The 72,089-nt window shown below is 35.0% G+C and overlaps 1 protein-coding gene across 1 annotated transcript; it reads right to left on the bottom strand.

Annotated features, from left to right (window-relative positions):
- Nucleotides 1–6,012: 6,012 nt before the first annotated feature.
- Nucleotides 6,013–59,194, bottom strand: SYT10 (synaptotagmin 10). Its single transcript, XM_081309373.1, has 7 exons — nt 58,945–59,194; nt 42,399–42,756; nt 28,122–28,689; nt 14,263–14,383; nt 11,145–11,316; nt 8,276–8,405; nt 6,013–6,167 (listed from the first exon to the last, which is right to left on the bottom strand). The coding sequence occupies exons 1-7, from the start codon at nt 59,093–59,095 to the stop codon at nt 6,096–6,098; spliced, it is 1,572 nt and encodes a 523-aa protein (XP_081165499.1). The 5' UTR covers nt 59,096–59,194; the 3' UTR covers nt 6,013–6,095.
- Nucleotides 59,195–72,089: the final 12,895 nt, after the last annotated feature.

Consider the following 72,089-nt stretch of genomic DNA (forward strand, 5'->3'; position numbering starts at 1 on the left):
GGAGTATCAGCCATGGCCCTTATGATGTCACACCTTTATGCTCCTCAATAGTGTGTATTATAGCGGGGCTGTGAACTATCATCAGTCCTTGAGTTATTGATTGATTGAAAAATGAATGACTGCACTATTAATGTGTACCAAAAATAATTTTCATTAAAGGAAGACTTAACAGAGGTCCCAAAATTAAATCTGGAAAAATTGTTTTCTTCAAAGACAGACAAAAATAATTTGTAATCACTTTATTTCTTTTTCAAAATACATATGAAACAATAAAATTATATTTCAAGTGCTTTTCCATTTTCTGTTACAAAAAATCACAAACTATACTTCATAACAGCTTTGAGGTTTCATTGTTATGTAATTCATCTGAACCTGACAAATATATTCACACATTCCAAAGAAGACATTGTAAAAATACTGCAGTGTGTAACATCTTTTAAAGGTGGTTGCAAAAACATTTGTTCTAAGTTATACAATTTTATGCTGTCAAGTTTCACAAACGGCTGGTTACCAGGTACAAAAGCCAGAAACATGAATTTCAAAAGATTTTAAAATTTTTGTTCTATACTACGGAAGTCAAAGATACTGATTTGAACAATGGCTAAGTATTAAACCACAAACTTCAGTTAAAAAGTCACTTATGAACAATGACTGAAGAATATAAAGAAAGATCAGATATGTTGGATCTAAATTATTTGATGTGTGAAATGAATTGTAGTAATTCCTGCCAGTATAGAATAATTGATAAATATCCATTTTGGGGGAAGAGGGATGAGTGGAGTCATCCCAAGTACAACATGAGGCAGTTCCTTTCTATTTTGACTTCTTTATTCTTCATTCTGAAATTATGGTTTCACTTAATTGCAGTCTGTAATTTCTCTGTATTTGCAGATAAAGTCAATCACTGCTCTTAGTTGGAGACATTGATAATAAGCTTATGCCAATGATACCAACTTGGGTGTTGGACTTTTTGTTTATCAAACAAGGTATAAATGAAAATATTTTATATATTAGAGTTGTTCTACCTGCTTTTTATTTATTCAGTAATAGAGTTTGTGAAGCTCTTCACACTGGAGACTACTGTGTTCTTTAAATGGAAAGCTTAAAGAATATTTTAAAAGAAAACAATAGAAATTATAATAAACCCATTAAGATGATCTACATGAATATAACTAAGATAAAATATGCAGTCTGCAATAGAGAATGATTATTTGAACAGTTTGTACATGATGTTAGAGATCATAGTTATTTTGGAGTCCACAACTTTATGTTAAAGCAAAATCATAGCCAAATAACAGTCTCTATAATGTTATTCAGATGGGGTGAATACAAAACAATTTAGAAAGGTGACAAAGTTACCTAATGTTTTAACCTTCCAATCTTGAGGCTTACAGGACAATTTTGGATTCAAAATGATATACACTAATATTCAATAGTTTGTTTTTGAGGGAACAAAAACACAAGAAATTGAGTAAAACTCACCATCTTGTACAGTAAATAAACTCTGTGCACAGTGGGTGCAACTCAGCAAAATTTCAGAAGAAATGACCTATTTTTACACTCTGATAATAAGGTCAGGCATAGTTCAAATTTTTGAGGAGGGTTCTTATGGTCTAGGTGAGTTTATAGAAGAAATTATTTTGGGTTTGAGATTAAAATATTTCCAAATAAAATGTATCTATAAATAACAAACCCTTTCTGGTGTTAGTATAGGTAAGAACAGAATTGATTTAATCAATTATTCCTGGCAGGAGTATATTCAAATCATCTCAGGCATGAGAAACCTCTTTTTTCTTTCTTAAACATCTATTTATTTTTCAATCACTGTTTCTACTATTCAAAGTGATTGAATTAAATAAATCATTAAGTCCCACCTCAGCCCTTAATTTAGTGCAGTCTTACTCTGAGTCTCTGTAGCCTGATGTTGTCAGGCTACCAAATCAAATTTTGGTTTCTTGTTTCATAATGAACATGGTAAAAATGAGCATTTACTTTGAAGAGAATATACTTTAGCCAAATGTTAAATGCCACTGTTCAAATACACATCTTTTTGGTTTACTATTAATGACAGATGATAAGTAATTAATGATCAATACATCTTTTATTCAATTACAATTTATTTTAATCAACAGAATACTGAATAAATACAGAAGTGTCTTATGAGAGAAAATTCTTACCTAAAAGGGTAACACTGAATAACATATTGGAAACAGCATTTTTTTTTTCAGTTATCCCTGTTTCCTATGAAAAACATAAACTCATCATTTTCTTTTAAATAATAGATCCTTACAGCAGGTTCAGATGAATCCTATCCTGAGCCATGTCACTGAATAACTTATAAATGCTGTGTCATGGAATTTTTTTCTGTCCACTAAAGTTAAAATACAAAGGAGTGTTTTATATATATTAATATCTTTATTTCCATAGGCTTAAAGATCTTTGCTTACCTCTCATTTAATTATGTAGATGCCTACTTTATTATATACTTTCAGGTCTTTTGACTCATTTCTCCTTGACAGCAGTACATTTTAGCCTACAGATTATAAAGGTCAATATCAATTAGAGTATCACAGAGCAAAGGGAGCTGCTAGAAGAACAAGATGAAAAAGAAACAGATCTCCATGTTTTCTTCAAATTTAGTTTAAGAGATTGAATGACTTTCTTTAATTCTTATCAACCCCATTTTTCTTTTTAAATTACCGGGTAATTGAGTTACCTGGGTATAGTTGCAACTTATGTGGCAAAGAAACAAAAACAAACAACAAAACTAACCAACTCCATTCCATGAAAATGCACATTCTTAAATAATAGCAAGCAGCCTTTTGGAAAAGGTAAAGAAATTGCTATGTGTTCAGTATTGAGATGTGTCCCTTTGTCTTTGATTCTTTTGGGCACTCTTTCTGAAATAAGTTACCTTTTTTAATGGATAGTGAAAATTGGAACAGGGCTGCAAGTCCGATTGTTTCATTTTTTAAGTAATTAATCATCAAATGAAAACTATAAGAGATTGGTAGCTCTTTATTGAGCTGCAAAGTTTAAAAATAATAAACATTATAGGAGAATAAACATAGCTGTAAATGTCAATTAAATATCACAACCAAATAGGTCCAAATATATTTGCTGTAATATAAAACCTGAGTCAGTATTGATCAGTTGTGATCTCCCTGCAGTAACTAGAACGTGCACACACTCCTCAAGACTGCACAAGAAGGTGAGTGCTTGGCTCTGCATCCCCATTCCACCCTGGCACTAGCCCTAATGTTGCTGAACTGTGATGCATTAGTACACATAAAATAAAGTCCAGACACAGGGATGGCCTGGTTTAGAAAATTAAAACTGCCAAGCAAAATATTATTAGAAAACTAGTGAGAAAAAGGAATCAACTCTTCAGTTTTATGGGGAAAAAACATACTTTACAAACTTTGATATTTTTTTTTCTTATTCATTCTACTCTTTCCCCTGATTGGTTGTTGATGAATCAGGTAAAAACAAAAACAAAACCCAAATAACTAAAAAGGACATTGGCATGTTATGCTAATGCGTCAATACTTGACTTTTTTCCTAGACTCATATTTTGGTAAATCCCTGAATAAGTCCCTGAAATTAGGTAGTTGATATGTATATAAAGTACAACTTCATAATGTGTCAGTACTAACAGTAAAGTTTATCCTGCACAAATTAGTGGAGGATATTTCTAACATCAAACTTTATTTCAAATACTGAAACTAAAAGTATTTCATTCTTAAATCACAAGCTGAAAGAAGATAAGTTAGGTGTGTATGGATATGGAGGACAGGGTTTGTTGTCCTAAATGTGGTACGATTACATTTTCAGAACCCTAACTCTCCTTTTTCTCTATCAATTTGTGGGTGAGCATCCCTTACATATGACATGAAAGCAGAGTTGTGAATTTCTTTCCCTCAGTGTCTTCCATAGGGTTAACAAAGTACTCTGGCATTATGAGTTTATTCTAATCCCTAGGAAAAAAGGTTTTAATTTTTTTAAAAAAAATTTCTTTAAAAACTTATTTTAATCTATAACCCTCATATTAAAGTCTCCTGATTAGCTGATAGTTCAAATTTATTTCATCATAAGCATTGGCTTTTTCTCCTTAGGGAACAAAGAAAAGTACAAGCTTTCAAGAATTAAGAAGAAGTCCTTAAAGTATGTTTTTGGGTGAAAATACATATCACACTCACAAAGGAAATATGACTGCTAATATACTATAGGCTATAACTATATCTTCTAACAAAATAATTGTCTACAAAAATGTCAGTTTATTAAAAGTACATCCTCCATTGGATAATTTCTATTTCTCAGTAAAAGAGTTCCAAAATTTAGATGTCATTCTTCAGTCATTCTGACTATAAGTGGTTCTTTTAGGCCTGATAAGGTAGCCAAGTATTTTGAAATAGATTTTTCTATTTTCTTCAATGAAAAAATATTAAGTAGGAACTTTTTTTATTTGTTAGGATGACATAGGAAGTTTTGAAAAATTTTAGGCAGACTGTATTTTTCTTTATAATGTGAATTTGAAAAATATATACAGCTTAATTGACCATAATTCCAATTTATGAGAAGCCAACAAACAAAATTTCAAGGCTTGTAAAATTTTATGTTTTTTTAATATTTATATAAGGTATTTTATGAAAATAAATTTTCTCATCCTGATGAATTTGTTTTTGTATTGCAAGCATAATTTTTCTTGCTTTTATTTTTAACCTCTATTTTGGATAAACTTGAAATATGCCCCATGTGTAGTGCACCACATCTCAAAAGTAAGGTTGGGATAATTCAATACCTTCTAAGTGGGGCCTGGAAATGAGACAAAAACAAAAAAGTTGACCTGATGAAAAGGAAATTTCTGTCCTGTAAAAGTATTTGCATAGTTTTTTCATCTAGTGGCCTGTCCTTAATCTTTGTGAAGGTAATGCCTTTCATAAAAGGACTGGAGGTCTGGGCCTTTAGAATAAATTTTTTGTTTTACTACATGTTGAAGATACACTCTATGGTATTTTTCTATGTTTGCTGAGAAATAAGTCATGCTTTGTTTAAGAAAATACCCAATTCTGATGATGAGCTTCTGGGTTTAAGAGTCACTGTTACTGCATATAATCTAAATGACAATGAGCACAGACAGTTTTGTTGAACCTTTGGTGTCTATTAGTGTGATCTATCAGAAATACTGGATATACATAATAGCTTCATGTCACACACAAGAAATACATGTCACAGTACTTGAAATCTTACAAATGCTTGAAAAATGAACTGATTCTATTCACTTAGGAATACCAATGCTACAGTTGAGATTAAGATTATTAGAATTTTAAAAGTATCAATTCAACAGTGCAACAGATCTTTGAACTAATGTGACAGTATGACATTATAAAATGGTAGCCAAAAAGGCTCACACTTTCCAGTACTAAATATCATTTCTTGAGTTTATATTCAAAATGATTCTTTAAATTTACAGCTTTATCTGTATGTTTTAAAGAACAAGCTTGAGCTACAAAGTTTTCAGTTTGGCAGAACCAAACTTCAACAAGTAATTTGCTGAGAATGAAAGAAAAAACTATTTTCTAATAAGTAATACTATTTTGAATGTGCAAGAACTTAATGCTGGGTACATTAAGTTTAAAAATGTCCATTTAAAAGTTATATGGAATCATGTACACATGAAAGGAACACAGTTGAACAAAATCAAAACCACATTTATGAGACATGTACTACTTTATACAACAGCAGTATGAACTATGTTTAATTTTTGATACATGAGGATTCATTTTTAAAAACGCATTTCTTTGCTTATGCAAAGATTACAACATATCAAAACACTCTTTGTGCTAATAGGCATATAACATGAAGGATAAAATGCCTTATTTAACTAAGGACTATTTGTTTTCAAGTAAAACGTATTAAGATGTTCAAAGTTATAAAACAGAAAAGAAGTAAATGAAAAAAAGTACACATCAAGTTTGCTCATTAACATGGATATATCTTAAATGAGGAAATCAATCAAACCTTCCACTTTTTTTTTCTGATCCAATAAGCACATGATCTTAGGTCCTTATCATAAGGGTCTTATTTTGGAGGCATTACGGTGTGGAAGGTGGTTTGGGAGAAGAGCAGGATCCTTGACTATCAAAACTGGTTGCCTGGCCAGGTAGCTGAAAAACAGTAATTTTATTTGACCTCATGCAGAAAAAATACAATGGGTAATTGGTGCTTCTCTTTTTGGGGAGGAGGGTACTGGGGATTGAACTCAGGGGCACTCGACCACGAGCCATATCCCCAGCCCTTTGTTTTTTGTATTTTATTTAGAGACAGGGTCTTTCACTCAGTTGCTTAGACCCTTGATTTTGCTGAGACTAGATTTGAACTTGCTGTCCTACTGCCTCAGCCTCCCAATCCACTGTACCTGGCTGATGCTTCCTTTCAATAGGAAATGTTTACCCATGACATGCAAGCCTCTGAAGAGAAGCTGTAGGAGCTCTCCTATCCTTCAGAACTCATCTTTTTAGGTAGAATGAGGGGAAACAAACATTTCAGAGATGTACACAGAGCATGCCATTTAGATGGGACCTGAAGCAGCACTGAACAGCAACTATTTATGAGTGCAGAATAATTTCACGTTTTGTGACAAGCTTTTAGTTCTTTTTATAAAATAATGATTTACTATAGTGACAGTAATTGCTGCATAAGAGCAATAAGAAGTTCTAGACACAAAAGCGTGTGTTCCACTTGCTCTAAGGCAGGAGGTGATTTTTATGGGGGCAGTCAGAGAGGAGAAGCACTGCACTAGGCAGGTGAGTGCTCTCCTTTCTAGATTCTTAGAACTGATGTTCACTGTTCAAACTTTTAAAAAAAAGCAAGATTAGAAGCAGGGAATGGACAGTAATTCTACAATAATCAGAATAGACTTCAGACAGTACCTACCACTGAAAGGAAATACAACCTAAGACAAGCTTTTCAGAGAATGCATCTGTCTCTACTTCTGAAACCCTCCAGTTGGAAAATTGCATGTGATTGGGGTTCTCTCTGTGCATTTGTCTTTTATGATTTACATTAAATTATAAAGTTAGGTAAAGACTCAAAACATTTATATATATATGTGTATATATATATATATATATATATATATATATATATATATATATATATATATATATATATAACATATCTGTGATGACAGTTCTCCTCTATCGTCTGAGCATGCAGTGTTTATGTAATTTACCCTATAGTGTTTTATGTAACACAGCCAAGGTCACATTTTTATGACTAAACTGAGATTAGAACCTGGTCCCATTGATATATTTAATCAATAACAGTGTACAACCTCTCTTGTTCTCTTACCCAGTGTCTAGTGTGAAAACAAGAAACAGAATCTTATCCATGGGGAGATGGCAGATATATCATTCATATACTATGTGGCTATTATGATGATTTTTTAATTGAATGCAGAAATCCTTCACCTACTAGACATCCTTTTTGAACTTGCATTACCTCTCAATCCTATAAATGATTTACTTTGTAACTCTTCAGGAGGCTCACAAGAAAGAAAGTCATTCCCCCTAGCAACATTCACTGTATCAAGTAGACTGAAAACTATTTCATGGCTAGAAATCCCAACAAAAACGGATTAATGTAAGTATTAACAGCAGTTCTCATAGGAGTTAACACTGTACCATACTCTGCTAGCACTTTGTATTCAGTATTTACTTTCGCTGAGTTGATTACCATTAAAGAACCATAGAAAAAACTCAGAGGTTCAAGTCACTTATCCTAGGTTCCACAATAAATAATCACCCATTAAAGTTTGTGCCTTGATATTTTTAAAATCTGTGAGGTCTTCCTGATGAGAGCTGGGGGAGATGTCCCTGACCCTTACACAGATGACATTACCTCTATTTAAGGATTCTTAAATGGAAGGGGACTTTGGGAAAGGTAGCTCTGTTTACCAAAATACAGTGTCCACTCAGTAATAAACATACTAGATTGCTCCACTGCTCACTGATGTGAATTTTCAGGCTGTGAGCAAATGACAGACTTGCAGTGCTTATGGGCGTATCAATTATGAAGCCCAGAAAGTCTAGTGGTTTCTGTGATCCCACATGGCACACAGAATTTTGAATACTTAAATGTTAGAGACTGTGGGAGAAAAGCAAGAGGAATCTTTTTAAAAGGTGAATATATTAAAATGTCAGATATGGGTTAGCAAATAAATAATATTTAAACTGAAAAGATAAGAGCAGAAGTCAGGTGATCGCAAGCTTACCTCCAGCAAGGGGTGCCAGTGTGTTATTGGTTTTCGGTGATAAGCCAGCATTTCATTCCAGTGGTCTCTCCCAAGACCCTCAGCGTCCAGTCCTGTTCTACACACTCCTATGACCTCGTTGTGTCCCACCCTATGATTTGTGGAATATTATACTTTCATTTCTAACTTTCAAAGATAATGGAATCTCACACATCTTAAATGAATTATAAACATAACAGTAACTAGATGCTGTCATTTTGCAAATTATAGTAGTCCCCTTATTTGCAGTTTCACTTTCTGTCATTTTAGTTACCCATGGACAACTGTGGTCTGAAAATACTAGATGGAAAATTCCAGAAAAAAAATAATAACTTCTAAAATAGTACATTGTTATAATTGCTCTATTTTATCATTAGTTGCTCTTATTCGCTTATACTGTACCTAATTTATAAATTAAACAATCATCTGTGTGTATGTATAGGAAAACACAGTATATATAGTATTATCAGGTTTAGTATTACCATTGGTTTCAGCAATCTGTGGAACATCCTGTAAAATATTCCTCACAGATAATGGGGACTACTATATACCACTTCTAATCAAGTGAAAAATTTTAAGTAAACAAAAATTTACTAAACAATTAACTAAATGATATGCACATTTAAGAAAATGAATTTGGATAAGAAGCACTCACAAATCATTTTAAGCTCTTCAATTTGAGCACATTTCACAATAATAACAATAGTGTGAATGGCAATGCTACTAGTTCCGTACATGTGTGAAACATTGCTTTTTCAGAAGCAGTCCTATTAAGTTTTAGTGATGTAAATCAAACCCTGTTCTTTTTACAAGGCTTACTGTCTTTATAATGACATTTAGGTTTTACACCATAGGTATGGTATTCATTTTCTTGCATAAAAGACCATATTTAATTGATTCTGAATGATATATCAGTGTATATTATTGCTTGTACTACAAATAAACAGAGCAGGGTTGTGTTCAGTTCCATTGCATTTGATTGTTATTGCACAACAGAGGGCATGATAGATGACATTCCTATTTTTTATTCATGCCCTGCTTTCACAGGAACAAATAAAAAATAATAATATTTAACATTTTTGAAAGTTTATTATGTACCAGACAGTGTTCTAAGTAATTTAAATGTGCTGACCCACATAATTCCCACCCCATTACTACAAATAACATTTTTTATTATATTTTTACAGATAAAATTATTATTCTATTTTATAGATAAACTAAATGTCCAGAAGGTTGGGAGCTGGTGTGAGCTTACACACTTTGTAGGAGGCGGAGGCAGGAGCTGAATCTGGGCATTTGATTCAAGAATACATGTGGTAAGTTTCTTCTTGAGAACAGAATGTGATTTAAAAGGTATTCCATAGGGTTATTTTTACATATATCTCTGAAGAGACTTTTCAGGTGCTTTAGAATATTGCATTATTCTCTGCCTGTTACTAATGTAGATCTGTATATTTAGTATGATTTGCTTCATGTTGATCTCCCTTAATAGGAAGTTTCCCAAACAAGTATATATCAGAAATAATTTTTTATTTTCCTGTTTATATATTATAAGGATCATTTACTTAAAGTTGTGGGTTACAAACGTTCAAGTGTATCTACTTGCACTCATTGCTGTGAGAAGTCAATGGAGGTAATTGATAAAACAAAATGGGCTGCTGAGGAAAACATTTACATTTTAGAATTTGAAATTTGAACTAGTTTTAATTTCTAAGTTAGCACAGTTTTTTTCCTTTGATACAGATTCAAATAGGTGGTATAAATAATACTATTTTAGTGCCTTTTTTTTTGTAGCTCTGAACCAGAGGATGGCACATTAATTTACCTACTTATATTTGAGGTATTTTTAGGGTCCTGTTTACCATCATTTTCATAATACTATAAAAAGGACATTCTTTTTGTGTGTTTGTATATGTTCTGTACCACTGTGTCATCCTTAAAAATAAATGTATCAAGGCTTATAAATAAATGTATTTACATGCTGAAAGTTTTGTAGTTTAAATTGTACAGCATTCCTTTCCAAAAATCTTATAAAAAGCAAAACAACCCAAAGATGTATGCAGGAAGGGTCAAATGAGAGAATGAGCCTTTAGTGGAACGAGAGTTCAGAGGAAGAAGTTTTGTCGGTTGAGAAAGACTTCCAGGGTGCTAACATGAGCTGGGCTATGAAGCGTGGTTGGAACAAGGTACACTCTATGAGGGCCATCTCAGACTAAGGGAAGAGTGGAAGGGCGAAGGCTGGAGCTGCAGCAGGAAGAACCTTCAAAACTGTCCTGATACAGTTTATTTTGTGAAAGAGATGACTCTATGTGTGTGAGCTGGGGGAGCAGTCAATGAAGTAATGTTTTAAGATAGATGTGAACATATGGAACCTGTTTCCCAATGACCAGTATTCACTTTCCATGGTTCATGGTTCATGCCGAAGTTCCACAAATGGGCAAACTAAATCCCACTGGGATGACGTAATGAACCTTTTCACACAGCTAGTTGAGATCCAGCTCCACTGAGCATCATGATACTCACATTCTAGCCCCATTAGTAATACAAGCTATTGAGTGGACTCTGTTATTACTGTAGAACGACTTTGAAGTAGTGCTGTCTATAAAGTGTTCCATACATACTATATCTAGACCCGTTCTCTCTCTAGCCTTAGGTGAACTTTAAGGATGAGTTCTTTACAGGGGAAAACCCCCCACAACTATAACGTAAGAAACAAGGAATTTCAAATGAATAATTATACCTTTTCAAACTTAAATTAACACTGTTGTAGCAGAAAATAACCTGAAAAACTGAATTAGACCAGTATTTCACTGGTTGTGGCTATCCTGTATTGAGTGGAGGGTTCACGTACCTATCATAATCCATGACTGCAATGGAGAGGCTGACCTGGTCCACGTTCTCCGGAGGGATGTCAAAAATAATAGCCTCATTGTACACAGGGTTTAGAGTGTTTTTCTTTGTAGTTGTTTTTCTCTTTTTCAGTCTTCGACCCTCACACATCAGTGATACTTTGACATATGGATCTAGGAGTAGGAAGGTAATTTTAATAAAATGAAAGTATTCATATCAAATATAAATAGAACTATAATTCCTTTTTACTAAATAAGTGGTTTGTCAAGCCTTTTCCTAGTTTAAAGTTCAAATAGATTGAATAGATTCAATAGATTATCTAAGATTTCTTATTTTAAAGGTAAGCAATTTATAATGAATAAACTAAAAAGAACTAATTTGACCTCATTATTTTTAATACAGGAGAGAAAACACAGTAGTTTATCAAGAGCTAGTTCAGAATTCTAATGTGTCTTTTGACTATTGCTCTTTTAGGGCACATGTTTTTAGAAGTGATTTATAGGATGTAAACCAAACAAATAAGAATAAGGGTATTTAGATTTCTTTACCTCAGAATGATTTAGAATAAAAAAAAAACTAAGACCTGTGAAAGATTAGCAGCACTGTATCTGGACAAGTATATGAAATTACAATAAGTAGAAATTAGAAAGGAAAAACTAAATTATACTTAGAATTTTGATCAATGGCTAGTTAAGGTAGTAAAATTAGAAGAGTCATTTTAATCATAGTGGTGTTACTTGATGAATTTGGATTGAAGAAATGATCACTAAGGAGATTTAGTAGCTACATCATGGTATATAATAAAAAGCACTATTTATTCTAAGGTGGTCACAGGAAGGCTCTGATAGGACATTGTTTATGTGGCATTTATTTGAAAGAGAAAATTTTAGGTTACTATATTGTTATGGGCCTAATGGAACAAAAAATTGTGAACTAGTTTTTCCACAGATAACTTCATCCCTATTCTCTTACCCTTACCATCTTAAGTTTTTTTAAAAAAAAAAACGTTATGTGATTATAGAAAATTACACATTTTACAGCATTTCTAAGAAGCCTCATGGCTTTGAGAGCAGTACTGGTGTTAGGGTGAGCATGCTGGACAGGTAAAACAATCACAGCTGCTCGCTCTCTCTTTTTTGCTACTGTGCAGTGATAGTTCCATCATCTCTATTTCTCTATCTCTAGAGGAATAAATATTATTTCCTTAGAATAAGACAAAATGATGTTGGAAATATTAATTTACTGAGCAGGATGTGCTTTTTAAAATCTAGAAAAATATATTGAAATATCTCAAAAGCATTTTCCTCAAGGAACAAAAAAGTTATTTTGCTGCTGGCAATAATGTATGTAATGACAAGGTAACAGGGCAGTGTTAATGTCTGTTTCCCATTTATTTTGATTTTTTCTCAAATAATAGGAAGCATGTTCCAAGAAAGAAATTTGCTTCTGTGATACAGGATGAGCCCTCAGGCCTATGAACAATGGGAAAGAGGCATAGTTTATCCTTTGCATAGTTTTATCCCCACTGTGCCTTTGCCTGCATTTCTTCTCTTCTGACAAGGATAATTTACTGGCTCCATAGTTGATTCACAAGCCTGTTGTGAGGATTAATGAGGAGTTGCTCTCCAAGTATAGGCTCCTCCAAAGAAAAGCTTCATATAAATAAAAAAGTAATCTTGCACTTAATTACAACTTTAATGTTGTTTGCTTGTCTCAAAATTTGATCTCTTTTGATACATGGTAAAAAGAGTAAACAATAATTTGCAGAGTACACTGTTTATCTTAAGTTCTTCTACATTTATTGACCCAAGAATTTTTCCCCAAAATAAATGTAGAATATATTTTCTATTCTGCCTTTATCTACATGCTATGTTTTGCAAATTAAAAAGAAAATGAATAGATAATTCATGTTCAAAAATCAAGATGTTAGCGAGAGACATGCAATATCACAATCCCATCTGTCCCCATCCCTTTTCACCCATTGTTGTTGATGTACCAGTCCCTTATTTTTATGCAAATATTGGCAGTATGAATTTATGTTCTAAATTCTCCATCCTTGCACATAAGTGAGCATAATTCCATATTTATTTTTGTGCCTTGTAGATCCTGGAGCTTTTCCCACACAAGAACTTGGAGTTATGTTATACTTTGTGTAATGTGAATTTAGCTTGTTTTTGTTCTGAAGAACTACAAAGTTATAGAACCTCCTCTCTAATATCATCCTTTGTTATATTTCCACTATGATTTCTTTTTTTTTAAGAGAGAGTGAGAGAGGAGAGAGAGAGTGAGAGAGAGAGAATTTTTAATATTTATTTTTTAGTTCTCGGCGGACACAACATCTTTGTTGGTATGTGGTGCTGAGGATCGAACCCGGGTCGCACGCGTGCCAGGCGAGCGCGCCAACGCTTGAGCCACATCCCCAGCCCCCACTGATTTCTTATTTCTATTTAATTCATCAAATGTTTACTGACATCCCCATTCATCCTTTATTGTTTTTCTTTCACAAATCTGTGCCGATTTTCACATATTATGTTAGAAATTATCCCCTGAGAGCTTCAGTGAATTAAGTGAAGGATAAAAGTGCATTATGTGGCTTTGCCTGTTTATTAAAGTCAGCACAAGAGAATTTTTTTCAAGAACTTCTTTACAAAATTCAGACAGCATTAATTTATCTTATTGTTTCTTGCAGTCCCTACAGATGCCCAAATTTTTGATTGGAAAAGTTGCAAGAATGCAAATACAAATGATGGTCTTGGAATGTGGTTGTTTCTCTGAAGAGCAGGTGAGGGCAATAAGTTCAATCAAATATGTCTGCATATGGTATTCTAGTTGAAACTGGGGAAGTAGATTAAAAGTTATGAATTTTTGAGATGGGATAAAATCAGTAGGGAAAGAAATGAAAACAAGAACTCAAGTTCAAAGTCATTCTACTTGAAAATAACTTCTAAAAGTTCATAATGATACTGTATATAAAAGAGGTGTTTTAGAATATTTTAATTTGTAATTTTATACTTTCATTGTACCCCATTATAAATAATTCAATAGCCATATATAATTTTAGATACATGGCAAATTTAATTTGGGAATGTGCTTTGGCCTCTGGTCAACTGTGTACATACCTGATGAGCCGGTGATATCCATTGCCTTCAGATTTCTGCACTTGATCACGGTTAATGTCATACGACCAGCGGTGGGCAAATAACAAAGGGAAAACATGATTTCACCCAGGTCTATGCTTTCCTAGGAAGGCAATCAGCAATGTTAGCAACTTCAAACACCAAATAAGGAAAACAAAATGAAATGGAAAATGACAATTGAAAATTGCTTTAACCCATTATGTAGGGCTATGGGTCTAATTGAATATTGGACTGTTGTTTTAAATACGTTTTATTGAGATATATAGATTAACATTGTAAGAAAGCAGTTCTGAATGGAGTAAGAAAAAAAGTGATATTTCCACTTGCACTTAAAACAAGAATCTCAAACTTAACACAGTTAAAACCAGACTGCTGATTCTGTCCATTCCCCCTCAGATTCCCAAACTGGACCCTCTATTGGTCTTTCCATAGTCAACAAGTGTCATCACAATTTACGTGGAAGCTGGAGCCAAAAATCCATTAGTCACTGTTAATCTGCTCTTTCCCTCAATCCTACGTCCAACCCATGGGTGGGTCTTGTCTATGTTATTTACAAACTATGTCATAAATCAGTGACTTTCTTTTCAGCTGTATCACAACCATTAAAACCACTATCGCCTCTTGCTAGGATTACTTTACTAGCATCTGAGATTGATCTTCCATTACAGAGGTTCATCTTCACACAGTAGTCAAAGTGATAGTATATGAAATGCAACTCAAATTATGTCCACTCTTCTGCTTCAGACTATCAAGAGCTCATTACTGTACCAGAATAAAATTCAGACTCCTTACTGACACATAGTGGGGTGACCGAGTCCTGCTGTGCCTGGGAAACTCCTGCTTCACTTTGTTAAGAGCATCCCTGCCACTCTTATCTCTGACTGTTTGGACAATACCCTACAAGGTCTAACACAAAAGACCCATGTCATCTGGACACTACCTTTCTCTACATCTTCCTTTCTTGGCTCCCTCTGCCCCCACCAGCTCTGGTACAGACACAAACTTTTTTCTGTTACTCAACTGAATGAAGTTTCTTACTGCTTTTGTGCATTTGAATTTTCTTGTTTCTTTGACAAATCCTTTGTTTCCCTTGTGTATTTATCTGGATGACTTTTCACCAGGCTCCAACAGCCCCTCTTCTGTGAGGCATCCCCTTTTATCCATTCTAAGGCAGCATCCCTTGCCATCCCATTCCCACCCCACTCTCAGGTCCTTCACATGTTTTCATAATGTTATCACTGACTGGAATCATCTTTAAAGTTCATTTTTTTGCTTCCCTGACTTCTATACATAGCATCCAGGACAGCAGGATTCCTGGCTGTCTTATTTTCTACACCTTACTCAAAGGCAGAGCTAGTTCTCAGTACCCATTCGTTGAAGGAACAAAGAAATTAATTAGTTGGAAAATAAGGCAGAATTGTCCATAGTAGTCTGATGCAGATTGTTGTGCTGTCTTTACTGTATTGATGGTGGTCAAAAGAAAATGAATGTGGATGGTGAACAATTGCAGATTCCTTGTGAAGAGTTATGTACAGGATTCATTCAAATCTCTGTTGGTAAGACACTCTGAGGTAGGTCTAACATTTGTCAGACTTACTCTTACAGCTCAGGTTCTAACTTACATACTTTTGGTTTCTTTATTTGTGGTCTAGAAATAGAGCCTAGTAATTAAGAGCACAACTTCATCTGTAGTTAAAATTTGGGTTTGATCCCAATTTTCTTTCTTAACTATGAGATCCTAAGGAATTTAATAAAGCTTTGAATCTCTGAAATGCTACTTTCAAATTGAGGCTAGCACCCACATCACAGGGTTTTTAAGCATTCAGTGAGATAATGTAAATAACACACAGGCATTTCACACAGCGACTGGCATATGGTATCCCTGGATATTGTTTTGTTCTTCTGTATTGCTAGCATATAACAGGTGCTCAGCAGGTACTGGTACATGGAAAAAAAAAAGTGGAAGCATTTATTATCTTTCAAGAAAATTAGTAAAAATAAGTATTTTAAAATAGAGACACAAATATCTACCTGGGACTCCTCTGGATTGCTACAGATCAAAGATAGTGAACAAGGTCCCACAGAAGAAGGTTTGGGGGAACAGGAGGAGCATAGCCTCCTATTAAGGAGGCTCATTCTTTTTGCCACCTGAAAATAATTGAGCATTATTTGTCAAGTACAGTGGCAGCTGCTGTGGATATCAAGATGAACAAAGTATTATTCTGCCTGGAAGGTCTCTGTTGAGAAGGAAGAGAGCTAATTATTCAGAATCCCATTTTATCTAATGTTTCTTCTCCTTAGGCTCAGTCTAAGGGTTGAAGCTTCCTGCCTGACAGGTGACCCTCTTCCCTCATTGGGCATTTCTCCTTTATTACTATCAAAAAGCACAGGAATATTTGTTGCTATCTGATCAAATTAAGGAATGCCTCTGTGGAGGCAGAGCATGATACCAAGTTCTACCAATAATCATGGTGTAGGTGATGAGAGAGAAGCTAAGAAAAAAGAGTCATGATCACTGATATGAAATGCTTGAAATACAAGAGGAAATGCAACACACAAAAACAGGGGAAAAAGTATACAAAGAGAGTCATCTAAAGGGATTGACATATAACAGTCACATATCTGACAGTTTTACACATTAAAAAATCTAGGAAAGTAATTTTTATACTTCTTTAGACATATTGCATGCTCATTGGCTAGAACAAAGAATTTTTACCATGTTCCAATTCTCAAAGATCTTTTCTATACATTCAAGTGCAACACAATATTGACCATCTGTTATTAACAGATACTGATAGAAAAATTAACTAACACCAATAAACAGAAAGCAGAAGCCGTGATTAAAGGGCATCTAAAAGGGCTCTGAATTGCCCTTATACCTAATGCAGCAGTAAGAATTCACTTAAATATTCAAACTCTATGTACTCAAAAGAGTTTTCAGAAAACTGGAATGAACTGGATGGTAAAAACTGATACATGGTATGCATGCATAATAACTGCACACAAATTTAATTCTTCATTAGACTAAATTTTTCTTCAGGAAGCATGAATGTGAATGAACAATTGCCTATGTACTGAAAAGGGCAGAATACACTCTAAGGTAAATACCAATATTCTTAAACTTTTAAAAAATGAGATAATTGTGAGAGAATGAAATTAATAAAGTTAAGGGCTATATGATCTTAAAAAATGATCCTGTAACAGATGTAAGTCAGAATTTGAGACTGTGGCTGTTGTGCTCCCAACTGCAGGGTGCACACATTCTCAGGACATACCTCTGTGCAGTCCCTGAATTGACAGTCCAGCTATAGGGAGCAGGGAGCTTTGCTTGTTGCCTCTTCTCAGTTGGTCCCCAAAACTGTGGTTTCTAAACCTACATTTAGTCACAGCAATCTGAACTCCTTGCTGCCCAATAAAGAACCCAGAAATAAGGCAAAAGGCCTCTGAACATACATCATAAATATTAGAAAATTATACACTAAGAGTTTTTTAATGTAAGGAGACTACATAATTTTTTAATCATCCATTTATTGTTATTTTAGACAAAATTCTAAAAAAGAATGTTTACTTGCTATATTAATCTGCAGCCATAAGTATACAGTCAACACTCAGGCATGAAATATGGAGAGGAAGAAATTAATAGAAACAATAAATAATAGCTATTTACAAATACTTATATATAAACACACAAATAAAATAAATAGGTATAAATAAAATATATATATAAATAAAAATAATTATCTGGAATTATCTTGTATTAAGAGGAACTGATGCTAATAAAACCTTAGTAAACTTAAACTCAACATTTTATTACAAACTAGAACAGAAATTAATACTAAAATGATGGCTTTGAGTCATTAAGTTAAGACAATATATCCTGTATGTTAAATAGGTAGAGAAGAGTACACTATTTTCCGAGTTATTTTTATCCACATTTTAAAAAATGTTTGAAGTAGAAATTTCAGCTTAAAATGATAAAGGCTTTGAGTTTCTAAAGATTTTATTTATGTATACCTGTATTTCATTACATAATTGTGGAAGATATTTTTGAGGGGTGGGTGGGTACCAGGGATTGAATTTAGAGGCACTCAGCGACTCAGCCACATCCCCAGATCTATTTTGTATTTTTTATTTAGAGACAGGGTCTCACTGAGTTACTTAGCACCTCACTGTTGCTTAGGCTGGCTTTGAACTCATGATCATCCTGTCTCAGCCTCCCAAGCCACTGGGATTACAGGCATGTGCCACCACACTGGGCATTTGTGGCAGATTTTATGCCAAAGTTGTTTTTTTTTTTTTTTTTTTTTTTTTTTTTTGCAAAAATGTGGGGTGTGCCCATTATACCATTATTTGAAGTTTTTTTTTAATTGTGCTGATATTACTTTAAATCATTCATTAGTAAAATGTCTTTGGTGAGAGATTATGATGCATGGAATACATATTAATGTACGTGAATGTGGTGGCAGTGGTTTTGCAATGAAATATGATCATCTTATTTTCTTCAATATTATATAATCAGGAGTTTACCAGGTTAGCCTTTGAAAAACTCTTGCATCTAACCTGCTATTTAAATGGATATAGTTCCATAAAATTTCTTTCAGGTAAGAAGATCTGTAACCCATCCTTATGGGCACTTATTTGGTTGATCATTTACAATGACAATCTTCTGAGTGCATGCTTGGCGAGGGGCTTCTGGAGAAAGGCTAAGCGGAGGCTGGGCTGGGCTGCATACACACTTGGTTTCTTCATCCCAGCTCTACCAACATGGAGCTGAGTAGATAAAGGTTATTTTCTGATGATTGACTTTAGTCAACCTCACAGTCAGTCAGGGATATGTTTTTCCCATGGACTATTTGTGTGTGTGTGTGTGTGTGTGTGTGTGTGTGTGTGTGTATGTGGTGCTGGGGATTGAACCCAGGGTCTTGTGCATGCAAGGCAAGCACTCTATCAACTGAGCTATACCCCCAGCTCTCCTATGTACTCTTTCTCCAAAATATAACTAAATATCACTGAAAATGTAAATTGGTATGCAAATGTCTGCACTGCCCATCCTATTTCAGGACTAACAGAACTAATAGTAAAGTCAAGCTGTAGAAACTGAAGGGATGGAGAGGAAGCCAATTAAAGTCTTGGCAATAACCAAGGGAAGCTTTCCTGGAGGGAGATAATAATTGCATTGTGAATTAAAGAATGAAAGATGGGATTTCACAGAGGGTAAGAGGAATAATGTTGCATGAGAATCCTGTGAAAAATATTCAGAAAATAAGAATGGGCAGTATCTTGAAAACTGTGAAGTTGGTGACATGTTTCATGGATTCTGTAGGCAACAGGTAACATGAAGGAGTGGGAGCTTGGCAGAGTGGAAAAAGCACAGGTTCCTAGGTAAGAAAATGATGGAGCTAAAGTCATTGATCTTCTATGTACTAGTTCCTGACCTCCCTGAATTTAAGTTAAATTGCAAGTAAAATGAGGATAATAACATTATCTTGAGAGGTAGGTATTAAGTAAGTAAAGAGCCTGGTATAAATAGACATTCAAAAATAATAATGAGGATAATAAAAATAATATTTAAAATAATTTATTTATCTTGAGAAGGTTACATCAGGATGAAAAAAGACAGGAGAGAGTCTAATAAATTGAAGGAGGTGTTGGCCAAGGAAAGGTTGAATTCAGGGATATATTGAGAAGTAAGAATCATGAAGACTTGTTGAAAAAAACTTTAAACAATTGGTTGCTATGGTGACCACAGTCATCACATCCACTTAGCACCCTAAATGCAGCCTGCCTTCTGCATTTCCTTGAGGGTAAGAAAACCGTATGGTTTTCTTGACACTGCTAAAAGTGAGATGTTACTAGATCAGATGAGCTTCTTCATCATTACTATTCTTTCATCCACCTGCTCATAAAATGAAGCTAGAGCAAAATATAGATTCATACCAGACTAAAACTAGCATAAATGCTTTATTTCTCACTTACCCACACATCTCATTCACCTTAGAAAATCATAGAATTTAATGTTGAGTCATCTGTTTAACCTCACTTGACTTCAGTATTTTTGGTTTAAGATGAGGTTGTTCAGTGAGATTTATTTCAATTCTAGTTCTGATATTTTGTTACTGTAATAAGGGCTGGTAAAAAATGAGGACTAAGTAAATTATTTCCAGCATGTCCAAGATTGTCTGAACAGGCCCTTTCAGGTGTGTTTGCTGTAGGGCTACAGAGACTCATAGACAACACAACAGAAAATTAACTGGTGCTGAGAGCTTCATTTCAAGGTGAAGAACAAACAGTCACAAAAACCACTGTCATTTCAATATCCAGAAAATGCATTAGATGAGGAAGAACTAATCCTCAAGGCAGTGAATGTCAGGGTTAGTCTAGTTGAGGATTCATGAAGAAAGGCCACCAGGTTAATGAATGTGCAATGTCATTTATATTGTTCTGGGCTCAGGTAAAAATCTCAGTGGGATTCACTGATATGTATATGTTGGATGCACAGGTCTTAAAATATAAAATCCCAATTCCTTGGTATGACATGTGTGGCCCCTAACAATTAAGTCCTCAATTTTTTAACCTTCATCTTATAAATTTCTTATTACACTTTCACAATCTCCAAATTTTGCATGCCAGCTGTTTTCAAATGTCTTTTCAATCTATAAACAATCGCTCATTAGCAAGCTCGTGTTTATAGAGAGCATCAAAGTGTCAAGCATTCTAGTCATGTGGGAACACTGATGACCCCACACTTTATCTCCTCACAGGTCTTGTGGTAATTCTGAACAAATTGCTTAACCTCTCAGAACATAAGACAATTAATTAGGGGACAAGCTGGAGTGAAAACAGGTCTATATAATTTTAAATTATATCTGTTTTTGTTTGTGGTTTTTGATCCAGTGTTGAAAGTGCTTTTTACATGGGTCTAATTACAGGAATAGTGATGAAAAGTATTTGATTTTTCTCATGAGGATCTAGGCCTCAGAGGTGATGGACAAATAACCTCACCCTTGAAGAACCAGGAAAGATGAAGGAAATTAAAAGCAGAGATAGCAGTATCCATACAGGCTTCTAGGTGAGGTGAAGTGTCTGATGATGATCACAAAGTCTAACAGGAAGCACTGGCTCTGGCAATACCAGATTATACTCTGAATGGAAACAGTGTCCTTATTCTAAATGTCCCCTTCTCAGAAGAACACTTAACCATATCATCTCTGATTTTCTCTGTAGTCAGGATGAGTTCCATTTTCATTGTTAACAAAAATCACCTGAAGGAATCATAGTCAGATTTAAAAGGGATAATATCCAAAAACAATGTATGTTACAGGTCTAGTTCTCTAGCATTATACATAATAGATGATGAAATAAAATGTCTTTTTTTATTCATTTATAATTTTTCTGGGGTAAATGATTAGCAAAAGATTAGTGCTTAATAAAGAGCTTACTGAGAAAATTATATCCCATCTATACATGATATATCAAAGTGCATAAATGCATTCTACTGTCATGTATAACTAATTAAAACAAATTTAAAAATTGAAAAAAAGAGCTTACTGAACCAATAAATGAGTTAATAAATCATAAAAGTATTAAGCCAGGTCATGACTGCAGTTACAGGAAAGGAATCTACTGCTTGAAGGGGTGAACACTACTCAGTAGCCAGAGACCATGTAAGCAAAGATATTCCTTACAAATGTTGTTTTTGTGAGTAAAACCCCTGTAGCCATTGCAGCCAAGTCCTCATACCAAGGCCTGGAGAATATAATAAATTACCAGCAATTTTGAACCATTTAAAGATACATGTATGGTTTGTGGAGCTACAGTTAGAGAATGCTAAATCTACTAGTCTTATTGATTCTTACTTCTTTATTGCTCTTTCTAGAGAGTGTGTTGTTTGGGATTATGTTGGCTGTAATTCTATAGTGAATCAAATATATCCCTAATGTCTGCAAATTGCTTTTTTTTTTCTTTGTACATCTGGCCATTCCCCCTTAACTAGCCAGCACAAGTAGTCTAGTGACACTAGATGGCAAATGAGAAGGAGGAGGAAGCTGTCAATTAGGAAGTGTAATTAACATTATCACCCTTCTCCAGTCTCTATCCCACTGTCCCCCTTTTCTTTCAAACAACCACAATTTTCAAAAGCATTTCCTCCCTGCCTTTCCTCTTTCTCCAAGTGATTTTAATTAAACTAGGTTTTATTATATTCAATTAATGTGGGGAAATATGGGAAAAGGAGGCCTATTCTATAAAACCTGGTTAGATTTTTACATATTTGCATTATTGAATCCTTTTTGCTATTTCCTCTGTAAATTAGAGAAAATGCTCACCAGGTATTCCTTAGCAGGACCTCCTTGACTTCTGCATGAAGGAAGGAATGCATTTTGTATGAAATATGTAATCTTTAGATTTTTTCCTTTTATAACTTTAAAAATTTTACATAAATATAAATATCATGCATATTTATGGTTGACAATATTTTACAGGAAACATAGTAAAATAGTTACTATGGGGAAATAAGTGCATAAACTTAAGCATTTTGCTTGGCTGTGGCACAAATTCAAATGAAGTCTTTAGCCTAAGTCAGGGCAAAAGCAGGGCAGAGAAGTTGGCAGTGTTCAGGGTGGGGTAGTCACAAAGCCTACTGGGTATTGCATGATTAATGATAACAACGCAGAACTATAGTTGCCAGGGATGCTATTTAAGACTGCCCATGTTTCTGCTCAGTGGAAACTCATTTTCAGTTTCTCATCCAAGTGGGAAATAACTCTGCCAAGATTGTTTAGCTCTTACCCAACACAGACATGGACGTTGGCTACCAGCAGCCATGAAGCATTCAGGTTAGAGAGGTAGAACTGGGACCTTGAAACAACTTTTCCTTGATTTAGCAAATTTGGTCTCACTACCTGTGTAATGAAGCAAAGAGGGAATAGCCCACCACAGATACTGGGACAATAGTTATTTGGAAAATAAAAAGATACACATTTAGTAAGAACTCTTTCAGCATATACGGGTTGAGAGATTTCATAGCTTCTTGGTGAAAGGAATTAGAGACTCACTTAAATTTTAATCATCATTTATAGATAGGGGCATAGTAAATCATTCAATAAACCATATACAGCTCTCCAAGCATCTTTGTAAAATTATTTAAATAATTTACAAAGCCATTCCTAACTAAAGGAATCCCTTAAGTATTGCTGTTACTGGACACCTGGACTGAATAAACTTGGTTTCATTATTCTAGTATCTATCTCAAATTGATTTATATGCTTCCATATATGCCTCTCAAAGTTTATTCTCCACATAGTAGTAGTCCGAGATCTTACTGATGAGACTAAATGAGACTATGGCTCCTCTCTGAACAAAACCCAACAATGGTCTTATATGTTACTTAGAGTAAGTAAATCCTGAAACTCCTTCCATGGCCTATAAGGAGCTAGATGAGCTTACCTGGAATTTTCTCTCTATGACTCTGACTCATTGTGAAAGGGTATCATTCAGAAATGGGTAGCCAATGTAGTTGCTTAAGGAATGGCTACAAACATATTTTGGTGATAATATTTGAGATTGTTTAAAAAAGCAAGATGATTATTTTCCTTAAATTCATTGCACCTACATTAAATTTCCAGATTTAATTTTATTTAATTAAATTTCCAGATTTAATTTCTACATCATTTTACTTGTGAAGATTATAATTGCCATGTAGCTTCCCCATTATCCCTGTGACTACCTTCCTATAACTATAGGTAGAGGCAGGGAAGTTAATGCAATAATTCTGTTTGTCTAAAAAATGTGGCATCCATGTTGAATTGAGTTTAACACTAGTGGTACAAATTTAAATTTCATATTTGCATTAACTTTGAATATTTGTTTTGTGAAACAGAACTCTGTAATTACTATTACAGAAAACCTCTGTTTAAACTGCTAATAAAAACTAACAGAAGCATTGGGCTGTTTTATAGCCAATTTACCTGCAATCTTTCCCATGAAATTCAAGGATGGTCAGAATAATCCCAACAGACAATGAAACCTTTTTCTATAAATGTACATAATGTGATCTAATGTAAAAAATAATGTAACAAACAGTGGTGATTTATGAACTATTAAATATTCGTGATTCAGAATTCTTTTCAAGTGTGCCTGAATTGGGCAGGTGTTAGACCAGGAAGAATCATGCTTTGAGATCTCTTATATGTTTGTGATCATCTATGATAGATCCTATAATTTGAGGCTAAGCTTAAATTTAATTCATTTTTATACTTCAACAGAGATGCTTCCTGTCAGTTCTTACAAGATGACTCAAAGACCTTAAAGATAGGTTCACAAAACTTGTGTCATTTGAGTCAATCTATAATCAATTAATTGTTATTCCATAAGCACATGTGTAATCCATAGCACTCTAGGGTTAGGTTTACTTCAGAAATAACACACAGAACAAACTAGGTCTGCTCAAAGAGGAACAGATGTGGGGTGGGCCAGCTGTCCCGACCTATGGACCTGCAGACCTGTGGCTACAGTACTGCCTGCTACATCTCAGGAGATGCAGACAGCCCCTGACCAAAATGTCCATTCTCTGCTACCCTGACGTCTACAACACCTTTTCCTTATAATAGGATTGGAATTTTGCCACATTCTAAAATTTTATTAGGTAACACACTATTCCATAGTTGTAACTTTTTCTAATTAATGATGAAATGCAAAAAACCTATACATATGCAAACACACACACACTCATATACGTTTTAATATATGAGGAGATATTATTCTGATCCTGTAATAGATCCAGTATAATTGGGGGTAGAATTAAAAATATAATGCACCCATGAGAAAAAAAATTCAAAACATTTTTTAAAACTTTAGTAACGTGTAATGAAATACATTACTTCAATACTCAGCAAAACATTTAGTACTCTGAATGGTTGGTGCAATAAGCACAATTTCTTATATTGTCATGTCAAGGCCTGCTTTTACAAATAATACTTGTCAGATGCTAAGTTAGAAAATAATGGGTTCAAACATTTTATACCTGTAAACTAGGTCAATGTGGTGTGCACATGAACCTTACTTTCTTGTGAGAATTTTTAAGTATCCAGAACAATGTTGTGAAAAAATGCTTACTGGATAGATGAGTAAATAAATAAATAAATAAATATGCAAAGTGAAGTTGATTCTGTTGAAAAAAGAGAAATCTTTTCCTCATTTTCTTATACTTTCAATGGCTTCTTGAGTGTGGATAGGAAAACTACATTTAAGTATTCAAAATACATTAGTCTCTATAGTGATCAAATTTTTCAAGAGCTAATTAAACATTTTAAACAATATGGTTAAATAATTAAAAGAAAAATACATAAGGCAGTAAGTTGCAAGTCATTCCCTTTCTATATTCCTTCATCCAGTTTTACCACATTTGCCAGTTTATTATTTAATTAATGGGTGTCTTTACATAGATATGTCTTTTGTATGTGTAACTGAATATGTAGTTTACTTTCTGGTCACAGAAATAGTGGTATTTGATATACACTGCTTTTCCTTGTGATAGTTCCTTTTGTTAGGGATATTTCCATGTTGATATAGAAGTAATTAGCTTGCTATATTTGTGATATATAGTATGATGATCCCTACATGAAAATTAATTTTTTACACACAGATTATTTTCTTACTCAAAATAAACACCTCCATCTGAGAACCAATTTGGGATACAGAAGTTGAAGATTTTTAAAAAATTTAAGATTTACTACCAATCTCCTAGAAAATTACAATAATTTTAGACTTCATTTGCTGATTACCTATCTCTGAACCTGATTTTATGAAAAGAACATGCCTCAAAATTTGTTTTTACAGAAATGTGTTGTTGCATCTTTAATACTTACAGCATGCCAAAACAGAGTAGGCACTCAGAACTTATTTGTTAAAATAATCAAAGGAATAGTAAGACTAGAAAGTCAAAGAAATAACTTAACAACTAATTACAATCTGCATCTGTAGAATTCTAGAAGCTGTCATGTTTTTAAAAGCTGTAAAAAGCACTGCTCACTATATTTTCCCTGTAGGAATTCAAGCAATAAAGTGAAAAACTAATGTGAAATCAAAAGAACTCCAGAGTGCCTTTGAAATATGATCCAGTTTCAAAATTCCTTCTTTGTTTCCTAATCAATATTACAATGGAGACCATGAAATAAAAACTAACATGATGTAATACAGTATTAAATGGGCAGGATAAACTTTTAAATTACTTTATCTACATAATTCATAATAATAGCACAACCAACCCAAATACTGACTGCAGTTATCAAAATACTGATCAGAGGACAAAACACAAAAGGGGACTATTTTTTAAAAAATAATTTTTGTTTTAGTTGTAGATGGACACAATACCTTTATTTTATTTATGTCTTTTTTATGTGGTGCTGAGAATTGAACCCAGTGCTTCACACATGCTAAGCAAGTGCTCTCCACTGAACCACAACCCAGCCCCCAAAAGGAACTATTTTAACATTTTATTTATTTTTATGTGGTGCTAAGGATCAAATCCAGTGTCTCACATGCCAGGTAAGTGCTTACCACTGAGCTACAACTCTAGTCCAAAGGGAACTATTTTTAATTGGAAAATTATTCTTTCTTTTTCTTAGTAATCCCTCTCTATTCAAAACTGCAATATTTTAAGGTTATTATTTTGGTAAAAATTTAAAAATACATAGACTATCTTGAAAGAAGTCAAATGATATCATTTTAAAACTAATAAACCAAAAACTATTTAGCAATCTAACCTAAGAAACCAGTTCTTTAATTCCACTTCTAGAATTCTATCATAGACAAAGTCAAATAAAAAAGCAGATATGAAAAACTATAATTTTAGTGTAAAAATTGATGCCTAAATTAAACATCTAACAATAATAAAATGGATTATATATTTAAAACATGCGTTAAAACAGATTAAATATGAAAGATAATTATGCTGAAAAACCTTAACAGTATGATTTAATTATGTTAGTGTACACATAGCAAAAATTGGAAAGAAGTATACCAAAATATTTATATAATTGGTAGTATTGTTTATTGTCTTAATTTTATGCTATGTATTTTGACTGTTTTCAAAATTTTCAGTTACAAAATTATTATTACTTTATCATTGGAAAAAGCATTTCATAATGAAAAAGTAGTATTATAGTGTGACCACTTCTTTTTTTTTTTTTTAAAGAGAGAGTGAGAGAGGAGAGAGAGAGAGAGAGAGAGAATTTTTAATATTTATTTTTAGTTCTCGGCGGACACAACATCTTTGTTGGTATGTGGTGCTGAGGATCGAACCCAGGCCGCATGCTTGCGAGGCGAGCGCGCTACCGCTTGAGCCACATCCCCAGCCCCTAACTTCTTGATCATTCTGTATTTCAACTGCTGTAATCATATGAATTCCATGAAGGCTTCTGAAGTAATGAATTGTGTTTGATCAAACTGAATAACATCATAGTACATTTTCAGTTTTGATCTGATGAACAAAATCACATTAAATAATGAAATCAATATTAAACATGAGGAAATTGGGTGCTGAGGGTAAGTTACATATAAATATTTTATAAGAGAAAAGCCTGCTAATTTTGGTAATTTATAAAGGGCTAATTAGATATTTACACAATACCTAATTTTATCTGTATTATGTTAGGTATCCAAGTTATGATGATGATGATAATGGTGATGACGACGATGATGATGACAGTATAAACAAATCCTACCTCTGCAGGTTCTTAGGATCTAAATTCTAGAATTCTGTAGAATTCATCCTAATAATCTAGGTAATAATTCATCTCCTGTAGATAAAAAAAAAACAATATAATGGTGAAATTATTACTTACTGTGGTAGCACAATGAATATCTTTCCAGACTGTGGCTTCCCTGGAGAGATCAGAGACTTCAAACAAGTTATCAAGAATCACCTCGCCAATCATGTCATGTCTAGAAAATCTGTCAAAATCATATACACTGAAATGGAGTTTTCGGTTGCTTAGTTGATCATATGCTACTGGAAATTGAAAAGTTTCATCAAACAGAGGATTTAAAGTCTTTCTGTGTACACGGGTCTGAAATTTCTTTTTCCTATCCGGAAGAAGATACATCTTCACATAAGGGTCAGATGTTCCTGTGAAATCTTTAGCAGGAAGATCTAGGGCTTTGATAATTTTGACAACTAGAAGTTCATTTTCATAATCATACTGCAGGGTAAAGTTAAGTTTCCCACAGGTTTTGACATCTTCTTTTCTGTTGCCCTCGGAGTCAACTGACTTCTGTTTGTACAGCTCTGGTTTTATCCTCCCAATGCTGGTGGTGGTTTCTCCTCTTTGTAAAACAGGCTCAGTGCCCATACTGTAATCAACACTGGACACTTGCATTTGCCTTGGTAGGTGTCTCCTGAAGGAATTGTGGCTGTACACACACAAAACATATCATTTAGGCAGATCAAATTAATGACCATATTATAAAAAGGTACATAAACTCTCCTCACCAAGATATATTTATACATATATATGAATTTAATTAATGAATATTTAAATCACTGATTCATACATGCACATTGATTTCCTAAATAGGAATTAAATTTATATGATATATATATTTAATTAAATTCATGTGATATATATATATTATATACACAATATGTATATGTATATATATGTTTAAATAGACACACACACCAACACACACACACGTGCATAAATACTTTTGAAAAGTGATATATGCAATATTCAAGAAGAAGCCTCCTCAAGTTCTAGAAACACCTGAAACAGATATACATTTTATGAGGCTTTGAATTTGGTACTTCGAATAATAATAAGCGCATAAAGAAATGTGATTACCAACAAAATTCAATATTGCACAAAAATATGCTGTCAATCACCTGGGTGTATCTAGGTGTAAACTTCATACAGATAAAGTATTCATATGACTGTTTTATTTCCATGTGGATGTTTGGGTCTCATAAATTTCATGTTTTAGTTGTTACAGTATTAAATACATATAGATTCACATGTCCTCATATGTTATTTCTAATGCATAAAATAAATAATTGTATATTTACTTTTACAAAGAATATAATGTTGTGACAGACAAAATTAGTACATTTTCCTTTTTTCAACATAGATTGGCTTTAGAAGCTCTAAGGAAACAATAAAAGTAGAACTCTAGAATTTGGGGTCAAAATAACAGTTTTAAAAATTCTAACTGAATTTCCTTAATCACTATTACTATTCTTCTTGTCAAAATTTCCAGACTATTTAATATGTAAGCTTACTAATGTCTTCTAAAGGTGATCTGCCTTAAGACCTGCTTCTCTTAACACCATAACTTACAGAATAAGCTATACCAATCCATTTGTCTCCTCCAGACTTAGTCCAAGGTCTTTTTTCTTGTCTCTCCTTGGTCTGTCCATCAGACTAATCATCTGTTCTTAGACTATAATTGTTGTCTTGAATCTGATAGTTCCACAGATATTTCCTAGCTACAATAATTTTAAATCCTATATCTCTAAGTCTTCCAGTTTAGAAATCCAATGAATATTTCTTAACAGATGTATTAATTCTACCTAAACTCAAGCAAAACTCATCTATTTCTCCCTTTTGCTCTGAAACCAGTTTTCTCTTTTAAAATCACTAACAGCACTAACATTTTTATGAGTCACTCATACTTGGAAACATGCAGTGTGCTTTGAATCACCTTCCTTTCATCCATGAGATTTATTCAGTTTTCTAAATCTGTTGATATCATATATTTATCCATCCCATTCCCTTTCCATTTCTGCTCAATCCAAATCCTCATCACCATATCCTTGCTTTCTCCAGTAGTCTTCAGCATACTCTCAGGTAACTCACTTCAAAATCCTCTGTTCACTTCTGTTGTCTATTGAGTTGAGTTCCACACCTTTATAACACTGATACTCAGGACATTGCTTAATGAATATTTAAATCATTGATTCATACATGCACATTGATTTCCTAAATAGGAATTAAAAACTTAGTGAACATCAAAAAACAAGGATGTTGAACCTAAAAAGGAGAGGAAAAACACAGGGGCTAAGGGCAAAGATAAAATTAATGCTAACTGTCTGCTAATACCTGAAGAACTTTTCATGACAATAGGGATTTATGGAAGCTGTAGGTAGGCAAACTTCAGCTTCATAAAAGGAAGCATTTTAAAATATCTAGAGCTATCCAACATGATGAAGTAATGAACTTCTCCACACTGGAATAATTAAAACAGAGATTAGATGATGAAGAAAAGGATTTTTGCCTCAAGTGAGGTGCTAAACTGTTAGAGGTTGTATAACCCTGAATGGTTGTGTGATTCTGTCATTCTTTGGTTCTTTGATAATTTTATAGGTTTAAATATCCATGGTATTACCAAAATGGGATTTGTTAAAAACAGAATTATAGTCTGAGGTGTTGCCAATTTCATTCTCTTATATTTTCTTATTATCTGTAACTGAACTGAAACGATGAAGTTATTGAAACAACTCCATAAAAAAATTTTAGAGCTGTACTTCAACTTATTCAGCCTTTCTCTATAGTTCCTCTTATACAGATAAAGATAAACCAAAAAGAGTTGTGAGAGTATGAACAACTCTTTGTCTGTTATTTGTATTAGTCACAGATTTCTCAAAAAAAATAAAGGAATTACAATTCAGTACATATACTGTAAATGGTATATGGCATATACTGTAAACTGGTATAGTGGCAGAACAGTGCCAGAGGCAAACGTGAAAATATACTGTAGCATTTTCAAAAGATCTCCAACATCCTGCTTGGCTTTACCTGGAAAAAGGGACTTGCAGAGTGCTGTTGCAATTATGTGGATGAAAATACTTACAGAAAAAATGATATTACATCCAGCATCGGATCAGGTGCTGAAGAATATAAGAAACAGATTGAGAGAAAATAATATCCAGTGATAATTAGGGATAAATATCAAAGGAGAATAATAAAAGACAGGAAAAAATTAATAAATAAACTATCAGATTTTTTCACAGTTAAAAATTAAAATACATCCTTGCTCTTTAGGTTTTTCTAGTAAAGACTAACAATAAGTACTTATGATTTGGCAGGTACAAGCTTAAATTCTTATCAACTCAATTGATCCTCCTGTAACCCTATGAAGTATATACTATAGTGTTCTCTAATTTACATGTGTGGACCCAGGGCACAGAGGCATAATTTATTCAAAGTAGCATAGCTAGGCTGGTGCTCAAATTAAAATCTGACTGAGGGAGCCTGGGCCTAGTGGCCACACCCAACCACCATGCTCTACTATCATATTCCTAGTTATGCTGCCTAATTACATTATTTCAGAAATTAGTCATTCTACTAAGTAATCACATGAGATATTGAAAAATTATTTATATATGCTTTTATATAACTTTTTCACTTAAACATTATTTATAACATACTTATATAATCCAATCAGATCCAAAGTTTATTTGGTTGAAATAGCTTGAGATGTATTTTTAGAGATGTTTTTCACTTCCTTGACTAGTTACCAAGAATTGAAAGGGAACAAGAATGTTCAATTTGTAAGTTAAATTATAATTAGACATTATGTAAAACATTCTTATAACGTTTACTGTTGTAGTACATCCTATAAAAAATTGACATATTTTGAAGTAGGGTCAAAGGAAAATGTGTTTACAATTTATGCTGTATTATATGTTAAAAATGGTCAAGTTAAAATTTGACTAAACTAAAAAATTGTTTGTATACAGAGAGATACACTAGGACTACTTTACCTCAAATGAGAGAATTAGCTACTAATTCTATTAATTAAAATCATACTGAACTTAAAATTCAATATTTTAGTTTCTATAACCAAGTATATAAGCAAAGTTTTTTTTACCAACTTAAATTTTGAAGTGTTGTTTCCTTAGATCTATCCCATTTTCATTTACTAGGCATGCCATGAAATGTAATTTGACCTTGAAATCCGCACAGGTATCTATAGGATCAGTAGCCTACACTGGACTTAGGAAAGTGGTCAAAGAGAATACATGAAAATAATAATAACAATATATTGTGAGGTACTAAACTGATCTATTCTAATCTGGTTTCTACAATGTTCCTAAAATATTTGAGATATTTTATTGAGTAATCAAATATTTCTGTTAAAAATCACTTTTACCCATGCAATGAGATTCTGATTCTTATTTCTTATGGATTTATTCCTTAATTCACACTCATACTCTTCAATGTAATAAAACTTAAATCTTCTATCCTTCCCTCAAAGATCAGAAATGTCTTCTTTATGCCCTGAATATGATTTTTTCAGGCTGTAAATCCTCTTCTAAAAGAAATCAAAGCCTCCTCTAACAACAGGAGTCAAAAACATAGTAACATTTTTGTTCTTGTAAACTATTGTCCTAATTACAGGGTAAATAGTGTATATTCTAAGTCACAGTTTAGCTAGTCAGTTAAGAAAAGCTTTAATTATTACAATGTTAAACTATTGCCATGACAACACAGATCTTTTTTTTCTTCTTCTTTTTTTTTCTTTTTCTTTTTTAGAATGACAGTGATTAGTGGCTCACACAAATATCCAACTGGTGGAAGTGCAAGCCATTTGACTGTTACTAATCCCATTCTCATCCCTCAGATCTAGCAGAGTACCATCCAAACACTGGGGAGAGTGCTGAATTGGAATCTGACTGCAATGTAGTAGCTTCAGCTGCCCTGTGCAGGGAGGGTCATTTCACTTGGCTTGAGCTTAATTTTCTTCTTCTGCAAAAACAGTCCTTTCATAGTTGTTGTGAAAGTAAAATGAAGTTATAGAGAACTTTGAAAACTGTAATCCTTTGTATTGATATTAATTATTATCATTAAAATTCAGGACACAAGGAACTGAAATTCAAATGCCATAATGAACTCTCTAGTTTTGACAAGCTCAAATTTCATCTTCCTATTTGGGGATGCAAGGATGGCACATACAAAGTTGTTCCTGTGTGAGCATGCCCTAGATTACTCCCCAACTCGTTTCTTAAAGTAAGTCTCTTTTCTTAAAGTGGGGAACTGATATCCTGTTGTTCTTATTTACAATGTCTTTATCATCTAGTAAGTTAACCTGATTTTTTTTTTGAGAAATCAAAGAGGAAAAGTAAAAATTTCTTTAGCAGCATTCTATTTGTTCTTAAATATGTTTAAAAGAGATTCTCGTCTCTGATTAATGGAATTAGCATTGGAAATTATAATATATTAAAAATTATAGCCCCATTTTATGGATAAGGAGGTTCAAATAGACTAAATCAAGTTTCTGATAAACAGAGTTTTCATCTTTTGCTTCTTTTTTCCTTCCATTCGATCTGAGACAAGGACAAGAGCAATTCCTTCATTACACAAATATCTGAGCTTTTATCATGTAAGGAACTGTGTATATCATGGCAGACTAAGTTATATAAAATGCCACAATGAATTTTTAAAAATTAGTTTACCTCTTCCCTGACTATTCTTTTCAATGTATTGCTTAGAAGCAACTTGGCCTTTTCCCCAAGAAAAGGAGATGGTGATTACCAATCCTCCAGAGCTCTATCTTGTTGTGGCTATTGTTTTTTCCACAGCCCTATACCATTGGTCTCCTGTCCCCCATTATCACTTTCACACCATTCTCCCTTCAACCACCACTTTCAGCTGAAGCATCATCAATGGATCACTTCCCTATTATTATTACTTACTTTTAGTCATTCATTGATATCCATATTGATCATTTTAAAGTCACTACTTTAGTCTCCTGGCTCACTAACACTCTTTTTGATGGTGCTTCTGCTCTAAATCCTTGCAATGTATGTTTCTTTAAACTGCTCGGCCTCTAAATTCTATGAATTCTTCTCCTCCACTGATGTTCTCCTCTTCCCTTACTCACTACCAGGTTTCATCCTTATCATTAACTGCAAGCTCTCCACAACTCCAATTTTATGCATGCCTCTGCCTCTCTCTGATCAACACCTCCCACCTTCCCCGGTTCTTTTTAGATAGAATAAATAACAGGATGTTCTTATTCTGATGGTACTGATCAAATAGAGTTAATAATGCAGGAATCAGAGAGGAGAATAACTAAAAGTGATGTGAGGAAAATGAGCTCTGGCACACAAGTGTGGTGGCTTTGGCTTTAGATCAAAGCCTTGATCATTAGTATCAATCAAGCAAATACATATTTATAGATGCTGGTAAAAGAATTGACAAAATGGTAAGAATCTGTGGAAGTTTTATGCTTTCTCTATTTTTCTTACTGAAATCGGAAATAAACTCACTAATTGAAACAGAATATGAGGATGAATGTGGCAGAAGTTTGAAGAAGGTGAGAAGTTGTGAAATAGCGTGTAAGATTGAGAGGAAAACTGGATTGCTGTGTAGCATGAGTACCTGTATGAGGAATGTGATCACAGATTTAAAGTGGATCAGTGAGAGTTGCTTTTTGTTTTCTTCCAGTCATATTCACTTGAACATGTAGAGATGACAGAGTTGAATTCACTCAGGGCTATGGTTTTACTGTGCAAATAAGAAATAGGGTGCAACTGGGAATTGTTGATGCATACAAGACAGTGGCTCTAATGATTTACTGCAGAACTGAAACCAAGTAGAGGAAAAAAATAATAGTAAGGAATTAGAGAGTACAGTGTGGTGATAGAATCAGTGGATTGGAGATTCTGGCAAATTGGAAAGGTTATCCTAGTTGAGGTATAAGAGGGTCTTAAAGAAATCCTCCATTCACCCGACTTCCTCTCTCTGTACTCCTGTTTCTCTAACATTCACAGCAAAACTCCTGGTTAGAGTTGAGGACAGTATATTCACTGTCCAATTTAACTCTTCCCTTTCTATTTAAACCTATGCATTTTCATATATGTCTTCCATTCTCCAAATCTTTTTCTAGAGTATGGCTTTTATAATGGCAGAGATTAAGTATTATTAAGTGTTATTAAGACTAAGTATGTTTTATGCATTCATCATAAACATGTGTTGGAACTAAGGAAATGCATGTTTATGAAAACAGTTTACCCTAAACTTGTGTCTAATAACATCAAACTTTCCCCAAATTATTTGCATTATAAAGAAGAAATACCAATCAACTTACAATTAGTGCTTCTGTAGAAAAATAATATTTATCAGTGCCAGAAAACAAACTCTTCAAGTTTGAATATATTTAGTAAAGTTCTATGTCTGACTTTGGTTCTAAGGGCTACCCTTTTCAGAGAACAATCAAGTGTGTACATCAGATCCACATCTTCCATAAAGGAGATTGTCGGGTCATGTCAAGTTACTGGAAAGCATGCTTTGTGACTATCTGAGAAAGAACTCAGGCCGCTTTGGCAAGCATTGCTTTTCTTGATTTCCTAAATAGATTCCAACCTCTTAAACTCTGTCTTTGTGAAACAACTTGTTTTCCATTCCTTATAGTGGCCTGGAATGAACAATTTCAAGTTTTGATTTCTTTCAAGATAATTTTTTTAACTCCTTTATAGTAAAGAAAACTATGGAATCCCATTGATTTCTTTTTACATAATTCTTCATTTTCCTTATAATGAGGTATACTGAGTATTCTTTCTGGCATTGTGTGTGATCATTTTAAGAACTACTTTTCTAATTAACCATAGCTAATTGTAAATGTTGTAAATCTGTCAGAACACATGAGTCAGTGATTTTATTTTCCATGTATATTTTCCTGCTTTTGTTCATGTCCCATTGGGTCTCCCATTACATTACCTAATTATTTGCAGTAGGTAGTTAGAATCCTCTCTAACAGTGTCAAACCTTTATAATTCCTCATTCTCACCAAATTATTTTGCCACTGACGATTCACTTCATCTTTATACCATAATGAATGCACAGAACATTGGGTCTCATACACTTCCCTGTGAGTATACCCTCATTAACCTCCTTTTAATATGAGCACAGTTATCTCACCACCTGGTGAAGAGCAAAATGAAGCACAGTGATGATAGATCAATCAAAAGCATTCACTTGGTACTTATTATGCACCTACACAGTGCTGGGATTAGGAAGGGATAAAAGTAGGTTACACACCCTTGTTCTCCGAGAATTTAGGATTTAGTTTGTTAAACATTTGGAGCTCAATAGTAAGACACTAAATAATGACTAGGGTGTAACTGCAGCTTTAAACAATAAAGGCTAATAAGCTTATAATTAGGCAGAAAAACTAGACTCTCAGTACATTTTCTGTGAAGATCTTACAGTAGATAAAGAAAGCAGCATGAGCAAAAATGGAGGCAAAGAGAGTTAAGATCTCCAAAAGTCTGATGTAAAGGCCAACTACCCTTCTAGTGGGCAACTGTGGAAAGTCTATTTGAGTAAGCAAAATAAGGTCACTGAATTTATATACTACTTTTTTAATTAAAAAAATATACCCTGAGTTTCTGGAGTCCTTTGTCTAGGCATCAGAAAGCAATATAAAAGTAAACAAGCAGATTCTCTGCCTAAGAAAGCATCACACAGCCATATGTCTGAGTATTTATAGAACCAAAATGGTATAATGGCTCCTTTGTCAGATTACAACAGCCTTCATTCTGTATGAGGCTCTAAAAAGGTTTGGAATGGACATAGAATGACTGAAGTGACAATTTTTTTTAACCACATGCACATCAGATAGAGCACTAGTCTCTAGATATGTAAAGAACTCAAAAATCTTAACACCAAAAAAACAAATAACCCAATCAATAAATGGGCCAAGGAACTGAAGAGACACTTCTCAGCAGATGATTTACAATCAATCAACAAATATATAAAAAAAAATGTTCATCATCGCTAGGAATTCGAAAAATGCAAATCAAAACTACTTAAGATTTCATCTCACTCCAGTCAGAATGGCAGCTATTAAGAATACAAACAATAAGTGTTGGTGAGGATGGGGGGGAAAAGGCATACTCATACATTGTCGGTGGGACTATAAATTGGTGCCGACAATATGGAAAGAATTTGGAAAACTTGGAGTAGAATCATATTTGACCCAGCTATCCCACTCCTTGGTCTATATCCAAAGGACTTAAAAACAGCATACTACAGTGACACAGCCCCATCAATGTTTATAGCAACACAATTCACAACAGCTAAATTGTGGATCCAACCTAGATACCCTTCAGTAGATGAATGGACAAAGAGAATGCAGTATACATACACAATGGAATATTACTGAGCATTAAAAGAGAATAAAATCACGGCATTTGTAGGTAAATGGATGGAGTTGGAGGATATAATGCTAAGTGAAGTAAGCCAATTCCCCCCAAAAACAAATGCCAAATGTCCTCTCTGATATAAGGATGCTAATTCATAATGGGGATGGAGTGGGGAGCCTGCGAGGAATAGATTAAGTTTAAATGGGGCAAAGGGGAAGGAGGGTTGAGGGGTATGGAGATAGGAAAGTCAGTGGAATGAGGACATTATTACCCTAAGTACATGTATGAAAATAAAACAAAAAGCAGGTAAAAGAATCAAAAGAAATGAAGACATAATCAATAAGTCTTTTTTATTCTGCAGAGAATTCTACTTTCATTTCCTTTTGTATCAGTGTTGTCTGCTAAAATAAAATTTTTTAGATTTTGAAAAAAAACAAGGGATCTTAGATTCTTCCTTTATAAATTTTCTTAGATTTCTTTTTGTTGATGTTTGATATTTCCTGATTTTAATTATGCCTGAACTACAAACTATATTAATTTTAAAATACATAAATACCTTCCCTTACAGTGTTTTATAAACTGTTGCCAAAATAATTATTGTAAAATATATCTCATACCCAAGAGACTCTTGTAGTGCAAATATTTTTGACAGGATAGCATTGGAATATCTTAGCCATGGTTTCAAGAACTCCTTATAATTTAATTCCAGCTGACTGTATCTTTCATTATTTCTCTCCTCATTTCTTTTCTAATCCATGTAGCTTACTTGGTTTTCTTAACAAGGCTACCTGTTCTATCAATTTTCATATAAAAATGTTTCTACCTGGGATGCCCCACCTCTTGCAGTTGTCATGTACAGAATGTGAATTACTAGGTTTCTCTATCCTCAGTGTAATGGAGTTTCTCCATGACTCAGCTGGAAATAATTTCTCTAGCCTCTGAATTACACATGCTGCATCACACAGTTGACACTTATAATTCCTTATACTGAAGTTGGTATCACATGTCTTAGCTCCACAGTGTATAGAAAATTATGGCATTTAGAGTTTTCAGAGTGGAGAGAGAGTTCAGAAGACAATGACTCTATCCATAAGTAAACATATTAGTTGAATGAAGTTATTAGATGAATGAACAATCAATCAAGACGGACATTAGAAGCATGTGAGTAAAAAAGAAATACACACATACTGACTGGGTCATTTGGTTGCCTGATGGGTGATGCATTAGATTACAGGCATTTGAAAAGGAGATGAAAAATTGGGAATTGTGATAGTTTCCAGTGATGTCACTAAACTTAAACCTATCAGAGTGTTATTTCAGTATAGAGACAAATGAAATTCATAAGAATGGGATGTTGTCATCTGCTGTCTTAGCCAAATGAAATAGAGTCCCAACAGCTGAGCAGAACTGGGGATAACAAGGCAAGGAAACTAAGTCTTGAAGTTAAATTTGGTTTGCGTGTGCGCATGTGTTTTTGCAAGTAGGTTTGATTTTGTCACATCTTAGGGAAAAGTTGGCATTTGAACTGAATAATCCGATTTGTGATAACATACTGTCCATCTTTGTGTCCAAGTGGGCTGCATAATGAACTCTGCAATTTCCTCTTCCTCTCTATATAAAGGTAATTTCTAGGATGATGAAGTAATTAGTGTAGATGAGGTTTGTTTTTTTTTTTTGAGAAGTAGGAATAATCAAGTTTTCTACAAGGAATTCATTCAAAGGCCAAACAGATTTAGAATCATGACTGTGGTCATTCACAATAACCATACACAATCCCCAATTTCTAATTGAGTGGAATGAGCAGGAAGAGGCTCTCTTCTTTGAGAACTAACTACTTGTCCTCAGCAAATTCTGTAACCAACATTCTTAGTTACAGAAAAACTTTAAAACTTAAACTGTATTCTGTCAATCTGATTAAAATTGCATTCTTACTCTTGCAGCTGCGTGTCTTCAGGCAAATTTTTAAATCTCTCTGGACTCCAGTTAACTCACAACTAATGAGGATAATTAATAATCCTTAAATCATACAGAAGGATTAGAAGAAAGGATACACTGGCACAGTGACTAAGTTGCAAGTGCTCAAAAATAATGTTTTTCTTCTTCCTTTCCCAGCCACCCAAATAAACAAGGGAACTCAAAGAGCAGATGAAGTATCAAAGTTCTAAGAAAACTATGAATTTGTATTGTGTTTTTCCTCTTAAAGAATACCAAATGTGCAATATAACTTTGCTTTTTTAATTGAGATAAAAGGTTTTTTCTGATGTTTTCAATTTCACATAATTACTAAGAAATCTGGACTAAACATATGTATCTTTGTTGCTAGTGCATATTATTTCCAGAAGCCACTTCTTTATCCAAACCCCAATCTTCACACATATGTTTTCATTCTTCTCTAGCTAAGGGTAATCAGGTAAATGGTCTATTTTTAATCAACAGATAATATTTTTGAGATAGAATTTTGTTTTTCCAAAGCTTCTAAAAACCACTGATTACTTCAATTTGTCTTTACTAAGTTTTCTTATATGAAGTGTACTTATCAACTAAGCATTGACTAATTCTAAAAGCTAAACTGATACATATTTCAAAGCAGCTGTTCATAGAATAATCTCCTACCTTTATCCTTGGTTTCACTTAGTGATAAACTGAGGTCTGGAAATATTGATAGGAAAATTTCAGAAACAAACTATCCATGAGTTCTAATTTGTGCATCATTCTGAGTAGTATGGTAAAACCTTGCACTATTCTTTTCCATTAGGATGTAAAATATTTCCTTGTCCAGAGTATCCATGTTATATATACTACCTGCCTCTTAATCACTTAGTAGTCACCTTGATTATTAAATCCACAGTCTCAAGTAACCCTTATAGTTACCTAACAGTACCTCACAATGCCTACATTTTTCACCTTATTTATCACATCACATAGGCATTGTTTTTTCAATGCCTATGTGATGTGATGAGAAGTGTGAATACAGTACAATTAGATATTTTAAGAGAGACCATATTCATATAGTTTAAACTATAGTATGATGCTATCATCTTATTTTATTATCAGTTACCGTTAATTTCTTACTGTACCTCATTTATGAATTAAACTTTATCATAGGTATGTACACATAGGAAAATACATAGTTTTTATAGAGCTTAATACTTTCAGGTATCCCCTGAAACACCTCCCCTGCGAGTAAGTGGGAACTACATTATTTTTAAAATGTTTTGTTGTTTAATTCAACATTTTTGTCCTAAACTTTTTGTAGCTTAAGGCTTTTTAGACATTAAATATCATATTTGGTCACAGTTTTCAAAAGGATAGTAGTAATGATAATGAGGAGCCACATGAGGTCATTTTAAATCAGTTAAAATCTCTCTCTATAAATATATATATATATATATATATATATATATATAATATTTTCATATGTATATATAAAATATTTTCACATATATATATAATATATCTCCAATGTTTTAGAAAAATGAGATTTACTCCAAAGCATTTTATTTTCATTTATAGAATATGTAGGAAAGAGTATATTGGATAATTATTTTATAGGTAAATATTTATTAAAGTTAGTATTTACTGGATTACATTATATAAAACTCATAAAAAGAAAAATTAAAATCAAACTAAAGGCCACTGTCCAGAAAACAAGTCAAAATAACAACTCATATGAAGCATGCCTTGATTATAAGATTTCAGTAGTACAGAAAAGCATGATATGGAAAAGACACCTCCATCCATCCAACTTCCTATCCCAAATATCCTCACTTCAGTGGTAACAATTATCCTGATTCCTCTAGAAAATATTTCAGAATGGAGTGTATTTATTTATAAATACAATCCTCTTTTATGCACACAAGAGATGTATTGAATAGTCTACCAATCCCAGTAGCAAACATTACCCAGTTTTCACTTTGATAGACTTCTCAACCTGTGAAATCATGTCATGTCAGAAAGCACACATGCACCCTACATTTACAGGGGTAGGAGGTAAGATTAGGAAGTAATATGGTTAGCAGAAAACATTAGTAACCTCCCAGTACCATTGAATTTACCCCTGGGTAAAACTAGTTGCTACTTCTAGGAACCAGAGAATATGTTACTATCATGATGTCATTTGTTTTAAGAATTGATGACTATATTTAGCAGGAAAAAAAAAAAAAAACCTCTTTGCCAGAATCTCTTTTTTTTTCAGTTAATACGATTTGAATATGCTGTGCCAGTTTTTAAAAGAAATTCAAACAAACTGGCTGATCCTCCCAGGATGAGGTAAAGTGCATTTTGTGAAGGCAAACTGGCTCCTGGGTGGGCAACCCTCCACTCTGTGTGCTCCAATATTAGGCTCCTGTGGAACTGCCCAGCGTAAGTTTGGTCTACCTGAGCTCAAATAAACAATGCCACTTTCCACAAATTTGTGTTCATGATGTAGGTGCTAGATAGTTGTAACCTAAACATTAGTCTCTTAGTTGTGATCAAGAACTGTTAAATATTTCCTGACCTTTTTTTTTTGTTTTGTTTTGCTTACATGATATATATTTCAAATGGTTACTTTTATATGTATTAATAAAATAAATTGAAAGACTACAGTAGCAGCTATCAATCAGTGATATTTCAAAGGAAAGAGCCAAATAATAATCTGTGTGACATGATTTTACTAATACCTCAAATTATACCAAGTTCTTTCATGTGACTGCTCCTTTTCTCCTTCTCTGCCTTCAGTTTCACCTGCTCCTACTTACACTGTCCTACCTTTCCCTCTTTATGGAATTATGTGTTTCCTATGCTTTTCCCATCTTTCCTGTTCCTCTTTTTACTTTTACTTTCCACTTAAGTTTTTTACTCTTCTGAAATCTCTCTCTCTCTCTCTCTGTCTCTCTCTCTGTCTCTCTCTCTCTCTCTCTCTCTCTCTCTCTCTCACACACACACACACACACACACACACACACACAGTTTTACACATTTACTCTTTCCTTACCGGGATGAAGACGTAGGCTCAGTAGTTTGTCTTTGTACACGTGCATGTTTAATTAAATGTTCTTTTAAAGCAGTTTGGACTTCTGCTGGGATATCAGGGGAAGTGTGGCTGATTTTTATTGCAGGCTCAATAGCTTTTAGTGCTGGCTTTCCATTTTCTTTAACCTCTTTTTTCTCTTCTGTCTCAAAAACTTCAGTAGGAGCATTTGAAATGCTCTGTGGAAGGGTACTGACATTAGGGGTCAAAGGTTTGCTTTTCCAGCATGGCCAGCACAACTTCCAGAAGACAAAAAGTGAGACAACTAGCAAGGCCAGGCCACAGAAGCTGACGACAACTGCTAACAGGCTGACTGAAATATCTGGAAAAAAATGACAACATAAAGAAATACAAATGAATCTTGTACATAAAGAGGCAGACATGGTGAGATCATAATAGATATTTGAAAAGTTTCATCCCAGTTATATAAGGAAAAGCATAACATATGTATATCATTTAAAAAATACAAGGGATTCAAGAGTTGTCCAAAAAAATGATTGACAATTTGCAACCAACTATGTAACTGCAACATTAAACTCTAAAGGTGCAACAACAGGAAATGCTTCTGTTTGCTTCATCTTTGATTTCAAGATGAACCCTCTCATTCTTTGTGCAGAAAATAATCTTAAATATCAGTGTAAGCATTTACATTACTAATTATGAATGGGTTACATTATTAGTTGTATTTTCAACTCCATAAATCCTTTCTGATAAATTTGTTCCTAAATTTTTCACTTTCCTAAGATAACCAATTGTGGGAGACCAACCTTACACATGACTGAATTACACTTCCAGGCTGGGTGCTGAGGCGCTCAGTCGCAGAAATGTGGCAGAGCTTTCCCCATCCTTCTTGGGTTCCAGGATCAGTGTCTTGTGCATGGTTGTGTCTTGCTATAGCCCCATGGGTGAAGCTACGCTCACCTGTTCCTTTGTAATATAACCCCTTACCCTGTTTAGGATAGAATCTTCCATGGAAGTGCCTTCTGTGTGTCCCCTTCTCTCACTGTGCTCTTGGGTGTGGCCTACCCAGGTGTCAGTCAACCTGCTGACAGGGGACATCATGAAGATAGACTCAGCCCCCTGAAACCTGACCCCTTGCCTCATTTGAATAGCTTCTCCTCAATAAAAGGGGTCAGCGTGTGCTCTCACTCTCTCTCTTCCTGCAGACCCTTAAGGTCAGAGGAGCCATCACAGCGACCCCAAAGAAAAAGGTATTTGTGTCTCTGTGTGGTTATTTTGTACAGCCCAGTCAGCTCAGTTTACCTGGAGTGACCCCTGAGCCTTTTAGTCACTAACAGAAACCTGGCAACCAATGTTAGCAACCTGATTATACAGTATTCTTATAACTTTGAAAATCAAATAGATTTCCTACGAAGGATTTTTTGTTGTTGTTGTTAGATTTGAGTAACCTTTCTTCACAACTTTGTTTGGACTCAACATCAAATATAAATCCAATCTCTTTTGTTTATTTTAAATTAAAATGTTAGGAATATATTATAGGCTGAATAGTGTCTGTCTCCTCTCTAATTTTTTTTTAACCACAAGAAATTCTTTATTCTAGATAGAAGGAGCACAAGTTTTAACTTGAAGGTGACCAGTAACCTCAGGGTTTAAGGCACAGCAATTAATGATATTTAGCTTAAAGTTAAAGCTAGGGCTGGAAAAATATAAATAAATATTGGGAGTAGAAAAATGTGGTCTGAGTACAAGCATTAAAAGATTATACAGACATACTCAGCTTAGAGAGTAAAGCATGCATTCTTGACAATAAAATTAACTGCTAGTGACATGACAACCAGAGGAAGTATACTAGGGCTTTAGGGAGTTATAGCAAGATAGAGAATAACTCCTCTCTAAATTTGTATGTTGAAGTCCTAACCCTCGGTAACCCAGAATACAACTGTATTTGGAGATAGGGCCCTTTGATTAGTAATAAAGGTAAAATGAGGTCATAGGAGTCGGCTCTAATTCAATGAAACTGCTGTGTTCTATAAGAGGAGGAGGTTAGGGATAACACATGAAGGGAAAACCATCTGAAGACACAGGGAGAATGATGGTCATCTACAAGCCAAGGAAGGGCCTTAGTGGAGTTCAACTTTACCATCCCCTTCTATCCTCAAGTACAAGGAGGGAGTAAGTTTTCATTATCTCCAGTTTGGAGTATTTTGGTATGGCAGCTAGTAACCTAAATACAGAATAGCTTCTAATTTCCTTTAAACATGACTAAGTTTAAGAGATTCCATCCCTCCCTAGAGGTAACTACTGATACCAAGTAAGTGTGCCTGTCCAGGCCCAATAATAAAAAACAAAATCTCTCTTATAAAATAATAAGTATATACAATTATATAATGTTCTCCTTCTTTTTTAAAACATAAATAGCTTACTATGTGTTTATTCTTTAATTTGCTTTACTTTTTATTCACCAATATTTGAGGTCAAACTTCATCTGATATATAACATTCCGTAACAATTAGTCATGATGGATATTTATGTTCCAATGCTTCATAGTGCAATACAGCTACAGTGAGCATCCTTGTGTCTCCCTTTCTTCTTGTGCATATATTTGTGAATGTCCTTCTGAAGTAAATATTTTGAAACAGAATTGGTGGGTCATTTGTTATGTAGTATATAATTTTCGTATAGCTATTTTCAAAATGAGTACAACAGTTGCTGTCACAAAAACAACAGAAAAGTTTACCAGTTCCCACAATTTAACAGGAATAAATATTGTTGTATGTTAGTGTTCACTAACCTCATGAGGAGATGATACCTTGTTTTAATATCCATTTTCTTAATTGGTCAAATAAAATTTGTAGCTAATGGAAATCCATTCAGAAATCGAAACATTTCCAAATTTTTATTGCTACTTAATTATATGAATAAGAATTAATTTTCACATGCTGTGATACACAGACATTAATATTTTTCTTCATTTTCTAGTTACTTACTAAAGTAACTATTGGCATTTCTCCTTTATATTGCATTGATGAGAAGGTTAGGACCACATTTCGTATTTTATAGTTTTTTTTTTTATTACTTATCAGTATAATTTGAGGAAAAGAGAAAAAGTATAAAATGAATGTGCTTCCTGATTAGTACCTATGGTTTAAAAATGGATTAAAAAAATAAAATTATGGCTTCTGCTCTGGTTTAAAAGTGTCCCCTCATGTTCATGTGTCAGATTTGTCATCCCCAATGCAGCAGCACCTAATAAAGGGGTGATTCATTTACTGAAAGCTCTGCCTTCCTGAGTGGATTATGTTGTTATTCTAATACTGGGTTAGTTATCAAGAGAGTGGCTTGTTACACAAGTGAGCTTAGCCCCCTCTTGGTCTCTGGTTCTCTTGTGCCCTCTTGCCCTGTCACCTTCTGCTATGGGATTACCACAACATGAAAGGCCATACCTGATACTGGATTTCCCTGCCTTATGAACTAAGGGAAATAGATTTATTTTCTTTATAAATTCTTGATCTGTGGTTTTCTGTTATATCAACACTAAAGAGTCCAAGCTTCATAAGTTTCATGTATTTTCAGCTTTATTTACTTATACTTTTCTGTATATTTTACTTTAAGAAAACCTTCTTGAACAGTTTTTTTTTCTTTTTTTTTTTTTTTCCCTGTGCAGCTGGAGCCAAAACCAAGATGTAGGAAAATTCCAAGACTGCATGGGATGGGGGTGGGGGTATGAGCAGTTTCACGCCTCTAACTGAAAATGGGCTCATTTTTTTTTTTTTTTCTCATGGGATCAGGCTTGAGAGAAACTTATATACTCTTCCCACAGGTGTTTTATAAAATCCCCATATGTCATTGTTCCCAAGAGATGGATTTGGTACTCATACTTTGTCATTCAGGAGAGCTCTGTGGAAATCTTCTGAACCTACTTCCATTTTCCCTACTGCTGATTTTTTTTTTTTTTCTAAAATTGACATCTGGTTCTATCATTTGGAAGATCATGTAATCTTTCTCCAAAATCAGGATACTTTTGAGTGAATTGTAGTGTTATCAATGAAGCCAGGATAGTGGAAAAAACAAGACCCTGTCCTGGCATTTGGAATGTAGAGTCACCTTGTCTCTCTTAGCCTACAATCCTTCCAGGTCTCGCCTGAGCCATCTAGGCCAAATCTAAACTTCCTAAGACATCCCATTAGATCTTGGAGATTTGATCCCTGGCTACCCATCCAACCTCATTCTTCTACATTCCTCTTCTGCCACTTCCCTATCTATATTCCTTATCTGACCACATATTACTTTCTTAGGATTTTTTTGTGGGGGGGTGGTGCTATTTCATATACTTCTGTGCATTCTTTATCTTACTTGGCCACCTGACAAATCCTTATTTATGCTTCAGCAATAAGACCTAATAGTACTTATTCCTTCTAGCCCTGCTTTTCTCTTCTATTTTTTAATGGACTTTGAAGCCATACTGACCACTCTACCCCTAGTATTGGGTTCATGGATTGGCCTATAATCCTCTTACCCCACTCTTTGAGCATGAAGCATTTCAAAAATATTATTGTTTTCTTTTGGGTATGATATATATAATATGGCACAAATTAAATCTAGGAAAAATACTGAAGGCCAAAAAAACCTATTGTCCTAATTAAAAAATTAATGCTGATTCAGGTAAGTTATAGGTGCCAGATTATTTACAATTTACAAAATAATTTTCAGTTTTCAGAAGTTTTGGGTTTTATAATTGTGGATAAGAGAATTATAAAATTCAGATGTGTTTTTCTTCTCTAAACATTGCCACCCCATCAGTACATTTGTTCCTTGATCCTTCAGAACAGAGATCAAATTTATTCACCTCTTTATGTGTAGTGTCTAGTATGTATCACATGGTCAAAAGATGTTGGTGGATCTACTGAACTCATATTTTTGGAGTTATTTAAAAAGGCACATAGCTGTGTAGATTTCTAGGTGTTTGGACTAACTGAAAGTTGGGTGATTTGGAGGGAAGGTACAGAACTCTTCTATCTTATACTGTGTAGGCATTTAGACCTGAGTTCACATGTCATCTGCAACCCTGTGTGACTTTGAGCAAGTTGTTTAGGTCTTCAGAACCTTGGTGTAAAATAAGGGTAGTTGTATTTTTTTCATACGAATGTTGTGATGTTTCAATAAGGAAAGGTATGTAAAATTTTGGGCATTGTATATTACTCAAGCATTGAAAATGAAACCAAGTGTTTAATTTTTTTTTTCCAACAAGCTACGTTCCACAAAGTGAAAGAAAAATAAAAAGATTGAGGATTTAGGAGAATTTATTATAAAGTCATCAAAAAATTTAAATGACATTTTTATGACTATGATTCATCATTTAACCATGATCTAAAGGGTGCTGTATCATGAATTTGAACTTAAGATGAAGTAGCCCCAGAAACATGTTAAGTCAGGTGTTGAAATGGTCAGATATGCACTTCAGAAATAGCAGTCTGGCCAAAGAGAAGACAGAAAAGGAGACAAGTCTGGAAGAGGAAAAACTGATTGACTCAGTGAAGAGTGCTCTGGTTCAAGGGAGAGTTACTAAATCAGGAAAAAGAGAAGATTCAGGAGAAATTTTGGAAATCAACATTCCAGTGAAGAAATGTGAAGGAAAAAGTTCTAGTGAAGAAGTGTGAAGAAAAAGAAGGGCAGGAATATGACTCACGGGGAGATAGGCAGGATGGTGAAGAAAGGAAGACCACGATTTTGGTTTTGGCTGAAGCACTTGTGATCATGCAAATAGAAATTTGCGTAGGCTCTTGGTCATGCAGACAAGACTGAAAGACTTCCTTAAATAGTGGGATCCGAATCCATGGAAGAGAAAAGTTCCTCAGTAGAATCATGAGTCCACCAATATTTAAAGAAAGAGAACTTTAAGGAACAAGAAGCCTGAATAAAAGACTGGAAAAGAGGATAGGGATAGGAGCATGGGAGGAATAGAGGAACTCTAGATAGTGCAGGGGGTTGGGAGGGGAAGGGAGAGGGTATGGGGTTATAAATGATGGTGGAATGTGACGATTATTATTATCCAAAGTATAAATATATATTTATGTATAAAGACACTAATTGGTGTGAATATACTTTGTATCCAACTAGAGATATGAAAAATTGTGCTCTATATGTGTAATAAGAATTGTAATGCATTCGGCTGTGATACATAAATTTTTAAAAACAGCAAAAAAAGATATGAAATAAAAATCAAGTCAGCAGTTTTTGTAGCAGCTAGAACAATAATATTTTAAGGAGTGGTCAACAGTGCAAAGTGTTAAAATAAGCTCATCTGAAATAAGGGTTGACAAATTACCATTAACATTAATAAGTACATCTTTAGCAAATTTGATGAGACTAATAGAGAAGAGGCTCTGCTAACCCCACGAATGTGGTTTAAGAAAAATGGCAGTCTGAGTACAAATAATTTCTTTAAGAAATTGTACTTACAAGAGGAGTAGAGAGGGGGCAAAAACTGGAGTAGCACACGGAGTTGAACATTTTTATTAGGTAGGATGTTTCAGCATGCTTAAAACCAGTGAAAAGGAATCAATAGAAAAGAAGTTGAGTGGAGTAATTAAAAGTGAAGTCCCACAGAAGTTGACAAGGGATGGAGTCTGAAGCAAGGGTGAAAGAATGGGATCACATTTTCCTTTGTAAGAAAGGGTGTCCATTTTGGGTGCTGATCAGTTTTGCCTCAGGGCAAGAAGTCAAGGAAATTTTTATTTATAACTATTAATATTTTTCTATCCAAAGAGGGAGTTAGAGAGTCAACTGACAATTATTTTGCTACATTTGGGGATAATTTGGTGTGTCAGTCAGCTTTTGTCACTGTGACCAAAATACCTGGGACAGACAATATGGAGGAGGAAAGGTTTATTTTTGGCTCATAGTTTTAGAAGTTTCAATCCTGTGTCCAGCAGCCCCTTTGCTTTGGGCCTGTGGCTACACAGAACATGGTGGGGAGGGTGGGTGGTGGAAAGTTGTTTATCTCATGGCAGCAAGGAAGGGTAGGGGCAAGATACAGTCCCCAAAGGCGTGCCCTCTGGGACCTACTGCCTCCAGCCATGCCTGCAGTGCATACAGTTCCCAGTAGTCCTTTCAGCTATCAGTGGATTAATCCACAGGTCAGAGTCTTCATGAACTAATTACTTCCCCAAAGCCCTACCTTTGGGCGATACTGCACTGAGAACAAAGACTTCCACATGTCAGCCTTTGGGGGACATTTCTGATCCCAAACCATAACATTTGCAGTATTTACAGGGTAAGAAAATTTTGAAACAAGATCTACAAAGAACAGGAGAAAACTGAATAGGAAAAAGTAAGATGCCCATTCAGCATAGTGTTGAAATTGGAAGCTAATAAGAGTGATATGAGGGCTGGGATTGTGGCTCAGTGGCAGAGTACTTGCCTGGCATGTGTGAGGCACTGGGTTCAATTCTCAGCACCACATAAAAATAAATAAATAAATAAATAAATAAATAAATAAATAAATAAAGGGAAAAGTATTGTGTCCATCTACAACTAAAAAAAAAAAATATTTTATTTTTAACAAAAGAGAGTGATATGCATCTGCCTGGTTTTAAAATCTCCTATTCAGTTGCTTTCAGGTAGGAAAAAAGAAACAGTTGTATTTATCCATGAGTGAGGTTTCTGATTTGTTTTTCAGGAGAATGTAATAAACCCCAAGTGAAAGTGACTGCAATGATGAAATGAGGCATCCCAGGTATGATGATGTACTCATTGATGGGGACTCACAGGCAAGCAGGAGGTGAAGTAGGAAGGAGAAAAGGCTCATGAACTGGCATTCCTGCTGAGAAAGAGAAACACATAGGAGCTTTGTGTGTGTGTGTGTGGGGGGGGGGACTGAAATACTTGAATTGGTAATTCTAATATAATATTGTTTGCCATAGTGACACGTGTTTCAGCATCATTATAAAGGGGAAGTGGTAAGGCAGAGAAGAGAATACTGGAGGCAAGGGGCCAACTGCTAGGAGGCCCAGGTGATGAATATGAATGGCTTGTTTGTGCCACATGAACTCCTAAGTTACACATGACAATGAGTAAATTTGATGACTGAGCTCTCTCTCTCTAGCTTAAATTTTCAATGTCTCCAGATAATTAAAAAGAATCCATTAAATGATATGCATCCTATTATATCTTGGTAAGATTAGGAGGTAATGAAATTTACACAGATTAAATTAGGCTGTGAGATAATGAGGTTTAAAATTACTCAAACTCTAGTTTGATTACATCCATTTGCATAAACATTTCTCTACCACTATGTATTTACTTATCTCCTTATCTGTCTCTTTGTCTGAATATACATCTCTACCTTAACTATAAACATTTTACCCTTTTATCGTGTCTTAATATAGCAAAATGAAGCGACAGAGTTCTGAAAAACTGACAAAAGATCATTCTTATTAGAAAACACAGTAAATGCTTCAAATGTGAATTCCTCTGAAACATTTAGAAAAGCAGAACTTTGTCAACGTCTATATAACCAGGCCATCCCATGTGTGTCATCTCACCCACTGTGACTCATGAACACTGTTAGGTCCAACTGCTGTCACCATGGGCCTGGTCATGATCATGGAGAAAAACACAGAACAGTTTTCATGTTCTTGATTCCAGTTACCACTGTCTCAATTAGTACACTTATGTGTGTGTCTTTCTGAATTGTTATTTTTTAAATTTTAAATTTCTAGTTATCTTTAATGTTTTAAGTTGCATAAAAGTCTTATTTCACATATAAAAATGATAACTTAGTTGATGATATTTTTCATGTGTTTTGTTTCACTGGTTGCTCCTCACTGTGGCCTGAGCACTGGTTGCTCCTCATTATGAAAAAACAAAGGCACTATCAATTCTGGATCAAAAATCCACTCAGAAGAATCATACTCAGAATTTTAGTTTTTAAATTATTTTAATCTACTTATTTCATGTTTTCCTTTTTATGGTTTTGCATATGTAATATATGATTTTTAAAATCACTAAGTTTTAAAGAGATCTTTCCATTAGTATAAAATGAAAAAATCCTATAGGATAAGAAAATTATCCAATAGGATAAATTTCGTTAACTCCTAATCTTACCAAGATATAATAGGATGCTTTAAATTATGTGTCATAATTTAATTGTCAACATTCTGTTTACTTTCTTGGTGCTACATAAAATAATGATGTTACATCAAATACTGTTATAATCAATGGCCTGTTAGATTCAATCAAATATGGTTACCAGTATGGTATTCAAATTTATTTTAAAATCTTTACATATTCTCATAATTGTGTAAATAATTTGTAATCTGTGATTATATATTACACATTTACATGAACTAAAAGAATCATATGGATTATCATACACTTAATTAGTAGCATCAGTGCAGTTCAATGCCTGGCACAGTTGCTTTTACATAGAAAATGCTTAAAAATATTTGTTGAATAAAATCATATGGTGAAGACTGCCTTTTAGATATATTAATAACTCCTACTGTAACATTAGAAATGAATTAGATACATAAATAAAATCAGGAAGATAATAAGCTTCTGATTATTTTGTTCATTATTCCTATGATTCCATAAGTACTTAAACAGAAGTAAGGGAATCATGAAGATTGAGAGAAATCAATAGCTTTTGTTTGATGAAGATAATTTTTTAGTATGAACAAAGTGACATTCACAAACTTCAAAGTTGACAGTGAGGTTCCCTATTCAACAATAAAATAATAATAAAATAATAGATTAGACAATAGGCTGTAAAACATTTCAAAATCCACCTGAAGGGGAAAAAGTTACCAATATTAGCTCCTTTTTACCCCCTACCCCCAGATGATCCACCCTTCTGGCTCCAAGACCAGCACAGCACAATTCAATTTCTCTCTTCTCTTCTCTCTCTCTCTCTCTCTCTCTCTCTCTCTCTCTCTCTCTCTCACACACACACACACACACACACACACACACGATTCTTAGTATCCATTTGGGGTTGGTTTTAGGACCCCCCAAAATTCCCAAATCCATAGCTGCTTAAATCCCTCAGGTGAATGTAAAACAGTATTTCTACATATGCAATTCATATCTTCCCAAATACTTTAAATAATCTCTGTATTACTTATAATGCATAATCCAAATTAAAAGTTGTATTGTTTAGGGAATAATAACAAGAAGAAAAGTCTGCACATGTTCATTATGGATGTATTTTTTCCCCCAAATATTTTCCATCCATACTTGGTTGAATCTACTAATATGGAACCCATGGACATACGGGGATTTCTGTGTGTGTGTGTGTGTGTGTGTGTGTGTGTGTGTGTGTTACATATATGTGTGTTATGTTTTATGTAACATATATTCATATATATTTTCCTGTTAATCTGAGTCATATTAGTGCCAGCCCTTACATTTAAATGGTATTTAGGATATATGTGATATTATGAAGCAAAATAAATCTACCTCATTAGACAATAACAAGAAGCCATCTCTTTAGTCAGGATTATGTTTCTAAACTTGATCAGTGTTGGTTATTCAAAAAATGGAAATTGGCATTGTACAAGTTAAAAATGAGATAATATGATTTATTGACCTTTAACAATAACACTAACAGGAGGTCCAGTTTCTTTGATATATTCATACTAATTATGCCTTGGGATTTTGAATAAGATGACTTTCAGCTCTTTTTCCACTGTCATGTTGTTTCCAGTGCCTCACAGTAATGAATTTTAATTATGATATGAACTGTTAGTTACTTACCTTGGCCAAAATATGGCAGGAACATATTACAAATGAGACTTTGGTGAACTTTTTCCTAATAACAAATTAACAAAAACAATTTAACTGTTTGTTTTAATATCTGTTTTCATTATAGGCTTTTGTATGAACACATAAAAAAGAATTACATTTGAAATTATGAATTTAAAGTTGTACATTTCAAACACACTAAAATCTTTTTCATAATTTATTGTTGGTACAAATAAATTCTGTTTGCCAAGAATATGAGTAAACAAATATTCATATGGATTTAAATGAATATATATGCACATACTCAAGTAAGAATAATAAATAATGTTGTGTGTCATATTTGGATGATAGTAAAGACAAAGGGTTAGGATTTGAGTAATAATGGCAAATTGAGAGATTTTTATGGACACCTTCTAGTATGTCATTAATTGTAGACAACGGCATAATAATAGTTGAGAGAACTATCCTTGCAAAAATTTGTTCCAGTGCCCTTTAGCAGCAAGAAATGCCCTGAAGATCTCCTCTTTCTTTTTCTTCTCTTTCTGTAACTTAGGCTGGCCTCTAAGAATCTCTGAGTTCTAATCCTCACTTCATTACTAACCAGTTTTGTGATTTGGGGGGAAGTTTTAAATTTTTCCTTGCCTTGGTTTTCTTACTGACAAAATGATGATTCCCAATTCTAACTGGAATGACTAACAGCAATTCAAATAATGATATGGTTAATTTTTCCATGATATCTTCTTCTTAAGCAAACTTACATGCCTTCTTTTACTGTTGTAAATGCATATGTATGCATCCATCCATCCATAAATACATACATACAGATGGCCCTGAGTTATGACTCTCCTGTGGTGCAAATACGGTAGAAACCATACTTTGAATTTGGATTCTGATCTTTTCCCATGCTAGCAATACGTGCTGCAATACTCTCTTGTGATGCCCAGCTGTAAGCTGAAGTACATGATCTGAGCACATTTAAGATAGGTACAGTAAGCTGTAATGTTCAGTGGGTTAGGTACTAAATATATATTAGACTTAAATTTTCTATTTATGATGGGTTCATCAGGACATAATCCCATTATAAGTCAAGGAGCATCTAGATTAAACAGATATTCCCACTTTCCTAGAACTTCAGTAAACTGAGTCGATTTATTGTGCACTTACAAGTTTAGCTATGGACTCACAGTTGTAACTGAACACACTCTGGAGAAATAAATGGACATCCATTTTGTTTTCATTTGCTTTTTCATGAGTATGTTTCTCATTACATTCTAGCTTTTAACTGGGTCAAGTGCACTATTTCCTGCCATTATCATGGACTAAATATTTTGTAGACTTATCTATATGATATTTTATTAGACACTGGAGACACAAAGGTACAGGTATACCTAATTTAGTTTCACAGGGTAATTGAAAATTATTAAATAGAACTTATTCATTTACAAATAGTATTTTATTTTATTCCTTCAACAAATATTTATTGAACTTCTAGGATGTACCATAGATCACTGCAGATTAAAGAATAAGCAAACCCTTGCCCTCAAAAAAACTTACATTCTAGTTACTTAAAAGTGCATATCATTAGTAGAATAAATTTAGATCAGGAAGAATCTAAACTTTCAAAAATAGATATAATTTTAATTAGCATTAGAAATTCCATTAAAATTTATGGTACTGTTTTTCTTCTTCCAAAATTTTGTAAAAAAAAAAAAAAACCTTATAAACGAATGTAGATGTACTCCCAAAAATGATCAACTTTTTTTTCATAAAAGCAAAATTACATTGAAGATTAAGATATAAAGAAAATGTGATTTAAATGAAATGGACAACTATATAAAATCGCCAGCATAGCAATTAGATTTCAGAGATGCCTAACTCGGCAAAAGAAGAAATATAGATCTTAGTTTATTACAAGAATAAAATGCAAAAAGAAAAATCCCTTCAATATTGCCAGATATCCCAGAATTAAGGGAAAATGGTTGTTTGCTATAACTTGCTGGGCCTTCGTCCATTTGTTTTTGGAGTAAATTGAGACCAAGAGCAATGAACATTAATAATCATGTGACAATGAGACAAGAAATGGTAAAAATTGGCCATTTTTCCAGTGGAGTGATGATGTCAAGGAAGGAAAAACGATATTTTCATGCATCCCTTTTCACATGAGTATATTGAGCTTCAATTTTTTTCTTTCCTGACCTACAAGTCTCAAGGGAAATTTTCCACTGATAAATGTTTCTAAACTGTAATTCTTAAGACAGTCAGGAAGATGTGCAAAACCTAGAGTTACTGTGATCCAAAAATGATAACTCAACTAAATAGTTTTTTGTTTTGTGTCTGTTGAGTAAACCTACTGAGTCCCACCATTCATTTTAAGCCCTAATTATGGTCTCAGAGAAAAATCATGGTGTAATTTTAAAAACTGTACTTAGTTATCTCTTTTTTTTAAATAATGAAGTGCTTCAGTAAATTTCATTGATATGTACCTTCTCATTATCCCCACCTGTAAGAAAACGAAGAATACATGTATGAACTTATAAGAATTTATCTAAATTTTTGCTTCAGGATCTTTAGTCCCAAATTAAAATAGTATAAAAATGCAAAATTGAAACACTGATGAATTAAGTGCTTATTCAAATATTTATATTAAGTGTAGGTCTATGCAACTATTATGTGTGAATGTGAACTTCAGTGGGTTTAATTAGCTGTGATTTTATGAGGCCTGTCTTTCAAGCAACATGGTTTTATTGAATCTGATAGACACTTCTGCAGTTAAAACTGACCTGAAATGAACTTAAATCCAGTTAAAAAATGATCATGTATATTCAGTTAGTTTATCTGAAAAATAAAAATTGAGAAAAACATATTGTTTTGTATTTTTCTAGACATTCTAATATTTATCATATTGTGCAATGAAATGAATTTAGTGGGTAACATCTATTTGGGGGAGAGGGAGAATCAGTGGTTAAAAAAATTCCCCCAAACCTAATTTTCCAAAAATTGCACATGATGAATGTTCTGGTATGCTAGTAATGTGGATCCATGTAATGGTTTTTATCTCAATTATTCTAAAACAGTAGATTAATTAATATTGAAAGCTATAATCTAACTGGTCACAAATTTTACTAAAATATGAGACTGATCAACTTGGTTGGAAGGGGTCCTAAATGTCAATAACACTACTGCTGCTTCTCTTGCCAATGTTATGGTAAAGATGGTGATGCTTGCTCTTTTGGGCATTTTAGAAAAAGTAGGAAAATAGCTCATAAATATATATGATTCTTAACTCCTTTAATAATAGTGGAAATAATAACTTTAACTGGAATTACCTAACTCTCCTTCCTTCTGTTTCTAATTACTTTCAAAGTAAATAACCACTGCACCATTAAATTCCATTGATGTCCTCCTACCAGCAAAGATTTCTCATTAAACAATGAGCAGAAGGATCAACTATGGAAGTATTTTTATTTAGGGACTTATAATAAAGGGCACACGTGCACTAGTTAAAAGAAAATCTACAGAATACTTTGTAGCTGTGTAGCTAATGAATGTTATTAGATTTAATATTTAGTAAATATCTTTGTATCTACTTCATAGATATCTATTCATATTGGAAGTCTATTTGCAAATTAGTTTACTTCCAACTGTTGCATAAATTTGCAAATGGAAAAGGCAGACCAATCTTGTTTACCTTTGTTTCATATATCACCTAGCAAAATATCTCTAGTAACAGCCACTTAATATATATGTTCACATACTAAATTCAATAACCTACTTATGTTTTTCCTTTAAGGTGAGAAAAAATATTCACACAATTTAGACTAATTTTTCTACATTTTTTGTTCCCAAGGTATAGTACAAAAGAAATTAGGACTACACACCTTCTTATACTGCTTAGGAAAAAACTCAGAAATTCATATAGTGTATTTTACCTTAAACTTACATAGTTGTATAGAGTAGAAAGATTTAGAAGGCAGTACTGTATTTGGTTTTCAACCTTCATGCATTTACGTTACCAGCCAAGAAGTCCCAGGAAACCACTATTTGGTGTGTGATTACAAAGGGGTAGGAGAGGGTAATAATCAGTAGTTTTATTTAAATCATCAAATATAAATGACCAAAACATGGGGCCTTAAACTTACCCTGTACCCTATTCTCAGAGTCTTAACTTAATCCTATGTATCACTAAAAGACATTTCAGAAGATATGACCCAATATCACCACAGTGGACTCTAAGGTTATACTATTTCTTTACCTCCTGCTTAAAGATCATACACAGGACACAAGTATACATGATGCATGATGTTCATTCATTCCCTTACAGTGTTAATTGAATTTCATTCACTTACAAGAATTTAATAGAAAATAGAATTTAGCAAATAGAAAAGACTCAGCTATGTTTATATATTCCTCAAATATCTAAGTTTCCAACAGGTTGATAGCAGCAATTGTGTATCATTGTGTTCCAGGGTCTAAGCAGCAGTATCTCACGAACTGCCACGCAAAGACAGAAGCCCCTCTTTGCTCCTGTTGCCATAAGGAGAGAATACGAAAACCCCTGCAGATGTGCCACTTAAAACATGGTATGTAAATCCAAACCAAATCACTTCCCACCTTTCCCCTTCCTTTGCCTGGGACTGCTTTGAGGTGGGTGGTGTGGGAAGCACTCATGTGCAGTCCTTTTCACACTGGGTTCTCTACTGTCCTGCTCTGCCCAGAGCTTGTCCATCCAGCTCTCACCTGTTGCCCTGGCTACACTTAACCCATGAAACCCCACACCGGAGACCAAAAATGTTCTGAGAAAGCAAAGGGAAAAAATGAGATCCTGCGGAAGGAAAGGCAACCTTCTAGTCAAATGCTGAAAAATTCAGCACAGGTGTTTTGTTTCCTAAAGCAACAAGTGAGGGTCATTTGCCCATGTCCCCCTCCCCCACTATTGCGCGGGTAATCAAAACCTTTTCCCCCAGGAGTAACTAAAGGTGGCTCTGATTCGCCTCCTTCCCTCAAGCCTTGAGGGAAGAAAAAAAAAAAAAAAAAAGAAAAAAATCTGGCGCCTGAAACTTCTTTCCATCTCCAGATTTCTGATGGTGGATGTTCTCCATCCCACCACCCCATTTTATTCCAAGTTTCCCGAAGGTATAGGAATGATGCTATAGGTCGAGGTGTTGGGGACAGGTGTGAAAGTATGTGTGGAAAAGACTTATAGCCTTTTCCCTTTTCATTAGAAAAATCATACATGCTGAGGGTTTTGAAAGCTCTCAAGTACTCCACAGGTTGCTGTTGCAAGTTAACCCGATGGGGACTCTTTCTGTTCCTGAAGGTCAAGGCAGCACCTTGTGCAGGAGATTCTTTGCGTTCAAGCATAGATTCTCGCGCCTGGCTCCTTCGCGGACCCGGTGACCCGCGACACGCAGGACAAGCTAGGGCAACCAGAGTCCCGCAGGCGAATCGCCCCCGCAAGCAGTCGCGCCGCAAGCGGTCCCGGCGTCTCCACCCGTGTAGCCTCTTTCACTCCAGGAGATAGACCAGAGGCGTGGGAGAGCGCAGAGAGACCGGGTGCAGGCGCCAGGAGCAAAAGAAGCCGGCAGGCAGGAAGCAGAGCAGAAGCCCGGCTGGTAGACAGGTGGAAACCCAACCCAAACACCCCACGCTCGAAGTCGCCAGCGGCTGAGTCAAAGGAAGAATAGAGGTAGGAAGGCGCGGCGCCCTAAAGATGCCCCGGGCACGGCTCACGAGTATCAGCACCCGGGAGCTTAGAGCGAGCGCGCGGGGTCCCAGCAGAGCGCGAACACCAGAGAGCCCCGTTTACCTGTGCTGCCTCCGCTCTGGCTGCCCCTGTCCGGGGGAAAGATGCCCGAGCACTTCTCCCACTCCACCTGGCCTGCGAAGCACAGCTCGGTGACGATGTGCAGAGCCTTCTGGCACAGGCTGCTTACTCCGTCCTCTTTGTGGAAACTCATCGTTTGATTTTTCTTTGGGTTTCTCTCTTACTCAGTTAGCCGCCCTTTCCCCTTTCCGTAACCTCTAGGCTGACCCTTCTTGCGCCCTAAGCCATAGCCAGCCCGCGGGTTCTTTGGCTGGTGAACGAGCAGCCAAGATCCCAATAACTCTTAGGAGCCTGGAGTTGGCCCCATGGCTCAAGCGGAGGGCGCTGAAGGCGAATAGGCACTGGCGGGCAGGAGGCGGCGGCGGCGAGGTTTGCTCCAACTCTCCCGCCACGAGAGCGAGCCGTGACTAGCTGGAGCAAGAGACCCGGCATGGAGTGCCGAGAGGAGGGGGGAGACGAGAAAAAGCCAAAGCCCTTGACTCGCAAGAACGCCCCCTTCCTCTTTCCAGTGCGTGAGTGTTTCTGGCGGGTGCCTGGCGGCGGCGCGTCCAATCGCAGCTCCGCGCGGGCCTGGGATGACAGGCGGCGGAGCACGCAGCCCTCGATCCAGTCGGCTGGCGGAGGCACTGGCGCGGAAGGACTGCGGAGGCTAGGGGTGCTGGCGGTCGCGGGGAGGGGGCCGAGAAGCCCTCTGTTTTCCTTATACTTCTTTGAATCTCAGTCCCTCCCCACGCCAGGCTCACCCCCTCTTTGTCTCTCCAACTTTTCTGTGCTCTGCAAGGTTCTGCTGTTGTGGAAAAGTCATTTTGGAAAACGTCAAATTAAAAAAAATAATAAACCGCACTGCTACAAAGAGAAGAAAGACACCCCTTCAAAGTATTTTTAGAAAGGATTCCTAACAATGATAGTTTAAGGACAGAGAATGTTTTTTTTTTTTTTTTCCCTTGGAGGACTTTAATACTAGTAGTAAAATTCACCATAATGCAATTTTCATGTTGACACAGTCCAGTTTTTCCTTCTGTATGGATACTATGAATAGTCAGATTTGAAGTAATTGCTTTTGGTTTTAGCCATTTTAGGTAGATAAAACGAAATATGTTGTGTTCATTTATACCAATATTCAATTGGGACTCTATTGATTAATCCATAATTGGCAGTTAGGAATGAACAACTTGATGTCCTTTATCTCTTTTATTAACGACTTAAATACTGAAAAGACAAGACTTGAGTGACAAAGGGGAGCCAGCAGGTTAAGTTCTAATCTGTCATAAACCCTTCTTAATATTAAATTGTTTCCAGCTCTTTTTCTCAGCCTGAAGAATGAGGATCTTAAACTAGCATATCCAGCTCACCTTTACCTATAATTCTTTCATTTAAGTGATGTGAATCACTAGTGGACCTAAAATCACAAAATAAAATTAGCAAATATGTGCCACAAAGTTATAATGCATGTACATCTTTTAAAAATTATTTTCGTGCAGAGTTTGATCCCATATCATCCCGAGGCTTGATTTAACTATCATGGGCTGAGGGGGTTCTTTATTTTCAAAGTGAAATAGTCCGAATTTATTAGTCTGCACTAAAATAAGCAGTCTAATTCTAAACTGCTAGTCAGTTCATGGCTTTCTATGGACATTGTGGTAAAGCTTACTATAAATATTAGGCAAAGCACCCCAGTAGGTAAGCATTCATTAGTTGAATCATTTTGACCTGATTCATAGGACAGTTGGTTTAACCGGGGCTATTTTTACCACGAATGAAGACAACCTGAAATCTGCAGGCTTCATTTAAATTTTGTACTTACGTATATTGATTTGGGTGGTTTTTAGGTTATATTAACTAAAGAAATAATTTCACTGTCAATTTAAAAATACTGACCATCTACTGTGTGCTCAAAGTTCAGTAACACACTTTTATAAATTCTTTTCTAATTATCTTACCCTTCTTTTTTCTACAGTCTAGTCAGACCCATATAAACTAACCTGCAATGCCATGCTCTGCTGTCATGTTTACTGTAATAACAAACTGCTGAGTGGGAGGAGCACATGAGTAATTTCTCTTTATACTACATACAGACTATGATTGCTTAAGTGGAGTAATGCAGAAGGTTTCTCTAATGACCCTCTTATATTTTATTGCAGTGTTAAGAATGAAGTAAATGAATTCTCAAAGTAACTTTCCCGGTATTTGTTTATGTTGTTCCTGGCCTGTTGCTACTTTCACTGCTCTGTTTCAACAATATGCAGGGTTAATTTCACTTGGATATTATTTTTCTGAGTTGTCTGAAGCCTTTTTTTTTCATCTAAAATGAATACCATAAGGTTTTGATTTTTCTCTTTGTTCTTCAGACCATCTCTCAGCTCATTAGCAGATGAATCAACTTTTATTTGTCACCTATTAATAGCTCACGTGAGAGTTTTGGAAAAAGTAGAAACTGCATTCAAGGTTATTTTTTTCCCCTAGTGTTGAAGAATAAGGTGACAAGGATTTCAATTTGCACTCTTTAAAAATTCTTTGCCAACTATTTCAGCTACCAATTCTAAAAAATAAACCAAGCAATACATTTATTGCATGTATTTCCCCACACAGATTCTGAAGGAACTGCTAAGATAGTAAAAGCAGGGAAGAGCAGGGTGATTATTTGCTGTGCCAGGTACTATACTAGGTATTGTTAGTCAAAAAATGCTGTTTTTAATAGTCTTTGTCCCAGCTTGCTTCTGAATGACCTCTATATTAAGTAGAGAAAAAAAATGGTTTGGAGGTAAGGTGCCAAAGAGAAATAAATCCCTGTGTACTAATGATGGCTCTTGTGTGGCAATTTTAAACATTCAATAAATACTGTGATTTCCCTACTTTCTGAATCTACTTCCAATTCCTTCTTTCTCTCCTTTCAATGACCCTTTAAAATCATTGAGGAGGGAGAGTTATAAATTAAAGAATATATGGGAATTATTTCTAAGACTTTACTTTTAAATGTTATTTGACTCCAAGACAGAAACGAAGGAGGTGGAGGTGGGTAAATAAGGAAACCTCAGAGCAGCTAAACTCGGACTGAATTAAGATCAGGGCATATGTTGAATTTTAATTTACTTAAAACTTTACTACTTTCCTTTTCTGTGTTCTATAGACAGCTCAGACCCATAACAATGTAACTTCCTGTACATGTTTGGGCCTTTCCCTTATTTTTTAATTCAGAAATGAGGTTGCCACTCACTTCCAATTGTTGATGATGGCAACCAGACTTCTGATGTATACCGATGAAGCTGTAACTAAGAAGTCTAGTTCCATTGTGACTCCAGATCCTTTTCGTGAAACCTGATTCATCTCTCCTAAAGGTTTGATGTCTTCTCCTTTTTGCTATTTACACTTTCTTCATTAATTCTGGTGGTTACTCAGTGGGCATTTTAATTTGAGACTCAGCTTATATCCTTCAGTTTTGAAAAATTCTATTGATTTATTCCTTTTAAAGTGTTATGCCTTTCATTTTTTTTCTGTGCAGTCCTTTTCTGGAACTCCTTTGGGTTGGATATTTGATCACCAGAATTAAATCTCAAATTTTAATTTCTCCTCTGTCTTCTATCTCTGTTACAATTATTTCTTAATGCTCTAATTTTTTGGAGATTTCCTTGACTTTGTTTTTTGAGCCTTCTATTAAACCAGTACATGTTTAGCTATCATAGTCCTTAGATCTCTGCATATTTTTTGGTTTATTGATTGTTTTTTGTTTCTTATTTCATGAATACAATCGGTTCTGATTTTTCTAACAATATTAGTTATATGTTTTAACTCTCATTTCCCATTTGTCTTGTGTCTTTTTCCTCTGAACAATGTTTTCTAGTTGCTTAGTTGTTCTTGATGTTTAGTTATTGGTGGATTTTCTCAAGTGTTTGCTGATCCTTGGCTGTCCACTTAAGAGCATTATATATAATATGGATTTGAAGCCCCAAGTGCATCAACAGACATATAAGTGAACTGAGATGTATTTTTAATTATAACATCCCAAATATTTTCTGGAGCACTTCAGTCTTTTCAGAGAGACCATCTAATCTCTCACCAGGGATGTGGGATAATAACTAAAGTGCACCTGCTTTAATTTCTGATGCTGGGTTTTTTTTTTTTTTTTTTTTGTCCCCATCTGATGCCTCACTATGCTCTCTTTTGGGTTTGGTGTCTAAGATCGGGAGCATTCCTAGTTTAATATTTTCAGGGAAAACCTCCTGTTTGCAAGTTTGGGGAATGGTGATCACTGAGCACAAAAGATATGTGGGTGGAGACTTCAGCTTCAAGAAACCTTAAGAATTACATGGCAGAACAAGATGGCCACTAAGATCCTCTGATGATTGTCTTCCCACAAACCCAAAAAGTTGACCAGCGGTTCATGCACGAAACCACTTCTTCAGAAGAACTAAGGAAATCAGTTGAGAGACCACAGTGCCTTCTTCCAGTATAACAAAATGAAAAGATGTATTGAAGAAGGCAGGAAGGAAAATTTCACCCAAGGCTACGCAGCCCATCAAGAAACAAGATGCCTTCTACTTTAAAGAGGTAGAAATATACAAGCTTTAGACTTTAAACCTAGTGTCTTGGCCGTCAGGGGCTGTGTGTGGACTATGTTGCACATAGTAGCCTAATGAGGGGTTAGGTCTGGCATTGTGAACTCCCTGTAGTACCCCCTCAGGAATTGATCGCTTGATGCAGGTAAACCTCCATCTCAAGCTCTGCCTAAGATCCCACACAGCACCTAAGATGGATGTGACCTTCCAAGATGTCATTCAATCTGCTGACCACAAGATATCACAAAGCAAGACTCCACCTTTGAAACCTTACCTTTGGTGTATCCCCTTAAATAAACCACAGGAGCCATTTTGTTTTTGTTTAGTTCAAAAACCTATGTGGGATAGATCTATTAGGAACTTCGCTTTTGTAAATACATTTCTGAGTATTTGTGTTTTATTATTTGTTAATTATTTGAGATATTAAGATTTAGGGTGGCTTAATTATTTGAGATATTAAGATTTAGAGTGGCCATTTGGGGCTTAGATTCCTCTAGGCAGAAGAACTCCCAAATGAGATGCTGACTGTCTTCTCCCCGAAAATCAAGTACTAAGTCTGTTGTGGTGAAACCTAGTGCTGGGCAAAGGCTCATGATGACCCTGGGCTAATACTGTAGACTGAGCTGCTGAACCTGTGTAAGGCCAGGTGGCTGACTAATTCCATTTCCATCCTTGGGTAAATGGCAGAGTAACAGAACTTCAGCCATGGTGGAGCAGGGCATGAAAGCTAGTACAGGGCTTTGTCTTGAAGCCAAGTTCCAGGATCAACACAGTAAGACCCAGAATCCAATAGAAACTGAAGGCCTCATAATACAGGTCAGAGCTCACAGGCAGAGCTCCTAGACTGGCCTCGGAATGTTAAAATGGGAAAGACTGGAATCTTAGTGTGCATCATTTCCAGCCTTGGAGAAGGCCTGGGGCACACCTGTCTTCCTCCTGGGACTAAGCAGGCTCCTGAAGCTGTGAGACTCAGATTCAGTCCAGCCAGGTGTCAGCTTCTGTGGCAAAAGAACTATCCACCTCCTCCTCCTGCTGCTATTAACACAGCTATTTCTAGGCCAGTACTTGCAGATAGGGTGCTAGAATTTGCTAGGATTGCCCTGGCACCAGGTTATACTTATGCACTATGGATTGTATTCAAGTGTTAGACCACATCAGTACCACCTGTGTCAAGAGCCTTGATATACTACTGAGGCTGCTCAGGATCTGGCTGCATTGACACTCAGGTGGAAGCCAACTTAGCATTAGCCTAGGGAGCCAAGGGGTTGACTTCACCAACACTACCCAACCTCAGGAAGCACAGTTTAGTACAAGACCCACTTGCACACAGTTTAGTACAACACTCTTGCTCACACAAGGTTGGAGACGGAAGTACAAGAATTTGCTTTGATAGTTTGAGCTAGGCTATTACAATCTAATATCTGGTGGATCTTAATGGCCCTCAGCCCTAGTTTTCCTGTGGACAGAGCATCTTGCATATCTTCAGCACCTGGGGAAGACAAGTATCCTGTCTATTGGACTCTACTTTAGCTAGAATCACCTGTGACTGGATGCGGTGGTCTTGGGCCATAAGTCTACTTCAGCAATAGGAAGTCCTTAGTGATGTGGGCTTGGTCCTACTCATGTTGTGCTGGTTTTGGAAGGCTATGGGCTCAGGGTGTGACACAGATTGGTGGAATTATTGGCCACAGATATGACAGAGGAGTCTGCGGATGGTCCATTCTTGGTGACTCTGCCCCATGCAGGGCAGAATTCTGTAATACCTGACCATAGGCTGTTAACTGGGAATAAGGTATCTTAACTTCCCCTGGCTGGCCCTAGTGAGAGGCAGGTGGAGACAGACTACTTTTTCCTAGGGACTGTTCTATTTCTTTCTGAACAATACATCAATAATGTGTTTGGGGGGTAAACCTGGACTTAATTGTCCTTTAGTACCAAAAGAGCAACAACATGCCAACAGCAGATGCTTAGTATCTGGATCTGGATGACACCAAGAAGGAAACAGTGGAAGTAACTACAGGCTCAGAAAGAATAAACCGCCAACTTAGAATTTCTGGAAAGATAGGCACAAAGCTAGACTAGGAAGACTGGAATAAATGCTCAATCCTTTAATGCCCAGATGACATCACATGCCAGTAAGCATTAATAGCTTTCAGGAAACCATGGCCTCACCTAATAAGGTGCTAGAAACTTATGAGAGAGAGAGACAGAGAGAGAGAGAGAGAGAGAGAGAGAGAGAGAGAGAGAGAGAGAGAAGTAATCAGAATGAGAGAACTCAGAGAGTATAAAAGATCTATTTTGAAGAGACTTGATTAGTAGAAAACACAGAAAAACATTTCAATACTGAAACAAACTTAACAGAGATGAAAGCAATTTTAAAAAATCAAACAAATTCTTGAGGCGAAAAATACATTTGGTTAAAAAATGCAACAGATGGCATCAATAGCATGATTGATCAAGCTAAATAATTAGTGAGCTCAAAGGCAGGCTGTTTGAAAATACAGAGTTGGAGGAGGAAAAAAGCACAAAGAGAAATGAAGAAAGCTTGGGAACTTTGGGAGAATATTAAAAAAGGAAATATTTGTGTTATGGGTTTAAGAAGGACTTGAGAATGCCAAAGGCTAGAAAGTTTTATTCATAGAAGTAATAACATAAAACTTCCTAAACTTAGAAAAGTATAGGAAATAGACAAGTAGAGGAAGGTCAAAGTTAATCAGTCAAATTTAACTAAATCTAATCCCAAAACATAGTCAAGCTTTCAGAGGTGAAATTTAAGGAAAAGGTTCTCAAGACTGTGAAAGAAAAGAAATGAATAATACATAAGGATACCTGACTTAGCAGATATCCTTCAGGCCACAAGAGAGTGGCATGAATTTTTCACAGTACTGATGGAAAAACAAACAAGAAAAAAAAACTGTCAGTTGAGAATATTGTACCCAGCAAAGCTATCCTCTAGAAATAGAAGATAAATATGTGATAAACACATTCCTAGACAAACATACACTGAGAGAATATATTTCTGCCAGACCTGTTCTATAAGAAATGCTAAAGGATGTTTAAACTGAAAGAAAGAGAGTAATGACTAAGATTAAAGCATGGGAAGGCATAAAACTCACTTGTAAGAATAATTATACAAACTGAGAATGTTCTAATATTATATGCATTGTATGTAGAACAATCATATTTAGTATAAATACTGAAAAATAAAACCATTAAGAACAATACAAACTTACGGTGATGTGTTAAAATATAGACAATTTTAAAAAATATAAAATGGGACACAAAAATTCAATATGTGGGAGGAATGGAATGCAAGTGTTGAGTTTTATTTTTAGTATATTTTTTCATTCATTTTGTTTCAATTCTTTATGGTCATAGCAAGTTGCTATTATTTCAAAGTAGCTTGGTATAATCAAATTGTGTCTTTATAAGTCTCACTGGAACCACAAGGCAAAAAATTTATAATTGCAAACCAACAATAATAAACAAAGAATCAAAACACACCACTATAGTAAATCACTTTGCCACAAAGGGAGACCGTAAAAGGTGGATAAAGAAAGAAAGGAATTACAAGAAAACTAGAAAACAAGATATGTAATGGCCTGGGTGGGACTTTGCCTATCAATACTTATCTAGAAGAGCCTATAATTTGGGAACAAATTTTAACCACACACACATCAGATAGAACACTAGTCTCTAGGACATATAAAGAACTCAAAAATCTTAACACCAAAAAAAAAAAAAAACCCAAATAACCCAATCAAAAAATGGGCCAAGGAACTGGACTGACACTTCTCAGAAGAAGATATACAATCAATCAACAAGTGTATCAAAAAATGTTCAGTATCTCTAGCAATTAGAAAAATGCAAAACAAAACCACTCTAAGATTTCATCTCACTCCAGTCAGAATGGCAGCTATTAAGAATGTAAACAACAATAAATGTTGGTGAGGATGTAAGGTGAAAAGGCATACTCATGCATTGCTGGTGGGACTGCATATTGGTGCAGCCAATCCAGAAAGCACGTGTCAGAATGGCTTCCCACAATGGAGAATCCTTGGAAAACTTGGAATAGAATAACATTTGACCCAGCTATCCCACTCCTTGGTTTATATCCAAAGGACTTAAAAACAGCATACTACATGGACACAGCCCCATCAATGTTTATTGCAGTACAATTCACAATGGCTAAATTGTGGAACCAACCTATATGCCCTATCAGTAGATGAATGGATAAAGAAAAGTATATGTACACACACACACACACACACACACACACACACACACACATACACACATACACAGGAATATTACTCAGCATTAAAAGAGAATAAAATCATGGAATTGCAGGTAAATTTATGGAGTTGGAGAATATAATACCAAGTGAAGTAAGCCAGTCCCAAAACACCAAATGCTGAATGTTTTCTCTTATTTAAGGATGCTGATTCATAATGTGGTTGGGATGGGGCATGGGAGGATTAGATGAACTCTAGATAGAGCAAGGAGAGGGAGGTGAAGGGAGAGCATATAGGGGTAGGAAAGACAGTGGAATGATGAAGATATGAATGGTGTGACTCTACTTTGTGTACAATAGATATATGAAAAATTGTGCTCTATATGCGTAATATGAATTGTAATGCATTCTGCTGTCGTATACAACAAATTAAAATAAAAAATAATTATCTTGATTGTAAGTTGATTGAATTCTCTAATTAAAAGACCTAGAGTAACTGAGTAGTTAAAAACCAAAACAAAACAAGCCCCAAATGGGTGTATCTAATAAGAAACTCACTTTACCCCTAAGGACACATAAACTGAAACTTAAAGGATGAAATAAAATGTTACACTTAAATGAAATCCAAAAGAAATCAGGAGTATCCATACTTATATCACAGAAAATAGACTTTGATTCAAAAACAATTGAAAATGTTAAGGATTGTCACTATATTCTAAATATATATGCACCCAGTGTTCTAAATATATATGCACCCAGTGTTGGATAAAGCAAATACTATCAGATCCAGTGGGAGAGATAGACTCTAATACCATAATTGTTGGGGCCTTTACATCCCTCTTTCAGCAATGAACAGATCTTCCAGACAGAAAACCAACAAGCAAAAGAGTTAAAGTTGTTCCCTAGACCAACTAGACATAAGAGACATAAAACATTCCACCCACTGACTACTAGATAAACATTTTTTTCTTACCAACACATGGAATATTCTTTAGGACAGATCATATTATAGATCACAAAATAAGACTCTAAAAATCTAAAAAATTTAAAATCATAGTAATTATCTTTTCTGAACATCATATAATAAAACCAGAAATCAATAACAGGAAAAACTTTGGAAATTATATAAACATATAGGGTAGACTAAAAACATGACAAATAGCAAATTTGAGAAGATAAGTAAAATAGACTGACTATGAAAATGAGAGAGAAGAGTCAAATAAAATCAGAGATTAAACTGGAGATATAATTGACACCACACAAAAATATAAAAGATCAAAAGAGGTTATTATGAACAATTATATGTCAAGAAATTTGATAAGTTAGAAGAAATGGACAAATCCCTAGACACATACCTTACTAAGACTGAATAGTGGAGAAAGAGAAAACCTTAATGGGATACTAATAAATAATGAGATCGAGTCAGAAATAAAAAACCTCCTGTTAAAGAAAAGCCCAGGACCACATGGCACCAACTGCCAAGTTCTACCATTTAACATACCAGTACATAGTCTTTTTAAGTTATTCTAAAAATTAGAAGAGGAAGGAATTCTTCTAATCACATTGTGCAAAGCTGGTAGTACCTTGATACCAAAACCAGGCAAGTACACAACATCAACAAAAAGGAAAGCTATACAATGTCTCTAAGGAACTTAGATGCAAAACTTTTCAATAAAGTGCTAGCAAACCAAACCCAACTGCACATTTAAAAAGTCATTCACCATGGTCAAGGAGATTCATCCCAGGGACACAGTGATGGTTTTAACATACACACTGAAATCACTAAATGCGATACACCATCAACAGAACGATGGAAAAAACACCAGATGGTTATCTTGATAGATACAGAAAAGGAATTTGATAAAATTAAATATCCTTCATGGTACAAACACTGAAAAAATTAGGCAGAGAAGGAATGTACCTCAACACAATGAAATCCACTTATAATAGCTAACAGCTAACATACTGAATGTTCCTCAACATACTGAATAGGGGAAAGCTGAGGGCTTTCTCTCTCAGATATGGAAGAAAAGCTTGCCATTTTCTCCATCTTTGTTCACTATAGTTCTTGAAGTCCTAACTAGACAAACAGAAAATGAAAAGAAACAAAGGCATCCAAGTTTGCAGCTGACATGATCATATACGTAGAAAAGTCCAAAACCTCCACAAAAAGCTATTAGAACTTGGGGCTGGGATTGTGGCTCAGTGGTAGAGTGCTTGCCTAGCACATTCGAGTCCCTGGGTTCAATCCTCAGCACCACATAAAAATAAATAAATAAAAATAAAGGTATTGTGTCCAACTACAATCAAAAACCAAATATTTTTTAAAAAGCTATTAGAACTATGGATAAGTTCACCAAAGTTTTAGGGAATCAACATACAAAAATCAGTATCATTGCTATATGCCAACAATAGTTGTCTAAAATAGAAATAAAAAAATTCACTTGTAGTACTGTAAAGAAAGAAAGAAAAAACAGGAAGAAAGGAAGAAAGAATAAATACTCAGGAATAAATTTAACCAAAGAGGTTAAAGATCCCCCCTACAATGCAATGAAATGAACGAAACATTGATGAAAGAAATAGAAGAGGAAACAGATAAGTAGAAAGACATCCATGTCTATGGATGGAAGAATCAGTATTATTGAAAAGCCCACACCCCACACTATCCAGTTCAGTTTATACCTTTAGTGAAATCCCTATCAAAATGTGAATGATGCCTTTCACATAACTAGGAAATAAATATTCTAAAATTTGTGTGACATCATTAAAATATCTTAAAAGCCAAAGAAAACAATCTTGAGCAAAAAGAACAAAGCACAAACATTACATTACTTTGAACATGACTTCAAAACATGGTCCAAAGCTGCCATCATCAAAACAGCATGATATCAGCATAAAAATAGACACACAGGCCTATAGTATACCCTAGAGAGCCTAGACATAAACCCAAGCATCTATAGCCAAGCAGTTTTCAAAAAAGGTGCTAAAACCGCATTGGATAAAGGTTAGTCTTTTTAATAAATGTTGCTTGGAGAACTGGATGTCCATATGCTGAAGAAGGAAATAATACCCCTATTTCCTAGTATTTACAAAAACGAACTCAAATGGTTCAACACCTGAAATTATGAAAATACTAGATGAAAAGAGAAACACTTAGGACATTGGAATGGGCAAAATTTTTTGGTCAAGAACCAAAAGCACAGGAAACAAAAGCAAACAGGCAAATGGGTTACATCAAATAAAATCTTCTCCACAGAAAAGGAAACAATCATCAGAGTGCAGAATGGGAGAAAATATGTGCAATCTGTACGTGTGATGAGAGCTTGATATCCAGACTATAAAAGGAACTCAAAATCTCAACAGAAAGAAAGACAATACAAATAAGTGGGTAGAAGATGTAAATAGGTATTTCTCAAAAGAAGAGATAGTAATGGCCAATAAGAATGTGAAAAATAATCATCAGGCAAATGTGAACATGTGTTGAAGCATTACATAGTGTCCTATTAATATGTACAATTTTTGTTTTTATATTATCAGTTTAAAAGATTACACTAACTTCTCACCCTACCCCCATTTTCTGTGGAACAAGTACGAGGAACTCCCATTTCTGTTTTCTCTGAGGCTGTGGGTTGAATCTTTAGGTTCTCATTGCTTTTTGCAACTAGATATTAAAGCTTCCACTGCTCAGCAAGCCAGTTCCTCCATCAATAGGCTTCCACCTTGGAAAACATTAATGTCTTTTGTCTTGTGTCCTCCCCTCTTATTTTTGTTGTTTGTGTTATAGCTTTTTATTGATTCACTATTCATTCAGTGTCATCTCACACAAGCCAAATGTCCCAACCGGCAGGACATCAAGGAGGGCGGCGTACCTAGGCGGGGAGGAATGAAGGGACAAGAGACACGAGGGATGACAGCAAGACAGGAGTTCTGATCAAGCGGCAAATTTTTATTGTTCACACAGAGGTATTTATATGCCGGGGATAGGGAAGCTCTCCTATTGGCAGTTGCTGGGCGTAGGTTGTGAAACTGCACGCCCTAATCCCATCAGGATCCACCCTAAACCCGGAGCCACCCTAATCCCTGAGCAGAGTCACCTTTCAACCCCAAAAGCCATGAGTTATTCCTATTTGGCTGTGGCCCTCAACATCTCCCCCCTTCTGTTTAATTAAACAACAAGCAATGTGGCTTAGGGACCGTGCCTGTTAGGTTGTCCAATTCAACATATGGTCCTTACCCGTCATGGGATGAGCTGACCTCTAGGCGTCAGCCTCCTGTCTTAGGTTGGTACCACTGCAATTGGATCATACCTGTCACTGACTACCGGTCCAGCAAACAGCCAT

The sequence above is a fragment of the Spermophilus citellus genome, assembly GCF_964194105.1.
Source record: "Spermophilus citellus genome assembly, chromosome: 10".
NCBI classification, from domain to species: Eukaryota; Metazoa; Chordata; class Mammalia; order Rodentia; family Sciuridae; genus Spermophilus; species Spermophilus citellus.

Coding starts and splice junctions, on each gene's coding strand:
- SYT10 (XM_081309373.1), bottom strand. CDS start 59,095: ATGAGTTTCCACAAAGAGGACGGAGTAAGCAGCCTGTGCCAGAAGGCT. Junction 42,757..58,944: donor CCAGAGCGGAGGCAGCACAG/GTAAACGGGGCT, acceptor ATTTTTTTCCAG/ATATTTCAGTCAGCCTGTTA. Junction 11,317..14,262: donor GGATATCACCGGCTCATCAG/GTATGTACACAG, acceptor TCCTACTCCTAG/ATCCATATGTCAAAGTATCA.